Raw genomic sequence first — 71,582 nt, forward strand, 5'->3', positions numbered from 1 at the left:
GTTAATTATTTAATTGATTATTTGACTAATTACTTATATGTTTAATTGAATTAGGTATTTTTTGATTATTTGATTACGTGTCTATGTATTATTTGTATTTGTCTATGTGTTAATTGTTTAATTAGATTATGTGCTTAAATGGTGTTTTGATTAATTGTAAATTAAATGTTTTCTTTTCTTTTATTATTTTATTTTATTTTTCTTTTATGGTTATGGCTATGGTTAGTAGTAATGGGCCAACCAATTGGGTCCCATGGACTATTTGGATAGGAGGTTGGATGTGTGTGGATTATTACCCATGGATAGTTGTGTATGTATATATATAGATATATATTATATACATATATAAAAAGGAAAGTAATTTATTAATTACTTTTATGGTAACTTGGATAGTAATATTTAATCTGATGTATATGTTTTATATTTAAATAATAAAAATATACATAGATTTGATACGTGTTATGTTTTAAGTTACTTTATAATATTATGGTAACTTAAGTATTATTGGATAATCCATTAATAAATAATGGAATGTGTATAATTTATTTATTTAATAAACATATATATAAATTATATACTTTAACATATTTTACTTACCTTTTTAATATATATAAAAGGGAAAGTAATTTATTAATTACTTTTATGGTAACTTAGGTAGTAATATTTAATCTGATGTATATGTTTTATATTTAAACAATAAAAATATACGTAGATTTGATATGTGTTATGTTTTAAGTTACTTTATAATATTATGATAACTTAAGTATTATTGAATAATTCATTAATAAATAATGGAATGTGTATAATATATTTATTTAATAAACATATACATAAATTATATACGTAACATATTTTATTTACCTTTTTAATATTTTAATATATATATTTTTTAAGTTGACTTGGATTGGGAAAAGGGTTATGGTTATTTTATTTAGCCTATAAATATATAGCTATAGGTTGTAAAAGAGGGTTAGAAATATTCACGTGATATATTCTAGAGAGAGAGAAAGGGAGGAAAAAAACCCTGTAGATAGAAGATCAAGGAAAAAGAAGTTTAACTTTTGATGTGAAAGTTTAAGGCAAGTTCTTTTTCTATCTCTTTTCCTTTGATTCGTATTTCTGTACATGTCTAGGAAATTCCAGAATTTATTAAACACATAAAATTAAATAATTATGCATGTTTAATTGGGTTAGAATATAGGTTTTATGAAATTGGTTCATATCTGTTCTTGTGTTATGAATTGATAAAATATAATTGGGGTGTTAACCTAAATAAAAGAGGGGGGGTTTAATGTTGTTCACCCCAAGTTTTAATAATGTTATGCTGTTGTGCACTTAAAAAAAAAAAAAAGGGTAAATTACTCCTTTGTTGGATTTGTAATCACGTTTTTATTCTTATATATATATATATATATATATATATATATATATTTTATTTTGTTGAAATAAAAATGTCTTTTAATGATAGAATTTAAAAAATTGTTACAAACCTTAGAGGGGTTAAGTGTAATTTGATATAAAAAAAAATAAAAAATAAAAAGAAGAGGGGTCGGGGGGTTGGAGATACCATACTCAAAAAAATAAAATAAAATATTTAATTTTTTAAATTGGAATAATTTCATAAAAATGAAGTTTTGAGGTTTTGAGGGTAAAAGGACATAGAATGAAGTCAAAATTTAGTTTTCCAAATTAATGGGCCAAAATTTTCAGGTGCCATACGCAGAGTCGACTCGGCCGTTTTTCACCTATAAGGAGTCTAACTTCGAAGCGTGAAATTTCAGAACTTCATTAAGCTAATCACAAGCAATTCCTGCGCGTAGAAGACGATACTGTGACCAACACACACCTTCTCTGTACTTTCATCAGGTTCTCTCTCTACATACACACAGTTAAACACACACACACAAATTCTCTCTCTCTTGAGCTAATGCTTTGAGGCCGGTTTACGTGGTTCGCATTTAGATTAGGTCTGTGGATTCCGAAACAAGTTTAGTTTATTCAATCAACATTTCTCTCTCTCTATCGTTAGTCGTTACAGGTGATTCATAAAATTGTTGAAATGATTTTCTCTCTTTAATTTACGTAATTTCTTAGTAAAAACCCTAATCCCTTGCCATGAATTAGTGGAAGGATTTGAACAGCATTACTGTTCGTTTTGTTTTATAATAAAATTTGACTTGGTTTGATCTGTTCGTGCAATGCAGCTGTGTAGATCGCTTGGATTTGCAATTGTAGCTCTATATCTGACAACACGATGGTTTCCTTCGAAATGAACGACCGCAAAAGTGAGTGAACAGACATTGCTTATTAATGGGGAGCAATGCACACACACACACATATATATATGTTCGTATTTGTAAATGTCTTATGCTTTATCCCTCCATTTCCTCCTATCATGATAAATTAAAAATAAATTCCTTTAGAAAGAGTGTTTTTAAATCACCTTTGTCTGGTGATCTGGCTGTGATGCTTATACTGGTAGGTATGTGAATGTGGTGATTTGTCAGTTGCCAAGTTTTATCAATAGTAATTGTATAAATGAATGTTTTGAACTTGTTTCCAATCTTTGCAATTTGATTTTACAATTTTTTTCTATTTTTTTGGATCAATATAAATATAGATTCTTTTCCCAATCAATCCGACCCAAATCATTTCACCTGCAGCAGTGATCACTTGAATTTGATGCCAAGGGTTAGAAGCTGCTATTCGAAAGCATGATACTTTTATTGGTACCTAAGAAAAAGCCGTCAACCAACCTTAGAAAAATGGCTATATATAGATTTGAGCCCTGTTTATGTATTTAATGTGCTAATTGTGGGATCTCAAATTCTTAATATGTCCATTAGTCATTACTAATAAATGAGAATAAACTTATTCATACCATTGCCATCTAGCTTCGCCGAAATACAACCCTCTAGTCAGGAAAGGAACAGATAATTGGTTTATGCTTATATATTGATGAAGGATATTTAAATGCTTGGCAATGTTTGTAAACTTTTGCTGCTGCTGCTGCTGCAGCTGCAGCTGCAGCTTTATTAGTCTATAGAGACATAGGAAAGAGGACATTACTTGAGAATGTTATCCCTCCATTTTATATTTAATTATTAGGAATTTAAGGCAATTACAGCCAGGAGTTTGGGTCTTTGTCTGGGACCTCATTTATAATTTATAGGTATTATATGATAAAGTTGAGCCACCTAAAATTGAGGATGTGATTTTAACAGCTTTGATATTGAATTCAGCCATCACCAAAACTTGAAATCATGATTAAACAGAAGATAGTAGGACTATAGGTATGTCATTCACCTATAGGCTATATTTCTTTTATAAATAATAAATTGCAAAAACAAGTCATGTAAATGGAAATGAAGTAACCGTGGAGCGCATATTTTGTTTAAATAGTAGCTAGGAGGTCAAGTTAAACTTAGAATTTCACACAGGTTTGCTTTACATTCAAGAAGAAGGAACTTACGTATTTGCTTTTAAGTTGTCTGTCTTATTTTGGTAAATATACAACTATTATGTTATTTACCTCAAGCTTTTATTGCACTTAATTTGTATTTTTTATAAGATGCATATAAATATGAATTAGCTTTCCAATTATCTTAGAAGGATTGAATCCATCTGACCATTCTGCTCTGCTGATGAACTTGCAACTCTGTAATGAAACAGAGATTGGGCTAGGACTGACAGGATTTGGCATATTTTTCTCATTCTTGGGAATCATTTTCTTCTTCGACAAGGGACTACTTGCTGTGGGAAATGTAAGTGGTAGTGTCAATTATCGTCCTTTATTGCTCATTTTCTCCATTACTCTGTCTTTCCTGTTTTACTTATTGTCAATATGATGCCTGCTTAACGTTGTGTTGTTTCTGTGTGATACTGAATCAGATCCTCTTCTTCTCAGGGGTGACATTAACCATTGGACTGAAATCTTCCTTGCAATTTTTCATGAAACGTAGCAACTATAAGGTTTTGTTTGCTCTCTCTCTCTCTCTCTCTCTCTCTCTCTCTCTCTCATGTCAATGCCATCTTTGTCCTTCCTTTTCTATCAATTGATGCCTTTTGATGATTGAACAGGGAACATTTTCATTTGGTGCTGGCTTCTTCTTGGTTGTCATTGGGTGGACTATCATGGGAATGATTTTGGAGGCTTATGGGTTTATCGTGCTCTTCAGGTTTCTTCGATTTTCATTTTCATGATTTCACTTTCATGTTTTATGCTCATATTACTAATTTTTTGGGTTGCTGATGTGGTGTTTTGTGCAGTGGCTTCTGGCCAACATTGGCAGTTTTTCTGCAGAAGATACCTGTTCTTGGTTGGTTATTACAACATCCGTTTATTAGATCAACAGTAAGTTTATTTGGAACTCACAACATTGTTTCTTCTGAGAGAGATTTTCTTCTGTCAGATTTCTGCTTGGCATATTCAATAATAGAAGCCTCTATTTTTGTTGATTAGTGCTCTATGTAATTTGATAATGAACTTGGTTTGGAAATCATGTGTCATTTGTATATTCAAGACCAAATTTCCAGTCACGATCATATAGAAGCCAAAATAGTAGAAGGTTTCCCTATTTAAGCAAGCAATTTGTAATAAACTAATCGTAATAATTTATAATGAACCTGATCCTTAACACAATTAACAAGTAGAAAACCTAGAAATATCCCACAATTAATAATTTGAAGCAGCATAGTGAATTTCCAGAGTGTAAGCCAAGGTCAACACAAATATAAGAATGACTAATTAAGTTGCCATTGCCCTTGTGACTTTTGAGATTCCAATTTTTCCTTTTTGATCAGGGCATAGATTCTATTTCTACAAAGATGTTTCATCTAATTTAGATCGACGTCACCAGAACAGCCACTCTGCAGGTGGATGTTGAGGGTATGACACTAAAGACTTACATGGTGTGAATTGGTATCTCTTAAGCCCCATTAATGGGTGGGTCAGGGGTAGGAGTGCATTGGGGTGAGGTTGAGGAAATAAGATAACTAGGTGGGTGGACTTTAATTTTAAGAAGAAATATTAAGTAGAAAAATTGTTGTATGGTAACCCTGTTGGCACTTGCAGTGGTCAGATGAGAATACGTAGCCTAGACGTGGACCATGCCTTTAGTAAGATAAGAAAACAAATGATGATGTTCAGACCAAAGATTACGCCTTAATCAACATATAAATGGAATTTTTTCTTTTTTGATAAGTAACATATAAATGGAAATTTAAAGCTGTGATGGTTATTAAAGGGGAAAAAAAAAAAAAAAAAAAAGAGTCCTGATGAATTATTTGCATGTAGGTATATACTTTTTTTAGCTTTGTGGGCGCTTTGTTGCTTATTAAGAAGTTGTGTATTGTTTTCCTAGATCTTTGTACATTGGTGGAGCAATTTATTGAAACAATGGTCCGTCTCACAAGCACTTTGTATTGAAACTGAACCACGTTGGATTTCTGACCTTTTTTATTTAATTTTTTTCTATATATTTGTGTACAAGTTTTCGGATTTAGAGAATTAGATTTTCTTAGATGCATAATAAATGAGAAAGAGGAATACTTCAGAGGTTTTCAAGAATTTAGGGGCAAAGCATTGCCGTCCAATTTTTTCTTCGTTTTGCATCGACAGCTATGAGAATTGAACCACCACCCCTCCATCTTTTAGATGTCATGCTAGGGCTTTGGACACCATGCTACAATCACTTTGGTACATGCCTTCCCATCAATATGTGAACTCATGTTTATAAGATCAAGGGTGAACTGCATTAAACCCCCCCCTTTTCTATCTGTGTTTTTCACCAAACCCCTTTTTTATTTTTTTGTCAAAAAAACCCCCCTCAACTATTAGAGGGGGGTGATTTAACTAACTTCCGTTAACTAATTATTAGGGGGGGGGGGGGGGGGGGGGGGGGGGTGATTTAATTCTCAAATATATATATATACATATATATAGCAAATAAATTTCAAGAAAAAAAACCTAGATTTATATTGGCAAAAAAAAAAAAAAATAGGCATTATTTCGGGTAGTGTCCCTTTAATAAATCTATATGAAATGAAAATCAATAAAAACTAAATAAATGAATGCACAATATAATTCTCAAATATATATATATAGCAAATAAATTTCAAGAAAAAAAAACCTAGATTTATATTGGAAAAAAAACCATTGCAACAACATGTACTCTTCTTCTTGTTCAACTTCTTTTATTTACCCATCATTATAATATTATATATAATATGTATCATAATATAATGGTATATATAATGTGTATCATTAAATATTATTTAAATATATTTTCATTTCCATCTAGCCTTCAAACTAATATAAATCTAGGTTTTTTTTATTTTATTTTTATTTTTTTATTTAGGAAAAAAATTTAGGTTTTTTTTTTTTCTTGAAATTTATTTGCTATATATATATTTGAGAATTATATTGTGCATTCATTTATTTGGTTTTTATTAATTTTCATTTTATATAGATTTATTAAAGGGACACTACCAGAAATAATGCCTAATTTTTTTTTCCAATATAAATCTAGGTTTTTTTTTTCTCGAAATTTATTTGCTATATATATATATATATATATATATATATATTTGAAAATTAAATCACCCCCCTCTAATAGTTGAGGGGGGTTTTTTGAAAAAAAAAATAGAAAAGGGGGATTTAGTGAAAAACACATATAGAAAAGGGGGGTTTAATATAGTTCACCCTAAGATCAATGAGGAAATATCATATGGGCATACATATGCAAGAATAAAATTGTAAATTACAAGTGACCAAAAGAACAAAATTTACTGGGATACGTGCTTCCCAGTTGGGAAAAAAGTTTGACACCGTAGAGAGTACGACCAGCCTGAAGCTGCACAATGGTGTTTAAATACGTACTTGAAGTTGATTGAGACTTAACCAAATGGAACTGAACCTTCAACAGAACGAATTACCCTAATTTCTTTACTCTCGGGAAAAGGTTGTGGAGGACATCTTCCTGTCAAGTCGGGCATTGCTGTGAAGTCAGAACTAGTAGGAGGAAGCACCTCAATCACTTTCTATTATCATAATTGATACAATTCCCTGATTTATGCTTCATCATGAAGCTGTATCTCATATGAATACAAGCACTGTTTGTATTCCTAGATCACATAGAGTCCAGGGCGAAGCACAAGCATCAGCTTCTCTATCTTTGTTCTGAAATTTTCGTCTTTATCCGTGCTTTTCTTTGATTGTCACTACAGAGAACCAGTGCACGTGTAATTTTTGGATATATGAAAGTGCTTCTTTGATCTGAAATTTGCTTGTTTCTATGTGTAGTTCTCCAACCGTTACCATGGCAAACGAGTGCCTGTTTGACCTTAAATTCATCAAGGGGCTGGAAGCTGTGTTGGATGGCATACTTGTAATTGCTTGCTGACAGATGCTGTAAAGAACTCATTTGACCCAAAAAAAAAGAAGGATATTGCCTGATCAACCTCATCACATGATGACAGTATAAAATTTATCATTTGATGATTTTTTTTTTGGCTAGTGCAATTGATTTTTGAAGTGGGGATTTTTCCAACCTAACTGCATTTTTTGCATTTAGCCGTATACCAGATTCTGTTCACTGAGGTTTCTATCTTCATGGCTTGGCTGGCATGGTCGTGACCATTACATCACTTCAAAGTTTCCACCATGTGGGTTATTGAAGCTTATATAGTTGTGGGATTTCATTTCACTAATGAAATTTCTATATTTGAAGTATCAAGCTACAATTAGATGGTTGAATTTTTTTCCTGATCATTGACCTGTTTATCCTAAGAATATATTTTGACATTACCTGTTATTTTACTTGCTGAATCCCAATCTATTTGCACTTTGCATGAAAGCAACTAGCTGATACGAGGCTCTTGGTCTGATGTTTTGTCCGTGTGTGTTGATACCCTCTTGCGTATCTCGTTTAATAAACAAAAATATAGTGGCCACTTTACACAGGATTGTTCAGTGGTGAAGCAGGATTTCCCATGCATGCTAAATGACACCACTAAAAATGCTTAAAATAGCCAACCCGCCCGTGCTGTTGAAGGAGATGGGCGCACAAATCATGAGCTGCACATAGGATAGATAGTTAAAGTTAGGTTATTTTAGGTTTCTCTACCTGTTTAGCATCTGTGATTGGCTTGAGTTTCCAAGGGATTGTCCATTATTTGTTCGTGATTGTTTTGAATTTATAGGATAACAAAACTATCAGGAATATTAACTCAAAAAAATCTTATAGCCCTGAATAGCAGAAGAATGGAAGAGAAGTTACTTCTCCTTTAACAATACACTACCGAGTTCAAGAGGACATTGGAGGTAAGTTCAATGATAGCAAGTTAATAATGCATAGGGCAATGTCACTTAACTCGAAAAGATTATAGTTCTCCTTTGTCAATGGAGTCACTTCTCCCTCTTTCTCCGTGAACCCTTCCTCGCATGTCACTGCTGCTTCCATTACACCACTCACCAACACATTAGCAGTAGCGTAGTCCTCCAACAGAAAGGCTTTGAGAGAATATTTCAGTGTTGTGACAGCATTCGTGTACAGTTCCGAACAGTCCTTCAAGCACCCCATGGCAAAAGGATCAAAAGCTTCGCTACCCATCATAGTGTCTATGCTCGAGACTGTGTTGGTTGCATTTTGGTTAGCTAGCCCCATTGCAATGATCACGAGTCCTTGAAGGTTCGTGGCATGGCTGATGGGAACAGCTTGGAGAGAGCTTACGCAGAAGTCACAGTTCAGAATGGTACTCTTGTCCGCGCATTGTTTGCAGGTTGTGTTGATTAGATCTACCGAAAACGCCTTGATGGTAAGGCTATTTTGGTTCATAATAAGGAGGAAGAAGAAGAGGAAGCAAAAGGAGAAGGAGAAGGAGAACAAAGAGCAATGCCACATTTTTTGTTTTGATGATTGTTCTTCCTTGCATTGTCTTGTTGGAATTATGTAATGTCCTATTTATTTGTACTTGTGATGAGCCTGGAGGATGTAGCTTCCTAGAAGGTCATTGTTGCTTTTAGTTACAGTATCATTGCCTGTATTTTTGGATTTCTCTTGTGTGCATATGCTTTTCTTTATTGTAATACAAAATAATTTTCATTTAGAATTTTAGATCAATTATGTATGAATCATATTGAAAAGAGACTTGTTGACATGACTAGTTTTAGAAGTTTACAAGAAAGAGCAATGAGTTTGCGTCCATTGAGATATTTACTTGAAATGGAGAGAGAAAGGCAAATCCTCTGGCACAAAATTCAAGCAAATGCGGGCACATTCGTAATATTGCTTCAGGCCGGCTTGAATACTCAATTTTCTCTTTGAGAAGGATTTATTTAATCTTAGTCCTAAAATTTAATAAAAATAACTTATTTATCATGTCTTGTCTAATGAACCCAATCTCAATTTGGACTTAAACTTTTATCGACACAAATATATATATATATAAAAGTTGAAAAAGAAAAATATTTAAAAATCTTTTCTAAATAAAATATTACATTAAAATAAACGTAGCAGTAAAGTACATTTGACATTTCATACATTTACTGCCGCATAAGAAAAAGTATACGAGTTTCAAGAAAAAAATATATGAGCTTCAAGGATTAATCGGGCGAACGTTCCCCTATTTAATATTAAAAAAAAAAAGAAAAAAGAAAAAAAAGAAAGAAGAAGTATATTTTACATGTTATTAAGTGCATTTGACAGCTCAAGCATTTACTATCACCTACATCAGAGTTCCTATAATTGCTGGTTGAAACTTTTTATCCTTATACCAACTAATAGACCCAAAACTATACACACACACATTCACATGTCACTGAAAATTATATACATATATATATATAGCATGCTGGGAACTAGTTCAGACATTGACAATTTTTGGTAAAAGCAAGAGAAATTGCAGTAAACTGGAAAAACAAGTTGTTTTCCTTTCTTCTCCTCAAACCCATATTCATAAGAATGGAAACATGAAGAGCAATTTAAAGATTATAACTAACAGAAATCATATTAATTGTAATTTTATTTTTGAAGTTAAACTTTTTAGCGGTGCAATTATATTCATGGATATACGATATAGAAAAAAAATAATAATAAAAAATATATATATATATATATTAGTATAAATTTATTTAATTTTTAAACACACCTTACCCACAACATGGTCCTAATGAGCTCGAGCTCTCACCCTCGTACCATGCTAGAGGCCTACGTTGAATTTAGGTCAAATAAAATTTATTTTATATATCATTAACTAACATTCAAAGTACATTTAGCTCAAACTTTTACAACACACATACATTCACATATGTTGTGTGTGTGTATATATATATATATATATATTGCATAATGAACTAGATCAGTCATTGACAATTTGGGTAAAAGCAAGAGAAATTGCAGCCAATTTGAAGAACAACTTGTTCTCCTTTGTCAAAGGATGCACTTCACTTTCTTTCTCCCCAAACCCTTCTTCACAAGTAGTTGGTGCTTCCATTGCAGAGCTGACTTGTATATCAGCTTCATCATAGTCTTTAGACTTGAAATCACTCCTAGCAACTTTTAGTGCTTGTATGGCATCAGAATAAAGATCCAAACAATCCCTTAAGCAACCCTCAGCAAAAGAGTCAAACCTTGTATTATTTCTCAGAAGCTTCTTGATGTGTGACCTTGTGTGACTTGCTTTGGATTTGGCTATCGCAATTGATATGACTCCAAGTTCTTGAAGCGTCTTCGCATGTTTGCTTTTAGGGTTTTGCTCAAGATGTGCAACACAGAAGTGGTAGCTGAAGTTTGGATCAATTTTTGCAGCTTTCTTGCATGCATTGTGTGTGAGATTGGTGGACCCTGATGAACAATGACCTAAGAGGAGATGAAAAGAGAGGAGAACATAAGTTGAAGCCATGAAATTCACCATTTTATTTTCTTTTCTTTTCTTTTCTTTTCCTCCAAACAAGATATATTGTATTCTTCTTTTTCCCTCCTCCTCTTCTTATATAAGCAAGGATGTGTGTGGTTCTCTCTTTTGTAGGCCTTGTTTGGATACATAGGAGTGAAAATAAAAAAAATGATAGTACTGTGTTAGTTATAAAAGAAAAAAAAAAATAATAATATCAATAATCTCTAATTATGTTTGGATAGATAGAAGAGAAAAAAAATAAAATGATAGTATTCTTATTTGGATAGAGGATAAAAGAAGAGAAATAATAACAACTAAATTACTTTCATATCCGTTTAAGTAGAAGGGATATGAGTGAAATAATAATTTTATCTTTTTAATTGTTGAAGGCACTTTTGAGATTATGAAAATATTACTTAAATACTATCTTTTCTCTTATTATTTTTTCAATTTTGGAGAAATACGAAATGATGGATAAGAATTATCCTTCCTTATTTCTTTCTATCATTTCTTTTCTCTTATTTTAAAACACTTAAGCCATGTCATTTCTTTTTTTTTTTCTTTCATTATCCTCCGAACCATCCCATTCAAACGCACTCTTATTAGGAGGGAATTTGTCTTTTCATAGTCTTAGGAATAGGACTATAACACCTTTATGACTAATAAATAGTTAATCAATAGTGGAAGTGTGGCTATTGAATAGGATGATTCTATTGTGATCCCTTTTCCATTTGAGATGCATATATTTTTTGACAGCTCAAAGTATAAATGAAGGGTTTGTTTGGTTTAATTATGTGAAAAAAAAAAAAAAAAAAAAAATGAAAAAAAATGAAAAATGATTGTTCTTTGAATTTGGATGAAATCTGTTTTTTGGAAAATAGCTACCTTAAGAACAAAAAAACAAAAAATTAATCAGTACAAAGCTTTGTAATTTTTTTTTATTATCTAACAAAAAAACACATTTTTTCAGAAAACTAAATTATGCAGGTGATGGAAATGTTTCTCTTCTTTCCTCATCTAGGCTTTTTGGCATGTAAAAATTCACCGTTCATGTGAAAAATTATATACATGTATATATACAGTAATAATCTCAATGATGATTGATATTCTCTCTCTTTAAGTCTCATCACCATTTGAGATTTGATATATAGATAATGGAATTGCTATAAGGGTGAGCATTCATATAATATTTTTCTTACATTTTTATAAATAATCTTTGATAATTTTGTGGGTAATTATTAGTTTTTTTAAAATATTTTCTCTTGAGAGACCTATATGTCCCTTGACTGTCTTGATTCTGTACATAGAGAGGGTATGAAACCAAAAATGAGCCCTTTATTTTTAATGTTATCTGCAAGAAAACAGAGCATGATAAGGCTTGAAAATGAGAGGATCGCCGAGAGTGTACTTGGTGTCATTGTATCATATATGGCCATGATATATATATATATATATATTACATGCAATATTGCCAAAAGATGTCCATCAGTTGGGATGACTTTAGCGTTAATGTAGGTTTCAACCTACGACCTTAGAAGTTAATTTGTTTCCTTTTCAGGCTTATTTGCTTGGTCACACTTCACATCAAATGCCTCCTATGTTCGCTTGAAAATAGAACTTATTAATAGAAATAGGGGGATAGCATGTGCTAATATATATAGGGATATAAAACCCACAAATTGAAATATCATACTAATTAATATCAACAAGTATATATCAATATATATATCATCTATAATTCATTACTATCAGCTAGTGATGTGTGGTGTTTTATTTGCTAGGGCTGTAATCCGGAAGGGTTGGACGGTTAGAGATACAATTCGGATTCAATCTGAGATATGAAGTGTTATTTGTTATGGCTATAATTCGGAAAGCTTGGATGGAGTTAGAGGTACAATTTTGATTCAACCTGAGATCTAAAGTGTGTTATTTGTTACGACTATGATTCAGAAAGGTTAGAAGGGGTTAGAGGTATAATTCGGATTCAACCCAAGATATGAAGTGTGTTATTTGCTAGGACTATAATTCGGAAGGAATAAACGGATTAGAGGTGTACAATTCAAATTTAACCCAAGATACGAAGTGTTTAATCTTAACCTGACCTTTAATCTAACGTAAACTAAATCTATTTCTTAAATTTTTAAACTTGGGTTGAATTCAGATTTGCAACTTAGAGATTTTAGGTTCATGAATATATATTAAAAATTACCTAAATATGCAATCAATACAAATATATGTACATAAATTACTAGTTAGGAAAACAAAATATACATATAATCGGGTTCAATTTTTGGATTATTTGAGTTAACTAATTCGGGACGTGTATGGGGTGGGCTTCAGGTTGCTCGGCACCTGAACCGGAGCCCGAATTGAAATGAATTTGAATTCCTCTTTTTCAACCCAAGTTCGGACTGAATTCCAAATAATATTGTCCAAATTCAAAAAATTTCTAGTTGGGCTCATGTTAGCTGTCCAAGTTGCAACCCTGTATATTCGCTTTATCAATTTATGATAATGCATGAATAACCATAGAAGCTATTTAAATGCCCTAAGGTTTCAACCAATAACCTTAGAAGTTAAAGCCTTGTTTGTCTCAACCCATAATCTTAGAAGTTAAAGCCTTGTTTGTTTCAACTCATAATTTTAGAAGTTAATTGATTCATTTTCAGCCTTATCTGCTTGTTCACGTCAAACACTTTCATTTTCGCTTGAAAATAGAACTTCCTACTACTATAGCATTTTTCAATTTGATCGAAATGATTTCACGTTTCAACAAGGGAGGGGGTAAAACTCACATTATAATTTGGTAACCAATAATGACATGTATAATTACTGGAAAAAATTATGTATAATTCATGGGTGTGATCTAGTTATTCAATTTAATAATTTCTTTTTTTTTATTTGAAACTCTCTCACACACACGTTGAAATGTTTAGAAAGTACTATCACCCTTATTGCTCTATCAAATTTTAAGAATGCATGACTATACAAGATTTTTTTTTTTTTTTTTACCTAAGGCTATTAAAGTAGGCACGTTATAACATACTGTCTTAAAAGTTAAGGTCCTGATTGATAACACTTTGACTTTTTTATTTTCTATTGCCATTTTCAAAATTTGAGAAATCCCAACAAAAAGCCATTTAAGTAACTTTAATTTTTCTTTTTGACAACTTAAAATAAAAAAATAAAAAAAACCAAAATTTTCCAAAACTAGCTGCCAACTTATTTAGAAATTTAACTTCATCAAAAAGAAACTTTGGTTTTTTAATGTTTTGAGTTTTAGGGGCATTGACAATACGGGAATTTGTCTTGAAGGATTATCCCAACCCTCACGTCACATTAAGAAGAACAACTTTCTCTCTCTCATGTCTCAAAACTTCTCTGTCTCAAACAAAAGTCACCAACGACATCACCACGTTCACCACCAACCAAACAGAACATGTACGTTCAATTTAAAAGATAATATTTTCCTATAATAATTAGAATATGATATTTTGTTCGCGAATAATGTTACACTCAACTAATGAAGTGTCGTGTCTCACAATGTTGTATCCCCGCCTAGAATAGAGCCCACAACATTATAATGAAGCCAACTATGTGGTTTGCTATTTTCCAAAAAAAAAACTATTATGTGGTTTGCTTTTTCATTTTCAATAGTTTCATGATGATAAGCCCTTCTCCAAAAGCTATTTAGGGGGCCAACCTTTTTGGTCACTGTGAACTAATTTCAATGCCACGCAATTTGCACTTCACGTTGTTCGTTCTAAAAAGGTAATTAGAAAATAACTGATGATGAAGTACTGCCAATTAAAAAGTTGCTTTGGGAGAAAGGAAGCATCTATAAAGCGGTGTCTTACAGGAATGGGTTTAAACCAATATTGGGCTCAGATGAAAATGATTGATAAACACCACTTTTGATTAGTAACATGGGATAATGATATTACTTCTGACTAGTAACATGGGCTGCTAGTGAAATGAACCTTACAAGATAGCTCAGCTCGGCAGGCTTTGAGTTTACTCCTCAGTAGTCATTAGTTCAAGATCTCTTAGGATTAATTAAAGTGCGAGCAAATTGACCTGGACACCAACGAGTACCAAAAAAAAAAAAAAGGGACAGTGGATATTACCCTATAACTAGCTTGTGTACTATGTTCAATGGTTTCATAAATCATAGTAATAGAGGAGAAGATATTTTCGGTACATATATAGCTTTGTAATGTAATTTGTTGTGAGCATATGACACTTTTATATTAAGAGGTAGAAATTAACTATCTGAACATTCTAGCTCATGCCTTTGAAACCACATGATGCATTGATATGGAATCCACATGAGTCCCACATGAATGCTATGAATGGGCAGAAATGGCTCAGAAATGGCTCGGTTAGAGTCCTTAGTTAATTATTTCTGTCCAAAAATTATTTTTTCTTTACGAATATAATATCGTTACTTTAAAATATTGCAATACTTTTACTTTAAGAATGCAACTAGGGACGGATATAGAAATTTATATGAGGGGGGGCCAAATTTATTTAGAGGCATTTTTTTCAAAATTTTAGTAGGGGTAATTTTAAATTTTTATGGGTATAAATGCAAAAAAATATAAATTTAGGGGTATAAAATGCAATAACAAAAAATTTTAGTGGGGCGGGATTTCCCCACCGAGCCCACGGTGGATCCGTCCTTGAATGCAACATCCATTACTTTGAAGTAATTGTTGCTACTCATTCGAAGGAATGGGGATTGTATTCTCAAAAATTAGGGTTTTACACTATCTCGAAAAAAAGGTGATAAATTATCAAAGTATGTTGCATTTTCATAATAATAGTGTTGCAATATCAAAATATAAAGCATTGTTTGGGCACACTCATAATATCTAATGGCAACCTAAATGTAACATTTTTTCACAATAAATCATTTTTTAAATGTGTAATGGCATCCCATCCATTGGATATTTTAACATCCAACGGATGGGGAGCGTTTGGTGAATTTCTTTCGAAAAGAATAATATTCTTCCTTTAAAGATTTGACAAGTTCTTAATTAGAACAACTTTTTTCCAATAGTTATCCATGGGACCATTGTCCACTCTAAAAAGCAAACACATCACAAGTCAGAACAGTTGAATTATTATAACCACTGGCCAATTCAGGTTTTTCCTTTGAAGTGAGGACACAGACGGGACATTATCCGGTGGTAGAGCATCCAATTTTTCGAACGAGCGTGAATGTACATTCATTTCATATTTGCATTTCATTTTACAGACATATATATATATGTTAACACTGTAAAATTCTGCATTCTATCCTTAATCTAAGTGTCACTAGTTTAAAAAATTTTCTTTTAATTTTACCACTTGCTTGGTTTAAAGTTTAAAAACTTTTACATTATTTATCAAACTACCCTTTTCTAGTTTGCTTGCAGAAGGAAAAAAAAATATAAAAAAAATAAAAAATTATGTAACAATTGCATTGTTAAAGTCGTTTGACTTATCATTCAGGTGTCCGGACCTTAATTGGAAGCACAATAGTCAAAATTGTGATGTACCACGTACAGTTCCCTACTGCTACCATGTAAATTTTTAGTAATGCAGTGCAATAAGCCCTTCTTCAAAAGCTTTTGAAAGAACCCAACTTCACCTTAAATGTTAACTAATTTGGGCACCCAATACAGTCCATGCTTTATAATATTAGTAGAAAATAACCCCAACGGCATAGCGTAGTGATGATAAAGACTCTAAGCTCACATTTTGAAAATCTAGGAGTTTGAATCCTTCTAGAATCATCTATAGAGAATTTTCCGTATATGAAATGGGGACCGATTATATAACTCACAAGTTTTCTAAAGCACTTCTTTATAAGTTACATTTTAACTTACTCGACTTCAGGTGAAATTTTGGCAATTCAACCCAACTTTCCAATACCCATTGAATTAGAGTCTATGTTTTGCATTTTTTGACACTATGAAAAAACGTGTTTGGTAAAATATGATTCGTTTTGCACAAGAACGAAACATTTCGTGAATAATGGCCAAAAATTGAAATACCAATTTGGTGTTTTTACATATTTTCTTTTTATAATCAATTTGGTGTTTTTACATATTTTCTTTTTGTAACAGCAGGTACTGTAACGATGAATAATAAAAAATAAATAAATAAATAAAAATTATTAAATGACAAGTTTAAATTAACCATTACATTTTTCAAACTCGCAATACTCTTTTTACAAAATATGTTTTTATGTTTTTTCTTTCAAAAATCTTATAACAAATAAATATTACCAAATATGTTTTTCATTACAATTCAAAACTTAATAAGTCATATAATTCTTTTAAACAAATATTGCTCTCACACTTTGCATCCTTATAATTCTTTTACCGCTACTCCGCTCCACCTATGACATGCGTTTCCGCACTGCTTTATATCGTAGTTTAAAACCCTTTACAATAAAACATTTTTATTTTATTCCGAGTTAAAACAAAACGGAACCAAACAAGTAGGCCTCGGTGAATTGGCCTACAAGCTCTAAAAAGCGTCACGTGCCCATATTAGTAGATTCGGCAAGTAGCGCGTGATCTCTCCTTCTTCATTACGTCCTCGCACAGTCGCGCGCACACATACACACATCGCATTTTCAGTCCCCCTCTATCTCTCTGTTCCTTTCCCCAATTCTTATCACACTAAAAACAAAAAACCCAAAGGTAACCCTAACCCTAGTTTCACACTATCTACACTTCAAGAACACCGAAGTTCTCGATTTTCTGATGGATTCTCAGGCGAACAATCTCTACGAGACGGCGTCGCAGCCGGACACCGGCACCGACGCGTACACGTTCCTCGATTTCAACACGCAGGGCGAAGATTTCGATTACCCTGAATTTCAAGAACTCTCGCAGCCAATTCGATCTTCAGTATGGCCCACACCTTCCGATTCCGTGTCGGACCATGCCGATAGAGCCACATCCGATCACCAGTCTGACGCTTCGCCGGTCTCCACCACCTCCGGGACGGCCACGAAGGGACGGGGTGGTGGTGGTGGAGGGGGAAGTAGTGGTAATCAGGCGATGGTGGATGCCATTGCGGCGGGAATGAGTGGATTGAATTTTGAAGAGACTGGGGATGATGAAAGTTACGAGTATGGTAAGGGTGATTTCACGGAACACGCCTGTCGGTACTGTGGGGTGCAGAATCCAGCGTGTGTGGTGAGGTGCAACGTGTCGTCCTGCCGCAAGTGGTTCTGTAATTCGCGGGGGAACACGTCTGGGTCGCATATTGTTAATCATCTGGTAAGTGGAAGCATAGATAGTGATATTTGTCGTGGATTTATGTGAATATTTTTAAAATTTTATGTGCATATATGTTATGTATGTATGTATGTTTGTATAGTTTGTTGATGACTTTAATTGAAGGAAATGCAAGGAACTGAGTATGGCGTATTGTTAATTTTGTTGGGTTTTGCTTTTTGATGATGCACTTTATAATGTTTATGCAGAGAAATATGAAATTATGAAATGATGTATTGGAAGTTTGATTTAAAACCCGATTCTTTGGATTATCTATGGTTTTGTTGAAATTTTAAGATGCTTCTAAATACAAGAAACAAAGAAAAATGAAACTATACAGTCTATACTAGAAATTTGGGTTTTATGGTCATTTTATAATTGTCTATTATTTTCTTTGGCTTTCAAACGTCTTTTGCTTCTCTATTAGCATTGTATGATATGCTTGCACACTTAATAAACTACCAGATTGCAATAAATAGAATATTGTTATAGGTGTTGAGGCAATAAATGGAGGATGCAAATTCATGATCGCATACTTGGGTAAAGATAAAGACAATTAATGATTTGAAAGTTTTGAATAGTGGCAGCCAATTCGTGTTAAAAGCAATATCAGATATTTTGGATGGTTGATATGATAATAATGCCTGGAACAATGATTAAGAAGGGGAAAAAAAAAAAAAATGAAAAAAAAAAAAAGAAAAGAAAAAGAAGAAGAAGAATGAAATTGATGGCATTCACTGGAATCAGAAGTCATCCCCTTTCACCATGATGGACTTTCCTCGGACGAACGGAACTATAACACTTGACCGTGTTAGGTTCCTCAAGATCAGGATTTTGATTCATAGCTCAATTGAACAGCAGGCAGAGTAATGATGGAGTAGTGGTTTCTGTCTGCTCGTGTGTGTTTGTGACTTGGCCTTAGTGAGAGAAATGGCGAACAATTTAGTTCGAAGAGGAAGCAATCAAAACTTGATCATCATCATCCTTGCCTGAATCCTAAGTGAATGGGATTGGGGTTGGCCACGTGAAATCTCTTTTTCCATTCTTTTCTATTACACGTCATTTCAAACACTATATTAACTTTCTAAAATTAATTCTAATAATTTCATCCCAAGCTAATTTTGGTCACTCAATTCGTCTCTTACCTTCTATGAGAACTAACCTTTGTCTTCTTATTGTTGCATTTATGGGTCTTCGTTGTATGTGTCCGCACCATCTAAGCCCACTCTCTCTTATTTTCTCACAAATGGGTGCCACTCTAAATATTTCTCACACTATCATTTGCAATCCTATCTCTTCTATTCACTTCAAGCATCCATCTTAAAATCTCATTTCCAAGCAGTCAGAACCTGATAGAATCATTAATAACAACATGCAAAATGTGAGTAATTTTGTTAACCAGTAATGTATCTTACCATTGTGTAGGCTTATGTTTTTTATTGGAAATATGGTCGCATGAATATGCCTGACTTGCAAAGGTACTCACACGATAAATAATCATCTACTATTATTACGAGAAAATACAAATTCTAGATACATTGAAACTTGAGTTATCCTTTTTCGGGCATAAAATCCAATCACTGAACCTTCTTTCTCTGTGAATGCAAGGGATCCTTTATATTGACACTTGATATATTAAATTCTATGTCAGATAATTGTTCACATATTACCTGTCTAGGTTGTCACTAATGTTCATTCCCCATTGATTACTATAGTTGTCACAAAAATGAGGTTGTTTATGTTATGTATGGTGAAATAGTGGCTGCTCCCTTTTATGTGGAAGGCTTGATGAGATATTATTTGGTTTATCTGGGTATGTTCCTTGACGATTTGACACGGGTTTGGACAGGAGATTATTGATTTAGCCATGATTGTAGGGGTAAATGAAAATTTTGTTGGTTTATTATGGTAATTTTTATGAGTTGTGAGGCTTTTCGTCTCATTTCTTTTTGTGGAGTATATAGTTGCAGGCCTCCTGTCTGTGCACGGCTTAGCTTCTCTTGAAGAAGATTCTTAGGATAAAAAGTCAAACCAGAGACATACATACTCTAATAACTGTCTTCTAGATTGAGATGGATGCAGTCTCTTTTTTCTGTACTTGATAATAACCTTTTTTATTTATTTTATTTATTTTTTAAAAAATGTGTGTCCATGGAGACTTTTTCGGTGGAAGTGCTCATCAATTCTGATAGTGCTAGTTTAATTTTGAAGTCATCTTATTATTTGTTATTGTTTATAGTCTAGGGATCATGTATGCTGATTTATTTTGCTGCTTGTCTTTCTCCCCAAATTCATTTTTTGCATGCCTTGTCACAAGTATAATGTTATACTAGTACTACTTATCTGCTCGTGAATCTCAAATTTCATGGTTCTAATTAGTCAGTGCCTCCATAAATGTTTTAGTTGCATAGTATTCCTTGTGATCCTCTGTTTTTTTTTTTTCCCGGAAGTTATCCTTGTGATCCATTTTCTTGCCTAAATAAAGTGTGTACTAGTTTGCAATAGGATAAGCATCGCACTATGATAACTTTGGAATCAGCATGTTCTGTTACCTACATCTGTAGGTTCGCGCCAAGCACAAGGAAGTTTGTCTTCATAAAGACAGTCCCCTGGGAGAAACTATCCTTGAATGTTACAACTGTGGATGCCGAAATGTGTTCCTTCTTGGATTCATCTCTGCCAAGACAGAGAACGTTGTTGTTCTTCTTTGCAGGGAGCCTTGTCTGAGTGTCAATGCTTTGAAGGACATGAATTGGGACCTCAGTCAGTGGTGTCCTCTTATTGATGATAGATGTTTTTTGCCATGGCTTGTTAAGGTTAGTGACTCTTTATCTCCAGTTTATTATTTTTGTATTGTCTCTAAGGTATTATATACTTTCCTTAAGTTACTAACATTTTGCACTTTGCAGGTCCCATCTGAACAGGAGCAGTTAAGGGCACGCCAGATCAGTGCTCAACAAATAAATAAGGTAGAAGAACTTTGGAAGACAAATCCTGATGCTACCCTGGAAGATCTTGAGAAGCCTGGTGTGGATGACGAACCTCAACCCGTAGTCTTGAAGTATGAAGATGCATATCAGGTATTCCTGCAACAATAGTTTCAGTAATACTTGCTACACAAATTATGATTATGTTGCAGCAAGAGAATGACGAGGAAGTTGTAGTTATATATAATGGCTGTGGCGTCTGTATTAATAAGTTTTTGCTGCCTTATTTCCTATTGCAGTATCAAAATGTGTTCGCGCCACTCATTAAGCTCGAAGCTGACTACGATAAAGTATGCATTATTGTTTCCTCAATGAAAGATCTAATCTTGTGTGACATTGATTCTTTCATTTTTTTTTTTTTTTTTTTTTTTGGGTCTTTTGAAGTAAGCATGTTGATACTTGTGCAATTCCAATATTTGCCTACTGCAAGTCTCTTTAGGTTTGTACCAATCAACATATTGGCTCACGTTACACAAATCTATTTTTTATCTTGATCTTTTGTGTAGATGATGAAAGAATCTCAAAGCAAAGACAATGTCACAATACGGTGGGATATTGGTCTCAACAAGAAGCGTGTTGCATATTTTGTTTTCCCAAAGGTGCTTTATTATTTTCCTTATGGTTTTTGTTTCTGTTCTGTAATTTAAAGCATTGGCATTACAATATATTCTTCATGTCAGTGCCAAACTTGTTTGGCCATGAGTTTTTGTTTAAACTTTTAAAGTATTCCCGTGTAAAGCTAAAAGTTTGTTATGTTGTAGGAAGATAATGAGTTGCGCCTTGTACCTGGTGATGAGTTGCGGCTACGTTATTCAGGAGATGCAGCTCATCCAGCTTGGCAGTCAGTGGGGCATGTGGTAGGAGTTTTTTTTTTTTCTCTCTCTCTATCTCGAGTTGCAACTTTTTCAAGTTCTTTTTCATGAATTATATTTCATTTCAAATTTTCTGATTTGAGTCACTTGTTTATAAGAACTGTTTATTTGAGGGGTGTCGTGCAGTTGTTTTATTAATTTACAAGATATTATGAGGAAGCTATTTATCTATGGAAGGTATGATGTATTATTTATTTTTCTATTCTTTATTTATCTCGTATTCCAGATAAAATTGACTACCCAAGAGGAAGTTGCACTTGAGCTTCGTGCCAGTCAGGTAACTTTGGTTATAATTTTTGTGCCTTTAGTAGTTGGCGGGTTTCAGCTGTCATTGGTCCTTATTTTATTTTATTTTATTTTTTATCTTTATTAGGGAGTACCTGTTGATGTGAACCATGGTTTTAGTGTCGACTTTGTGTGGAAGAGCACAAGCTTTGATCGGATGCAGGGGGCAATGAAAACCTTTGCAGTAGATGAAACAAGTGTTAGTGGGTGGGTTAGCTGCTGCTTTGTAATTATTGCATTTGTTATGTTGAATGAAGATTTTCCAAGACTATTTTATTTTAAAATTTTCCTACAGTCGTCTGTCTTAAATCGTAGCAAACGTTGACAACAGTGAACACAAATATAAATAGCCATCAATATATAAAAAATAAGTAGAATTCATTGATGATTATATTTAAAAACTAAATTGAAGCGGTTTAAAGGTATGCTATTGATAATATCTTTAAGTGTTGGAGAATGCAATTTAGTGTTGTTGCAACAAGTTTCATAACTTGTTGATTCTAAATCGATGAGTTAACCTTGTAGGTTTGGAAACAGGTTGCCTTGGTTAAGTTGGTTTGGGTTGTGTTGATTTTGGCAATTGAACTTTTGGTCCCACTTGAGCAATCGCCATTCACCCAAAATAAGATTGGCTTTCTATTTTTATCTGAAGTTGGCCTGAGTTATTACTAGTAATTACCCTTGGAGTGATATAATAGATTAGCTGAGCTTTTCATTTCAAACGAAGCCCTGTTATCCACAGAGAATTCTATAACTACTGAGCTAATTATAAATATGTAGCCAGACAGCACAGCATGTGTACACATATCATATACTGTATTAACAGACTAAAAGAGATTGCAATACCCTATTAGCTTTGGGCTGGTCTGGGCTGACACATTGGCCAGTGTAGTACACTTGAAGTTGAAGGTATACAGACTTGAATTCTGATTCTTGCCTTATTTAACTTAAAGTAGGCACTGTTAAGCCTGCCCAGATATCAAGCTTGCAAGCTAATCTGATATGGGTTCAGCCAGTTTGTACTTCAACTACTTGGTTACTTTTTATTTGAGATCCTTTTTTTCCGGCACCTGAATCGTTTGCTTTGAAGTATGAATTAACTAAGTTAACTCGGTGCAGGTACATTTACCATCACTTGCTAGGACATGAAGTTGAGGTTCAGATGGTCCGTAATGCACTGCCTCGTCGTTTTGGTGCACCAGGTCTTCCAGAGCTCAATGCATCTCAAGTAGGCTATCTTGACACTATATCCATTTGAATATCATACTTCGTTGAGCATGTATCTTTTTGTGTCAAATACTTGGAAAGAATTATTTGAGGTTGGCTACATGAATCCCATGTTTCCATTCCGCTCTATTTACAGCCATAGCCTCAGTATGTTCCTCTTCTTTTGCATGTAAAGAATTAATTGTAGTGCTAGTCGAGGTGATCTGACCAACATTGCAGTATTGGGTCTCATTAATTTTAAGGTTTTTCTTGATTTCTCTTTTTCTTTTTCCGTTTTCTGAATCTTTTTCTCTTTTGTTGTTTGGGGTGGGGGAGGAGGCTGAAACAGAACTTTGTTTTACTTTTGGTGTGATCAAATGTCCTACAAACAATAATATTAGAGTCTTAACCTGGCAAGGGGAAGGATGCTGTGATCTCCTAGTACAAATGTAGTCGAGAAAATGCCCTGCCAGGCTGTGTAATTTTTTTGCTGGCAATATAGGTGCTTAGGCAGCTGCCCACACAAAAAATGTTCATGGAATTTCTTTGGAGAGAGTATCGCAGATGATGTTAGAAAATGTTTAACAAAGCATATTTTCACAGGCAGTTGGTGTATTTGATGATGGTGATTTTTTTTTTTTTGGATAAATTCAACTTAGTAAAATTCATCTTCCAAGCTAGTGGCAACAAAATGAGGAGTGAAAAATAGAGCATCAACTTCATGATCAAGCATCACCTGGTGAAATTGTAGTTACTGATGTGCAAGTTAAATATTTTCAGAACAAGGAAATTTGAACTTTTAATCTGAAAGCTCCAAATGATAATTTTGATTGGCTGTAGTCAATTTAGGTAAGAGGTAGTGTTTCCTGAATCGTATCAGGGTGGTTTGGGACTTTTTTTACCATTTTCAAATTTTCTTGCCCTGCTTTGCTTGAAGTTATGTATAATGTAAAGTTACATAACCTATTCTAAATATTCATACTTTATTTGTCTATTGTCACTATTGTTAATTACCTAAGAACACTATATGGCATGCTTAATCTGTTGATAGGTTTTTGCTGTAAAAAGTGTGCTTCAGAAGCCAATCAGTTTGATTCAAGGTCCACCCGGCACTGGGAAAACTGTCACGTCTGCAGCAATTGTGTATCATATGGCCAAGCAAGGGCAAGGGCAGGTAAGTCATTAGCATTATTTCCTATATCTAAATTTTGCACATGATCACATGTAATTGTTGTTTATCATTCTTTTCTTTTCATGATAGGTTTTAGTTTGTGCTCCAAGTAATGTGGCTGTTGACCAGCTAGCTGAAAAGATAAGTGCCACTGGTTTAAAGGTAATCATATCACGTAGTTGATGGTAAACTTTTATCACAGTTACGCAAGCTTTAGTTTATCTTAATGTGATATCATCTTGCTTAATGTATGCATATGTCGTAGTTTTTTCGTTAATTGATCCCTCCTCTGTTTTCACGTAGCTAAGTTCAGAAAGATCGTCTTTTGTCATGTTTTCTTGTTCTCAGAAGTATTGGGTGACAAGAATCATTTGCAAGTCGCGACATAGGATGTTCTTTTGTGACTGATATAAGCTATAGTCTAACATGAAGGAAAAAAATTGATGCATTGTCAAGGTGTTGTCTTCTAACTAGTTGCAGAGAATTATAATAATAAACGTAGCAATGCAAAATTTTGGTTGCTTTGCAGTGAATCTCCAGAAAGTGATTGTCATGACTCATGAGTTTGGTATAAAGCTTTATTCATCATGTGAATGAGCTATTTATCTTTCTGGCTTCTTTCAAGTGATGAGTCTTTACTGTTGCCTTCATGGTATAACTTGTACCTTAAAAAAAAAAAAAAATTAAATAAAAATAAAATAAAATAAAATAAATAAAAATTAGGTAAGGAGAACATTGATTATGACAAAATATAAACCAACATGAACTATTATGGTTCCTTTTTTGCTATAAGCATTATGCCAAGATCTTTGCAGAATTTCCATCATAATTTTCTTAAAATGGTCTATAAAGATGTTTCTCCATAATTTTCTTAAGATAGTTATCTGATTTAAGGGGTTGGAGAAAATGAAATAAAAAATTGAATTTCTAGAAATGTTCCGGTTTTGTGACAGTATATAGTTTGTTGTGTTATAGGTAAGCTGTTTATTAAGTGATCATCACAGTTGTTTGATTTTTCTTAAATGATTATATGTGTGAAATTTCTCTTGCTATCTTATGTCTTTGACTTTTCTCTCTCCCCTCAAACTAGGTTGTAAGACTTTGTGCAAAATCAAGGGAAGCTGTAAGCTCTCCTGTTGAGCATTTAACGCTTCACTATCAGGTTCATATATTTGTTTAATCCATTAAATATCGTTGTTGTGATGCATGTTTAGCTTCTGCATTTCTACCATATGTATCTTAATATCATTTCATTGCAGGTTCGACATCTTGACACATCTGATAAGAGTGAACTTCACAAGTTGCAGCAACTGAAAGATGAACAAGGTGGGACTTATATTTTTTATTTATTCTTTGCTAATTTACTATTTTGTTAGATTAATTTTTGGGGTTGTATCCATGGTTTCCCTGTTAGATTTTGGGTTGCCAGGCTTGCTGATCCTTGGCTTGGATTGTTTTTTGTACTCCTTAATGCTGGATGGCCTTGTTTCTGGTTCAAATGTTTTAACACTTTGTCATTGGTTTGACTTGTTAAACTATACTAGTTTTCCTTAAGGTAGGCTGAGTTTAGTAGATCCATAGTTATCAGGGGCATAAGGGTGGCTTTTGGAGCCTAGGACCTAGGTGCAACTGCGAGGCGCTAGCCTGATTGAAGTATGACACACATTGCATGCTATAGCTTCAGCCACATGAATTTTCGATAATCCTTTAACTAAATCATCATGCATTGCATTTTTCTAACTTCCAACAATTGAATAATAAAATTACCATGAAAACATTAATATCCCATAGTCAATTTAAGCATTCAAGAACTAAGAGTGATAAAAACAAAGCCATACATCCAAATACTAATAGTGATAAAACCTAAGAAGCATGATACTAAAGCAATGAAAATCCAAGAATGAGTTTCCACTCCTAAAACCAAGCAATCCTAAGGGATCTAAAAATCATCCTGTTCAACAAACAACATAGTCTTATAATCTTCCTCATTAAAAGCTTTACAGCCCTCAACATCTTCCTCCTCTCTCCTTTGGACCAACTGAGAAATAATTTTTTGTATAAATGGATGCAAATTCTTACGTATCAAAAAAAATTAATGGATGCAAATTCTAATTGGAATCTCATATGTGTCAAGACCTGAATTTGTACTAATGGAGTTCTATTTCTTAAATTTGTACAGGAGAACTGTCCAGCAGTGATGAGAAAAAATATAAAGCGTTGAAGAGGGCAACAGAGAGAGAGATATCTCAGAGTGCTGATGTCATTTGTTGCACTTGTGTTGGTGCTGGGGACCCTCGATTGGCAAATTTTAGATTTCGCCAGGTTGCATGCATCTGATGTGAGCATTTGGCAGTCATAAAGCGATTCCAAAATTTTGTGCTGTGGTTTACATTCATTTCATCTGTTTTTAGGTACTTATTGATGAGTCAACTCAAGCAACTGAGCCCGAGTGTCTTATTCCCTTGGTTCTTGGGGCGAAGCAGGTAGTTGCTGACATATTTGTCCATACTTCCTTCAATTTTTTCCTTTATCTGCTTCATTTTCTAACTAGATATTCGTTTATCAGGCTGTTCTTGTTGGTGACCATTGCCAGCTCGGTCCTGTTATTATGTGCAAGAAAGCAGCTCGTGCTGGGCTAGCCCAGTCTCTATTCGAACGTCTTGTGCTACTTGGTGTGAAGCCGATTAGGTTGCAGGTGATAGCTCTCATGTTTTCTCTTTTTTCTCTCTTTGCCCCCCCCCCCCCCCCCCCCCCCCCCTTCCCAAACCAAAAAAAAAACAAAAACAAAAAAAACCAAAAACTATCAAAAAAAAAAAAAAAAGGAAGAGAAAGTAATTTACAACTTATTTATTATAGCTTTGAAGGTTAGCATTAAAAGACTAATTGGGAACTTCTATATTACATTTCTTGCATCTATATCTGGTTCACCTTGCCTGAATGTTTATGTTCTCTAGTACTTCCTTTAAACATTTTGTGGCTTTCTCGGGCGATGTTAGTATGAATTGTATGAAGTTTCTCTCAGTTTCAGCTCCTATCTTGATACAATTATATATTAGGAAGTAGGGGATCCATTGCTCCTCTCGCCTTTTCCGGCATAGCATAACATTAGATGTTGATCAGATCAGAGATTCTATTCAGTGATGAAAACATTCTGATACACCATATTTTTATTGTTATTGTTTTGTTCACTTTTTGTTGTAGCAGTTAGAAACCTGCTATCAGTTTTGCTAGATTAATGTAATCATGTTTTGCATCTCATTCTGCAATTAATGACAGTCCTCTCTTTATTGTCTTGTGAAAATTGATGTGGTAAAACTCTTTTGAGGACATGGACCGAGTGTACGACGTGCCTTGGGTTTACACAGATGTCCTTGTACCTCTACTGCCCCCATGTTTATAAAGAAACATTATTTGCTTGTACAAAAATATGGAAACACTCACTTATCAAAAAAAAAATATGGAAACACTGATCATATGTCTTGTGCTCTTAAATTCCAGGTTCAATACCGCATGCATCCATCCCTTTCAGAATTCCCCTCTAACAGCTTTTATGAAGGTACACTTCAAAATGGGGTGACCATCAATGAGAGGCAATCATCAGGCATTGATTTTCCTTGGCCTGTGCCTAACCGGCCCATGTTCTTTTATGTCCAGGTATAGTGATATGCAAATTAATTGTTTGTGTGTGCGTGTGTTTTTTTTTATTATTTTGCGTTTAATACTATCAATTAACATTTTGAATGTGAATCACATGCTTATATGATTATGCACTAAACTAAAAGCCTAAAACTCTATTTTCTCCTAAGAAACAGCATGATATCAATATTTGTTGAAGCAAAGCACATTATAACCTGCCTGGTGTAATTTAAAATTAGAAATTTTTTATTTGAAACAACTCTTTCTCAGCAATGCATGACCCCTCTTTCTCTCAAAAATGCATGATATCAAATTTTCTCTAGATGGGGCAAGAAGAGATAAGTGCTAGTGGAACATCTTATCTGAATAGGACTGAGGCTGCAAATGTTGAAAAAATTGTGACTACATTCTTAAGGAGTGGTGTAGTTCCTAGCCAGGTGCAGTATGTTCTTTTCTTCTTTATTGCACTTAATGGAATTATTTTCATGGTTCAGCAATCTGATCATTGATTTTATTTATAGATCGGGGTTATAACACCATATGAGGGACAGCGAGCATATATTGTGAACTATATGTCAAGAAATGGTGCTCTAAGACAACAACTTTACAAGGAAATTGAGGTAATGTATGGTTTCAACTTGCTAGATGCAGCTGTGATCTGATTCTTCACTTAAAATGCCACATATTGTGTGATCTTTGTAGGTTGCAAGTGTAGATTCGTTCCAAGGGAGGGAAAAAGATTACATAATTTTGTCTTGTGTGAGGAGTAATGAACATCAGGTTGGTTGATCTATCTTCGCTTAGAGTCTGCTTGTAAAAATTTTAGTTTTGGTGGTAATGTTCAATGGTAGGTGTTGGCTTTTTATAATTGCAGTATGAGAGACCTAGTGAAACAGTATTTTACAATCTGCGTGGCTTCTCCCTATTCCTTAGGTTAAAGGAAGTTACTGGTTCCCTTTGGTCACGAGTCTCTATTTTAAAATAATGTAGAAGAGGAGATTGTAGAAAGTTTTGATTGGTGTGCTTTTACTTCCAGTCCTGTGGGTGAAATTTTTTAATAGCCAGACCTGACATTTGAACAGAAATACTGTTCATCATATTGGTTAAATTAATAAATTGAAGTTTTTAATATTGTATGATTTTCGTCAATATTGTTCTGTGCAGAACAGATAATTGGGTTTTGTGCAATACTTTGCAACTTGTCATTTCCGTTGCCCTCCAATTTTTTATTAGTTTTATCTAAGAACAGACACAGGCCTCCAGCTCCTCACTCTTGACCCAGCTTCGTATATATTAGGATGGGGTTTGGATCATCTACCAGTTTGCTGCTTCTGATAAATTGTACCTCAGAGGCATATTGATTGCTGTTTGGTGTTGTGAGGATAAAGTTTTGAAGGAGACCATGCCTCTTAGGGTGAGAGGATGAAACTTCTTGGACCAGTTGGTCAAAGCTGGAAAATGGTCGGTCCACTGGTCTGTAGATAACTGAACTTCAATTCTATCTATTTTGAAGACAAAAAAATATGCTTGATGAGAGTCAAGCCGCCAATCTAGTTTTGCCATGCACATAAATGAGCCTTCATTATCTTTCATGTTTTTCCTTTTTTCCCTTAGCTCTTTCAATGTACTTTTGGTGATTATGAACTTGAAACTCCCTGCAAGCCAGGCAGGTCAGCAGAATCAAGTTGTGGTTGAACCAATTTTTTTGTGGATTGGCTCTCAGAATGGGTCGATGGCTGGTCAAGGTTTGATTAATATGCCTGCGAGAATCCCTGAAATGTTGTTGTTATAAAACTGAAGACAATAATTTTAGTTTATTTTAGTTTAAATTTGTTGTTGATTCAGGTTCGAATGCACTTGTAAAATACATACACGCATGCGGAGCTAAAAAATTATTCTTTATGCTCTGCCTTCAATATTTAAGCATCAGCTCTCTTACTCTCTCTCTCTCTCTCAGGTGGGAGGTTCAGGATTTGGATGATATGTTCTGGGGCTATTTTATACCATAACATTGTGCTTCATTTTATATGTTTGAATTGCTTCATTCTCTTTGTTACTGTATATTCCTGTTTAAAGATTAATTAGTTAATTGCACTCCTTGTTAATATTTTATCTATCATTCTGTTATTTATGAGTCAACTAAAGTTCATGTTGGCCTTCGACTTCAATACGTGATAACAAGCTGATTCTTGATAGCTGTCCTCTTACACAGGGCATTGGATTCCTTAATGATCCACGCAGACTTAATGTTGCACTGACGCGTGCTCGTTATGGTATTTGCATATTGGGGAACCCTAAAGTTCTAAGCAAACAACCGCTATGGAATGGCTTGTTGACACACTACAAGGTATCATTACTGTTTGATGTGTTTTTTTGTTTTTTTTTTCCATTTCTCCTTGTGGATTACATCAATTAGGATACGCTTGAATTTTGCTGGCTGGAATATGTTTTGGATAGTTAATGTTTGCCAACCGTCACTGGCTCAGTTAGCTGATTATTTGCGTACCTGTTGCTTTGGGTACTTATGTCGGGGCTCCAAATTGCTGGTTTAATCATTATGGTTGTTTACCTTCTTTGTTTTAAAGTCCATAAAAATGATTGGCAGTGTTAAAGTTTGACATCTGTCAGAATTATAAATCAGTCTGACCCTCTACCTACTAATTTCGCCATTTTATGATTTTCCTTTTTTAGGAGCACGAGTGCTTGGTAGAAGGTCCTCTGAATAACTTAAAGCAGAGTATGGTTCAATTTCAAAAACCAAAAAAGGTATAACTTGAACAATGGAATCTCAACAATCTTAAGTTTTATATATACATATATATATAATTATATATTTGGTTTGATGCATATACAACCATGGGTCATTTCTTGAGGACACAATGAGGTTAATTACAGTATATGGAACAGATCTACAATGACCGCAGACTTTTCTTTGCTGGTGGACCTGGAATAGATAGCTTTGGCTCTGTTACCTCATCAAGCCTGAATTCTGATAGGAGGAGCAGTCGTTCTGGGGGTATGTTAGTTGCTGAAATGTTTTATGTATGAATGATTTTTTTTTCTTTATTAGGATACAGTTTTTATGTATTCTCTCATCCTTATTTTTAGTTATTCTTTGAGAATTTAAGAATTGTGAGCAAAGGAAACTTAGCTTTTCTGAATGCAGGTTCTTATATGCCATCTGGCCCGTCCAGTGGTACCCATAAACCTGGAGTACATCCTACTGGTTATCCAGTGCCTCGGGTTCCTATATCACCATATCATGGTGGCCACCCTTCCCAGCCATATGCTATTCCAACTCGCGGAGCTGTACATGGACCTGTTGGAGCAGTTCCTCATGTTCCCCAAGCAGGAAGCCGGGGTTTTGGTGCTGGGCGTGGCAGTGCTGGTGCTCCCATTGGCAGTCATCTTCCACACCAGCAAGGCTCTCAGCAACCCATTGGAAGTCTTGGGCCTAGTTTCAACTTTCCTGGTTTGGACAATCCAAATAGCCAGCCATCTGTGGGTGGACCATTATCTCAACCTGGATTCGTTTCTAATGTTCGTACTGTTGTTTTTTATTGCTATTGTTGTTATTATATAATCTCGAAACTTCTTTCTATTTTTATCATGGTTGAGTCCTGAGCACTTTTATTTTAAATGATAGATGACTGTTCAAGGTCCAAGCCAAACATTTCGTGATGGATTTTCTATAGGGGGCATGTCTCAGGTATCTGTTTCTGCTAAAATTCACTTGTTACAACAATTGATTATTAGAATTTTTTTATTTCTCTTGAGAACTTATCTTTCAACCTTCTATCAGGATTTCTTGGGCGATGACTTCAAAAGTCAGGGATCACATGTTCCATATAATGTAGCTGACTTCTCCACACAGGTACAGATCACAAAAACATTTTTTTCCCCCGGAAATTACCGATCACAAAAACTTGCCACACCCGTGTATTCAGCCCTGCACATGCATAGGCAGTGTACATAAAAAAGGTCCTCGGTGGTGGCTGGAACCACAAGACTATTTATATCCTTTGATTTTTTGAATGAGAAAAAAAATATGCTCATGTATTTGATATGTGTATTTGATTGATTGTTATAGACGATTCCACTAAAATAAATAAAATAGATGTTTTCATTAACAACACTCAATGTTGGTATGTTGCTGTCTTGCTATGCAGGCTTCTCAAACTGGATATGCTGTCGATTACGTTACACAGGGAGCACAAGCTGGATTCCCAGGAAGCTTTCTAAACCAAAATTCTCGAGCTGGATATTCTCGTTTTGGTACAGGAAATGATTTCATGTCTCAGGTTTGTTCATTTTATTTATTTTGTAATGATATTATTATTATTTGGTGGGTTGCCATCTTCTTAAAGCTTTATTGAAAAGGAAAAAGAACCTCAAAAAAGAAGCAATTGAAGATAATTAAAATGAGACATCCCTATAAACAATACAAATCTTATACTAGCAATGAACAGAACTTTTTTCTTTTTCTTATTCTTTATCATGACAAATAACACAAACCCACTTGCCCCTATGGGGCCTTGAGCCTGGGTAGGGGAAATACCACTATGCTACAACCCTTAGTAATGTTCAAACCTTTGAATTTCCCTATAAAGCAGCAAATTTGTGTTTATTTTTGCCTCACTCTGTTAAAACTTCTGAAACAGGATTACATGGCTCATGGATCACAAGGTCTGTTTACACAGGTTGGATTCAATGATCCATCACAAGATGACACTTCGCAGAGCCACTTTGGAGTGACGAATGCCAACCCACTTCAGTCTCAGGTTTCTTCTTTTACTGTTACTCCGTGATAGATATATTATGTGGCCAAAACTATCGAAGTGGTTAGATGTGTGGAGCATGTATCAATTGAAGTATGCTGAGCCCTGCAAAATTTGGTTGCTTGCTTATCTTAACCAAATTTTGGAAGTCTGGGAGGGCTTTTGCTTGTTGACAAATGTTTCCTGAATCTATCCTTATAGTTTGTTTTACCAGCTTGCTTTGTTTTTTTGACCGGTTATACTCTTTAAGTTGGAATAGTCTTTAAAGTATTTTTAACCTATTTACAGGGTTTGTTGAATCCTCTCTACTCCCAGCCTTTTGCTCACTACAACACGCAGCCAATGAACTTGCAGGGTCCACAGCCCCAGCAGGGGCAGAACACCCAGAATCAGAAACTTCACTACAATGGTTGAGAGATTGATTGTGGGTTTTATGTTGTGATGGGTTGGTTATATCTTTTGCATCCAGCAACTTGGTTTGTTCCATCATGTGTGTCCAATTTATGTGCCTTGAGGTGAAGGGTCGGTCTTTCAATAACTGAGTCCGGTTTGAGAATACAACCCTCAGAAGTTGATTCTGAATAATCGGAATCAGATGGTTTGAGTTGGCAAGAAGCTGTTCTGCAGTTTGGAGCAAACAAAGGCGGCACATCTAGAGCTGAGAAAGTAAAGGATAACCCACCCCAATTATTGTCTTCAAGTTATGATATGACAAAATACACTCCTGGGAGTGAGCATTACATGGCACGGTGTTGGGAAGGGAAGCAGATCTAATTGGATAACTTACGGCGGTGGGAAGCTTATTATTTTATATAGAGGAGCTATACCACTGATTTTTGTACAGCCTGCTGGGTATTGTGGCTTTACCCTTCCAGCTCTCACTGACATGTGAACTATACTACACATTAGTTTTAAACAGACAATGATGATATGATCCCAGAATTTGTAGGTATTATAGTGGTATATTGTGGTTGGTTTGCATTGAATGCTTCAAATAATGAATTGTATCATTGAGAGAGAGAGCGTAAAAATAGTGAAATGATTTTGGAAGTGTTCTATTTGTTGTTTTCTTCTTTAGATTATCTGCCCTGCCCGCTGGTGTCGTCTCTCTCACCAACTACTTTGATGTATATGTTCATAATATTACTTGCAAGATTGTTTGGAATGTATTTGACAATAGAATAATACACAATTATCTTTCTAGACAAGAATAAATATTTTTTTATGTTTCCATTGAATTTGTTGAAGCATTATCATTATTAGTATTATTATACCTTGACAACAATTGACGCACTGAGCCATCAGAGGCCTTTGGTAGCCTGAAGTTTTTAGCCCGCCTCTGTTATCACAAAAAAAAATAAAAATGCAAAACGATAATAATTAATAGCAAAATACAAATTTGATAACATTTTCCAGAAAACTTAAACAAAATTGCTCCAAATGTCAACTCTAGGGGACAAAAAAATAATAATAAAAATTAAAAGTTCGATCTTAAGCCAAATCTGAAAATTTGATATTATTCAAGAATCAAAAGTGGGATCTAATTAAAATTTCTTCAAACTTTCTTTTTAAACTGCTGCACAAATTCAGTAGGAATTAGCATTTTTCAGTCAAGATTTTGGTATGGCTCTACAATAGTATTGTCACGAGCAGTGGTTAACTGGTTGGCTAATACACTTTGATTAGGTGGAAGGAGGTTAAAAATAGCGAACACCCCAGAACTCATACTTGTCACAGATGATGAATTCAAGCTACCGAGTTGACTCGGCCACTCGACGACTCCAAACCCTTCACTCACCAACTCATTCAAGCACTCGCTTGTCCACGGCCGAACCTCGCAGGCTGCCCACACCACCGTATCCTTCCAGCAAACCCTCTTTAGGGTCCCTGCCAGTGCTGCCATCTCCGACTCGTCATAGAACACGTCCGACATCAACACCAGGTCCAACTCGCTGAGTTGAATCAGCAACTCATCGGACCCCCAAACCAGTTGACTCACCTCCACTCGGTTTCCGAGTCCGTTGGCCTCAACGTTCCTTCTCAACCCAGAAAGCAACGGCTCGATATCCGTCAATATGACTCGGCTCGCGCCGAGCTGAGAAGCTGTCAAGCCGGGAAGCCCTGCTCCCGCCCCGAGTTCGAGCACGGTTTTGCCTCGGAAATCGAACAGGAGTCGGCCCTGCGTCGACATCCACTCGGAAAAGACCAAGGCCGAGTCCCAGACCCATGACCCGGTGAGTGCTCGGCCGGTTGCCGAGTCACATACATCGTCGAGCTCGTGTATTACGAGTTTCTTGCCTGCTATGTCTATTTCTCTGATGCCCATATATATGATATATATCTGTTTTTCTATAGATTATATGCATGTGTGTGTATTATATATATATATAATATTACATGAAGCATTGTTTTGTGGTTGGTTTTATATTTGCTTAGTCCACCTAAAAAATTCCAATATTTTCGGTTTTTACCTTTTCTCTTTATTCCCTGATTTTTTTCCTTTATTCCATGATTTGGTTTCCTCTCTCTTTATTCCTTGAATTTTTATTCCTTTGATTCTTTTTGGTAGTTTTTATGGTTTTTATATTTTATTCCTTTGATTCTTTTTGGTAGTTTTTATGGTTTTTATATTCCCTGAATTTTATTCCTTTGATTCTTTTTGGTGGTTTTTAGTCAGAGTACTCAGTTTTTATATGCCATGGGTCTTTTTGGTAGTTTTTATAGTCAGTTTTTATATTTTAGTTTTCTTTTGAGTTTATTTCAATTTTGTATGGTAATTTCTTATTTGACATTTTGTAACCTTTAAAGATTTTTTTTTTGTTAGACACTACCTTTAAAAAATTGTGTCTAAAACTCTAAATAGAGAGGTAATAGTTCGGACTTCGGAGAAGTAAAGAACAAAAAGAAAAAAAAAAAAACAAATAGATTGGAATGAGTGATAGATGTAAAATAAATGGATAGGCATTCTCTACAAACCAAAACAAAGGAATATAATTTGCAACATTATCTATTTTTTTTTTCATTCATTCCCCTCGTATAAATCTTCTTTTGTTTGTGGTACTCATAAATGAAATGAAGTAAAATAAAATGTAAAAGGGAATAGAATAAGAATGAATTGGTTAATCAAACAATCACTGCAAACAGAATGGTCATATTTTAGTTAGACTATTTAAAGAGTTATTTAATTTATCCGGAAAAATTATTTTCGAATAATTCAACAGTACTATTCCCTCCATCCTATTTCGAAGAATTCAACAGTACTATTCCCTCCATCCTAATATAAGCGTCTTCGTTGGGAGCTGTACTACTCCCACCGTCAATATAAGTCACACAGTTCTCATTGACGGTTATATTGGGACGGAGGGAGTATTACCTAATGACACTATTATAAATTATTAGAAATGGTCTCCTATAATCATTATCAAAATCATTTCTCAAATAATATGTCAATACAAGATTTTTTACTCCACTATGAAGAGATGTGGAGGGAGGCATGCAGGATTTGAATGATAGAACATTTCTTTTATTTTTTATTTTTTATTTTTTATTTTAAAAGATGAAAATTTAATCCTAAAAACAGTTAAGAGACACTAATAATTAAACCAACCTTTGTAATAAAAGCAATTAGGAAAATATTAAAATATCAAATTGCCCATTCTGCAGTACCATACTCATAATCTTTCTTGTGTAAAATCATCATTCTTACATCATAAATGAGCAATATAATCAACAAGCAAGTGGTACCGTACTCATATTTTTCAAAGAGGTCATGAGTTCGAGCCTTGGAGGCAGTGCCCGTAATCTATTGCTACATTTTCACCCGAACCAAAAAAAAAAAAATGAACAATATAATTACTTGATGCGATTCAGATTCAATCACTTCATAAATAAATTTATGACGAAAAAGTAAGTTTTTTTTTTTTTTATTTTAATTTACATCTTCAATTGACTCAAATAGGATAGATTTATTAATCTTACACTTCTTCGAGTACCAAAGATTCAACTCCCTAGTAATCATTAAAAATGGTTTTTAAATAGTTATAATAGAAAAAGTTTCCCTTTGAGAATTCTAGTTTGTTTCAATTCAAAGAACAGAAACGGCATAGATATAAATCCAGTATTTTGCAACAGGAACATCGCAAAAGACTCGGATCCATTTTTGAATGAAAATCCACATCTTGATGCCACTTTCAAATTCGTAACAGAAAATTCAATATGAGATTTAACAAGATAATGATGTAGCTGAATCTGAACCTCAGGATTGAGGACTGCGGAGTTTAGGAGTGATATTTGGCCATCTCCCTTTTCCTCTCCACTAAATGCTTCAAATGCAATCAAATCCATGGAACGTTCGACATAGCATTGCCAAAGAAGCAAAGAGCCAATCCCACCATCTACAATAGTATATAAATATGGCCTCCTTTAATTACTTTGATTAGCCAAAGCAATCATAGCACAGTGGTTAAGTGCTGGTATAGCTTATGAAAGAGAGGACTAGGGTTAGGAGTTCCATTCCATTCCTACAGTTGACGAAAGCCGAACGAAGGCTGGGCAATGGGTTCAGTAGAATCTTAGCTTTGGCTCAAAGAAGGAAAAGGAAAATAACTTCTTCGAGAACAGATCTATTCTTCGCTCACTCCACAAGATTCAAGGATGATGGAGTAATACGTGAACCAACTAGCAATTATTTCTTTGCTCAGTGAAAAAAATGATATATACACGAGAGTATCAAACTATGATAATTAAAATGAAAAAAGGAAAAAGCGATATAAGCACAGTTCCTTGCCCTTTCTAAATTACAGCTCGTTGAGGGTAAAGAATAATACATACCAGGAATTTCCTTTGGAATTTTAAACCAAGATGACGTTAATGACTGGGTCTCTTCGTGCCCAGATGACGTTGTTAACAGATTCATTAGTCTCCGATCGCCACTTTCAGCTGCTGAATGATGAGCACGAATGTGAATGCCCCAAACATGAGATAACAAGCTAAACAATTCGATCGCCGGAGAATTGTTAAATAAACAAGGCCTCAGGGTGCTGTCATAACTTTGAGTGTTGTCTCCAAGGGCAACCACCTTCAAAAGCATGTTCCAGGACGTCTTCCATACGCTTAGCAAGTAGTATCTGTCATAATAAGAGGCATTGGGAAGATTAGACTATATGCATTGTGTTCGCTGACATAATTCAAAAGGAGAATATAAAGCCCTATTATGAGCTATCCTAATGCACGTAAACAATGGGCAACATATAGATAAGAGTTGTGGTTTGTCTATCACGTTAAAGGAACCCCAGGGCAGATTCAATGATCTAGATAAAATTTATTTCCAGAAAGCCCTTCCAAGCAGGAACAGGATGTTTCTTCTTCTTCTTCTTCTTCTTCTTCTTTTCCCAGTAAGGAAATTGGCGGCAATTTACAATATCAGAAAATTGTTTGAACGCTGTTCTCAAGGTTCATATAAACATGTTTTAAGCAATTTCAAAGCTAGTAATCAGCTAATCGAATGTTGTGGTATCTGAGAAAACCAATAATAGATCTCTTCCCAAATAGAAATAACTGGCAAAGCAGTAATCAAGACATTTGAAAGAGGGCGACACCATGCAAATCAAGATTCAAGTTCAATTGCAATCGTCAATCTAGGAATCAAGAAAAGGGAAATAAAGACCCTGACCCAAAACATTCTGCGTGCTCACACACTCATGTACTTGGGAAACACCCTTGCCATGCATAGAAATAAAAAATACCTCCAGATTGGCAAGCACAGCTGATGGTACTTCAACTAAGTCCTTCAAGTTCCTCTCTGGTAAGATCACTCTCTTGATACCATATCGGTGTGCCGCCAAAACCTGTTCATTGTATATTTCAAAAAATCCAATCTTAAAGAACAGTATGGTGCACTATTAATTTTTCAAATTATGCCACAATGATAATAGAATGAAATGAGAACATCTACTACTGCACTTAATAGCTAAGACATGCTCATCCTCTATAACAGAATGTAAACAACTAATATACGTGATGCAACAATGTGCTACAAAAATATTGTACATGTCTAAAATCCATCTTGCATTGGCATTCATTTTATAACAATGAAAAATGACCACAAGATCGCGCAAGGGGTCCAGCCTTTCTCTTCATTTTTTTCTGGTCTACATATGTTCCACTGGTTGCCTGCCAAGCTGCTCCTCCCTTTTGGCCCATTAAGCCACCACACATATGGCATCGGCAAACCTGTATTGTAGGTGCAAGCAAAATTTTGTTTTCCTACCTATCCAAAAAAAAAAAAAAATGTTTTGATATCCTTGCTAAGAACAGGTGACATTCTTGTGTTTTTACCCCCATTTTTTCCAACATTGCCACAAATTCATAGTTTGAAACCTACATGTTTATCTTTTAGTGATGGCAGTTTTTAAACCCCTATTCTTGTATTAACGAATTTGCTTTGCAAATCAAAGCAAATATATGACCAAGTTTATATAGTTATTTTTTTAAGTGTCATTGCTTAGTTCTTTATTCACCAATGCCAGTGCCTCACACGAGGTTTTTTTTTTTACTAAATACCTCACATGAGGTTTCACAATCTACAGTTTGAGTTGCTGATGTGTCTACTATGCATATGTGTACAGTCATCTGAAAAAAAAGATAAATTTTAAGAAAACGCATTCCACTCAGTTAAAATGAGTCAGAAGCAGACCTTATCCTTGACACCACCAACAGGTAATACTAGACCCCTCAGGGTCATCTCTCCAGTCATTGCTGTATCTGCTCTTACTCTTCTACGACTGAACAGCGAAACCAGTGCTGTTACAAGAGTCACACCTGCTGAGGGCCCATCCTTGGGCACTGCCCCAGCAGGAAAATGTATGTGAATATCCCGGCCCTCCAACAGATTAATTTCCTGCGCAGCAGCCAACTTAAGTTCCGTTGCCCTTGATCTTACCTGCATATCAAGGAACGTCTAAAGTCAAAAGATGTAATATATATATGATCTCCTAAGAAACCATCACCGTCTTGTTTTGCAGGAGAATTTACAGTAACACAGAAAATATTAAATGCACAGAAACTGCTGATGCATATGATGCACAACGGTGTAGTTACAGAAACAAACGCAAATTACCAAAACAAAGACTCAAAAGAACTATATTAAATTAGGTGGGCTTCGTGATGCTTTATCTCGTATAAAGGCAATGGGAACTTTGAAAATGCTAAAAACCTATATAATGTAATATTTATACAACTATCCAAGGGAAGGGGATGACAGCTTTTTTATTTTAGAAGTTGATAAATGTTATCTCTAGATATTGCATGCATACTGTGAGTGTTCAAAATGGTGAGACACAAAGAAGGCAATAGGACCAAGATAAATAACTCAATCCATATTTAATTCAAACAGTAACTAGTGATAAAATGCCACAAACAGGGGATATAGGCAATCAGATCGCATTGATTATTGGTAAAATTTAAAGAACGTACTATTTGTTTCCTTGCATATATAATTAACTCTTCTCTGACAAAATGAAGATATTGGTAGTAGTTTAATATCCATGAATACAACCATACTTACAGCAAAAGGTTCGACTTAAATGATAATATTAAGAATTTTTCTAAGCAATTACATATAAAATTGATTTTGAAGGTGATATTGTGGAACCCACCAAAAGATCATTAATATGAACCCCTCAGATGTGAACACACAATCAAATTGCTTTGACTTTCAGATTAGGTAACAGTATTTACAAGTACGCATATAGAATTTATTCAAAAGTGAGGTCATAGGGGCACTAGGTTTTAGATGTACAAGGAAATTTCATGAGCACAGATTCTAGAGATTGCAGGAGAGGAGCTATAGTTAATAATTAAATCCATTTGATAATATTCTCTTTTATATTTTAACTATTTACTTTAAAATATATAAAATAAATATCCAAAGGCTTTGTCTCGTGCCTTTTGGCTTATGACTTGCCGTGTAGGGGTAGAATACCTCGCCTCACTCTACTTTCACAGAAATTTTTACGGAGTATTCAGTTCATATATGAGTGAACAAAAATAATAATTAAAAAAAGAAAAAGAAAAAGAAAAAAAGATCACCCATGTTAGTGCTATCTGAGCTGATTCTTTAATAACATCACCAAGTTGGCCAGTGAGATGTAGATCACCCTTTCCCACCATTGCTGTAGCCTCAACAAACTGAACCTCGCCACCAAAAGTTGTCCAAACCAGCCCAACAGAAACCCCAGGAGTTGCAACTCGTTCTGCAGTTTCTCTATCATCATACCTTGGGGGCTGCATTCCAGTATAAACAAACTAAACTTCAGAGCTGCTCACAATCACAAGAAACTCAAACAGATAATTAACAGATGAGACTATTGAGGCATTCAAGGACTGGATAACAACTGATACCCATAACAGCCAAGTATATGTGAACCACTTCCAGACACAATAAGCAACAATTGTACCCATGTTTCTCACAAGTCACAACTATATCAAAAATAAGAATACTGATAAAAATAAATAAAAATCAGAATTAATTACCCCTAATACTTTTTCCAGCATAGCTTCATCAACAATCAAAGGTGAGCTAACTCTGAACCCACTTGATATCTCATGATTATTGACACCCATTGGAATGACTTCCATTTCTACTTCTGCTCCATCAGCAAGTCTGCTCTCAATCAGTGGTGAACCAAGCCGTTGCATATCCTTGCTGAGTTGTACAGTATGTTCTTGCTCTGCAACTCTTACAGCAGCTGCACGAGCCAAGGCAGCTAAGTTCCTCTCCAGATTCCGAACGCCAGCTTCCCTAGTGTACCTCTCAATGACAAGTTTCACCATAGCCTACCACAGCAGAAAGGCATGAGTGGGTATAATACCCTCCATAAGAACCGTAAAAAAACTAGTCATACAAAAATATAGGAGGCATTAATATTCTTCTGGAAAAAGAGAAAAAAAAAAAAAAAAACACACACACACACACACACACAAAACAAGCACCATTCTGCAAATACAAATGCCTTGCCAGTTACTAGTTACAAGAGTGATTTTTTTCCCTTAAACAATTAATAAATCCTGGAGTTGTGCCTTAAATTGGTATATTCCAGCATCATAGTAATACTGTATCATTATTGTCATTGTCCAAACCTTTGTCTCGAAACTTTTTTTTACTGACCATGCCCGTCAACCAAGTCGTAATTGCATATAATCCTTTTAGTGTTGATATTCTTTCCTAATTATAAAAGAAATTTCAATAGAAAGGAGAAAGGGAATGGCAGCAAGTGAAAATTCAGTTGATTCTGTGGCTAATTAAAGGGATAGTGTATGACCAAAAAATCAAACTAAGCCTTGTGTATTTCCTAAGTTGCACCACAAAGCCTCAAAACCACAAAAGACGGAAAAATTTTAATGTATTGAATGTTGGAACAGTAAGCCGAACATATCTAAAATATGCATTTTTTATGGAGATGATGGTTTCGACTACTTAAGACCACAACTAACAGTTTCCAGCCAATTATGAAAAGAAAGGAAAACTTAAGATTTTTGCATGCATTTATTAAAAAGGTACTTAATAAGTCGATAGGAAGTGAAAGAAAATAAGGTAGTTGCAAAGCTTAGATACGTACAAAATTTGATTGTTAACTAACAGAGAGAATGCAACCAGTATTAGCAAATACCTCAGTCAACCTAACTTTAAGTTTTAATAAAGATTGATTGTTAATCGATAAATTGACAGCATAGAAACATATCAATAGCCTTTTAGGGATAACATCAAGCCAACTCAACTCAGAAAGTATTCTCCCAACTACTTGGGTTGGTTACATGGATCTTCCATTCTGTTTTATTTAAGAACATAGCCTCAGTCAAACCATATGTTATCACCTCTTTTAAGGATGGCATGAAGCCTACATTACAACTTATAAATCCATTAGTTATGAACATTGATAAAATTATAAATTCAATACCTCTGGAATTTGAAGGAACTCAGAACTCAAGCCGTGCTGATCCAAGACTCGTGGAATTAAGTGATGCATAGCTATTTTTAGCTTTTCTTCAGGTGTATACCCAGGCAGTTCAATGACTTCCATCCTGTCCAAGAGTGGTGGAGGAATAGGTTGTACCCTATTTGCAGTTGCCACAAAAACCACCTTTGAAAGGTCAAATGGGACATTTAAATAGCTATGGAAGTTCTATTAAGGAATCACTTTTGATATGATTACATTCAGAAATGTATTAAAGCTCCAATAGCTGGTTGATGCATTCACTTGTATATAGCTCGTTGATGCATTCACTTGTATATTGGTAGAACTAATTAAGATTGATATAAACAATAATTTGGTATATCCTTCTATAAAATCATCTGGAAAGCTTGAAACCTTATTCAAGCTAAACATTTCTACCCTCAACCCAAACCCCCGAGGTAAAAGCAGCATGGACAGAATTTTTAGTTAGAAAAGCTAACAGTAGGAAGAATATATATATATATATATATATACACATATCATTTTAGGATTATCCAATGGCAACATTAACAACCAGATATAGAAATTATTAAGCCAAACACCCAAATCATGAGCCATAACATGTTAGAAAAGCACCATAACCTCACTAAGAAAAGGGCAATATACAGACAGCAACATCATGTAAAGATGCAGCTCGTCATATATTTAAATTTAGACCCAAACTCTTTAAGCAAATAAATCTTACATGGCACAACAGGATAATGAAAACTAGGATGCTCACAAGTCAACGCAAGATATGCAAAACAAATACACTTTTAAGAGAGTATCTCAATTAAATAACAGTTAATTTATGAAGAACAATAAACAAGATGATTCGCTGAAACAACAGTAAAAAATAGGATACTGATCATTGAATGTTTTGTTCTGTTCAGGATCAAGAACCTCAAGTAGTGCTGAAGCTGGATCCCCACGAACATCAGAACCTGTCTTGTCAATCTCATCCAGCAGCATAACCGGATTGCAAACAGCTACTCTCTAAGTCAATAGACAAGAAAAATTTTAGCCTCCCACCAAACAAAATAAGATTATTTTTAAAAACAAAAAAAATCAATATACACCAGCCAGACCCATATTCCGTCTAATTGCATGTTTTCTCTGCCACATGAAGGCAGCAACATCCATATGAATGCTCCCCGCAAAGAAAATCAATTCGACAAGCAAACAGACATCTTAATTTACCACTACCAGTTAGCTTGAATAATATCTCTAACCAACCCCACAGGAGGAGTTGCAGGGTTCAAATCACACTCGGAACATGGACACTGCAGTTCATTTTTCTGAACGTCATAAATTTACTGTTGTTAAATTAATATGTTACAGATAAATGAGTAGAACAGCAAAATTATCCAACCAGTTCAACTTTTCAAATAACTTATTTTGACACCCAATAATGCTAAGCCATAAGGCATCCAATGAGGGAACCTCGACACAGATACAGTGTACTTAGACGACTAAGATGAAATCCTAAATTTCTAATAGCCTATCTATTGGTTTGCCAGTTTTTGTGCACAATAATATTTATTTTGGAACGCGTAGAAGGATCACTTTCTGTAACTATGTGATCACTTATTGATTGCGCAACTTCTATATTCCATCTGTCCTTACTCTGCCTCCCCAACTCCCAAGCACCATGTGCGCATGCATGGAGCGAAATCTCCACAAGACTAGTCCAAATCCCTTAGATGTCATTCTATGTAAACGCCCACACAATTTAGCACTTCCTAACTCAAAAATACAGTGCAAAAGTATGTAATGAAGCAGATAATAAACAATTAACTGTAACTTCTGAAGCAAGATTCTATCATCAAAACAGTTTCAACCTTCAATCCATCAATAAGACGCCCCGGCATGCTTCCAATATATGTCCTCCTATGCCCTCTGATATCAGCCTCATCCTTAACACCACCAAGGGATATGCGTACAAATTTTCTGCCAAGAGCAGCAGCAATGGATGATGCTAATGATGTTTTCCCAACTCCTGGTGGGCCAACAAAGCATAACACTGGGCCTCTTGCATCTGGTTTGAGCTGAAAAGCAGATATTTCAAATCAAAGTCACATTAGATTTCAACAATCAGAACATCTGCGACATATTCAAAGCAACAAGAACAAGATAATTGGTCAACCTTGCGGACAGCTAGATATTCAATTATTCGTTGCTTGACCTTGACTAAGCCGTAGTGGTCGCTGTCAAGACGCTCTTTTGCAGCCCTCAAGTCCAAATGTTGTTCTTCACTGGCCTTCTGCCAGGGTAGATCAGCAAGAAGCTCCAGGTAAACACGAGAACTATTATATCCAGGCTGCTGAGGTTGCATCTTTTTAAGTCTCCTGATATAAGAATTTGCCGCAGAAATTAAAAGAAAGCTCCGGTAACTTAAAAACAAAATCCCACATCTAACCCAAGCGCTAAGTGCAAGGATCAGGTTGAAGTTTGTCGCATATCAGGTCTTCAGCAAAATCATTCCGTTATGTAGATAATCACCACAAAGACAACAAAGACATTACGGGTCTTATTTATAAAGGATGATGCGGTATCTCACAACTCCACTACTAATTACCAGCTTAGTGTTGAATTAAGGAGAAGTAGCAAAAATCTCTGACACAGAAAAAGTACCAGGGAGGTGGCATGAAATTGTAGCAAATGCAAAATTATGAATTTGTTTATACTCCAGTTTCAATTGTCCATGTGATAAGAACAATACTAAGATAACAAATAACTGATCCTCCTTTTATCCGTCTTTAAACTTTAACCTCTCTTGAGCCTAAACATCCTTAACACACTAAAGCGGATAGGATACCCAGAAACCAACATATGTGTACCGTAGCACATCTCATTATAAACCAGTACTATAGTTCTTTCATTAATTTAATTGGACTTGAAATTCTATATAACTAAATTCGTACAGCTCAAGCTGTTCAAGATTCCGACACTTGATTTGTCAAAAAACAATTATATATCATAGGTAAGGAACTTCTCATAAGCAGTAGGTGAGTCATAAATTTATTAACACAACACCAACAAAACATATCTGTTAACAACAGAATTTTACTTTCCTAATGTGCATAACAAGAAATTAGTTGTGCATGCATACATTAGTTAATTCTCCACTCTCTCTCTAGATTTCTTCTGCATGCACACAAGACTCTAACAAAGAGAAATTTTTATTTTTAACCTGGTAATTTCACAGATATAAAACAAAGTATTTTTGTTCCTCTGTCTACCAGCAATGCCATGTCAAGCTGCCTCCTACCATATCAGAATGTGCAATTTGTCTGAATCCAAAAATCATCAACAAATATGGACAATGAATGATAAGATTTATATAGCAAAGCATGATTGATTTTATGTGCCACATTGAAGAACATGATCTAAACAGTCTTATCATCAACCTTTGTTACTTTTTTTTTTTTTGGAAATATTATACCTTAATTCCCTCTGTGCATGCTTCCAAATATTAGGAGGCATTCCTGCACTTTGCATCTTTCTTTCCAGAGCAGCCACATCATCCTCATCATCGTCATTGTCACCAAGTTCCTCTTTTATAGCTCTCATCTGTAACATATTCCAAATAGAGTAGACAAATGAGGTTTATAGATAGGCCTGATTGAGATTATGCCCCAAATAGTCAACATGTTTTTAAAATATCCAATATAATAACCCATTTAATGGACATAGATAAAAGATTTATCAAAAAAAAAACTCCCTTTATAATAGTAAAAAATGGTTCTCAAGGAAACTAGGGATGAACTTAGAACCAATGCCCATCGGCTACAAGAAATGAGTGTTAATGTAGATCCATTAAAAGCTCCCTTTGAATTGTGGTCGTTGTTTTGAAAGCGAAGACATCACGATTTCCATATATGTGGTTCTCAACTCCTATGCCATGGGACTCCAGAAAAGATAAGCAAGATGTACCTATAACTACACTGCAAAGGCAAAACCTTTCTAGTTTTGACCGTGAACATCTTTAAGGAGGGATACAAATGGGGAGAAATCTAGTTTCAAATGAACATATGTAAAACATAAAAAATATTTAATTTATGAAGTTCTAATTTTGTAATGTGAATTGAATATTTGTTGGATATGTGACATGAAAGCTTCATATACAAGGAAAATCCAATTAAAGTGGTGTTCACATGCATCTCGCAAGTGGAGGTGTGAGGCTCAAGAGATCTAAGCCAAAAAGGCTGCAGCTTAAGGAGTTTTCTTAAGCGTCTCCGGGAAAATTCTAGAGAATGACATACTTCAAAACCTATTTGTACACTCCTGAAGAAATATCTGTAGCTGATGTTAGAAGAAAAAAAATAAAAAAATAAAAAAATACCTGCTGACGAAGAAGAAATTCTTTCTGTGACTTTGACAATTGCCCCTCAACCTTTTGTGTAATCTTCTCTGCCACACGAATTGACTGTCGCAAATAAACAATTGTTTACATGGCTTGTGACTGCATATGGCCAAGAGAAATAATAGAAAATAAAAGATGTATACATCCACCACTTAATTCATCTATTACCTGTAAATGCCTGTCAACTAACTCAATAGCTTTTGAAATTCTAACTTTCACATCAACAGAATCCAACATGGATAGCTGCTCTTCAAAGCTTATCTCAAAGCTTGCAACAAAAATATCTGCCAATTTGTGCACAGGAACCGTCTCCAAAAGAACTTTTGTCCTCCCACCAGTTTTTTGTTTCTACAAAAAGAAATGAAACCATGACAGGCTGATAGGAATGGCACACCGAATACATCACAAGAAGAATTAAATACATGATAATTTCAGAGTAATCAAAAGAATAAACAAACTATCTGTTCACATTGTCATTGTTGTTGTCATCGCTGTGACAGAATTATGGACATTCTCCAACTAAATAGTGTCATGCCAGTTTAGCAAACTCACAATTGACAAACAACGTGATTCTAAAAGGAAGAAATCCTCAAAATGATATTAAGATAAGAATCCCTTCAAATATCTTCAACAAAAGGATTTATAAGCTCGTTGCCAAAAAGCAATTAATTTACATCCTAATAATACAATGTAAGTGTCAAGATTTTTAAATTTTGGTTTTTTGGTGAACCTTGCTTGCCAAGGAAGAAGTATTTTTTTCAGAAGTCCAGACCACCAGCTGTTTACTTGAGACATATTCGTGGCACCATTCAAAGAGGGAGGTAAAGGGTTCAAATTTCAAGAAACCTAAGAAGCACGGACACGGATACGACATGACACGGATACGGCAATACGGCAAATCCTAAAAAATTAGGACACGGATACGGATGGGACCGACGAATAACATTTATATATATATATATTTATATATGTGATGTAGTACTTTAAAAATTAAGTATGTTACTATTTTTCATCAACCTCACAATGAAAAAAATACACAAGTCATAACTAATGAACTATAAGAGAACAATGTCACTAAATCATAAACCAAATAAAAAACAAGACATTAGAATGATAACTTGTATCATTTAATCATCATTGCAACTTTACTCCAAATACAATAGTATAGTCATAACATTCGTGATTGTTTAACCATAGTTACAGCAGTCAGCAAAGAAAACAGTAAGCACGGCAGTCAGCAAAAGAAAGACCAGCAGTGAACAACTCATCAAAGAAAGAAGGAAATATATTCATATGCCTTTACAAGTCAGTAAGTCACAGACTCGCAACAGCTAAAATTAAATCAAGAATTTATTCATATTTCATCACAAGTCACATGCAACAGCTGAAGTTATATCAAGAATGAAGAAGAGGAAAACAAATTCATCAAAAAAAGATGAAAATGAAAAGAAGACACGCCTTGTCGGACCCCCAAAATAGGACACGCATGTCGGACACATTGCAATGGCGTGTCCGCCGAGTGTCCGAAATTTTTTTAAAAATTTTTTTTCCAGACTCGGATTTTGGCGTGTCCGGCACATGTCGGACACGGATTCTTCGCCATTTTAGGCGTGTCCGTGCTTCCTAGCAAGAAACAATGGAAGAAAAATAAAACAATTCAGAAATTCGGTAACTTAAATTCAAATGTTTTCAATCTGGGTACCGTTAGTTTAATTCTTCCTAGCAGGAAACGTAACAATTTTATTGAAGTTTAGCCTCTTATTTTGCCATAATAAATCATTTTGGAAATCACACTGGGAAGTAATAATGAAACTACATCTATAGGAAACAATAGAAAGCCTTCTCACAACTGAAAAGATTGACCCATCAGGAAAAAAATAAAAATAAAAAATCGGATTAGAAGTCTTGTTTATTCCATCTCAACATTCAAAACAATGATGTTTGTATGAAAAAGGGTACATTAACAAAATTGGTGGCTTTGGGGAATTAAATGAGATTATCAAATCAAATCAACAAAATTTATATGCACAAGAAGTATTCATATGAGAAACACTCAGACTGTTTCTGTAGACAGTCAAACCAACCCAAAGTGGACAAGCAATTGATAACAATTGGAACGAACAGTAATGAGAGAGAGAGAATACTCATGAGCACATTGATGAGTGCAATACCCAAGAGATTTCCAGTAAAAAAAAAAAATTTGAAAAAGAAAGAAAAACTTAAATTTCAAGTTTTACCTGCTCAAGTACTCACGAGCACAATACCCAAGAGATTTCCAGTAAAAAGAACGAAAAAGAAAGAAAAACTTAAATTTCAAGTTTTACCTGCTCAAGAACAGAGATAAGCTCCATAGCAGTAGCCTTAAACTGACGAGACAACACTATAAAATCTGGTTCTTGCTCCACTTGCTCCATCTCTGGCTCAGATTAGGAAAATGGAAGCAAATTAGCATCTTGACAGATCAGGACTGAAAGCTAGTTCTCTACACTTCACAAATTTAGAGCACACAAACAGAAACATAATTTGTATATAGTGGAAGGACAAATATACATGATGTATATGTCTTCATAGAAAAATAAGAATAATTGCCTTATTGGCAACTTAATAAGACTTCGAAACTACATCCCTTCAGTGAGGCTAAGTTACTGTTTGTACATATAGATTTTTATTTTTGATGTTCTTTTTGGATTTTGAGTGTTCCGACTTCAGAGGTAAGCGAAATCACTGTCACTTAAAATTTTATCATAGTTTAACTGGCACTTGTTTTCATAAGTGATATTTAGAATGCATTATCAAGTGCATTTAATTGAATAAACACTTACAGAATTAAGTGTTGAAATGGTTCTTAAAAGGTACCCAAGTTAGTATGGCCTCAAAACTGGTGTGACTGCCTAATAGCATTAAAGAAAACACTAAAAAAATTATCTATATACCTAAAACAACACTCATGTTAAATGTTCTCACTAAAAATAAATCATTCCATGGATTATTTTCCTTACTGAAACAAGAAAAATAATAACAAGTACAATATAACTACAGCACAGAGAATTACAGAAAATAAAGTCCTGACAAGAAACCAACCACTTTTCCTCGCCAAGGTGAATAAAAATGACCTCTTTACAAAGTTCCAATCAGAAACAAACTTTTTCCTCATCGAGGAAAATAAAACAGGCAAGGGCATGAATTCAGTGCAACTATCTTTGGACATATAATCTATATGTGTGCACAGATAAATAACGAGTTTCCTAATCTACTTTCTCAATCTTCCTATCAAAAAATCTCTATAGGTGAAGCAGACATGACAGGCATGCAATATTACACAATTCGATTTAACCTAGGTCATAAACGAAGAAAAATTATCCAGAAAGATTTAGTTGTTTTCCTGTGTTATACGATTGAGCAATTCGATGAATCAAAAAAGCACCAGAATCTGTCAAACCTACCCAACTTCGCATATTGCAACAAAAAAATTCCATGGTCTTCAAGTCAATGTCTCAAAAGAAAATATCAAAAACTCCACAGCCTAGTGTAAGAAAACCATGCCCCATGAGTAGGGCTCAATATCCTTCTGCACATATTAGACCCTTAGTCTAGGCACAATATTTTTTTGAGTACTAACACGTCTACAATTAATAATTAGGTTAAGATTCATAACAATATCCTACCGAAAAATAGAAGGCAGTGTAACTACATGCCAGTTCTAAAAAAAAAAAAAGGAAGTACATTAACTGCATGACATTAATGGTAAAAGACAGCATCTTTTATTTAAACATATTTCTAAAGGAAATATTAACATACCCGCCTTTGTCATATCAAGAGGGGCAATCCGTGCAGTATAATATGTTCCTCTTGTGCTAAGCTCCTGGACACTGAATCTGCACAAACCTTCAAGGACAACTATGTACGTGACCCTCCCGCTTGGTTTCTCTACTCCTCTTGACAGATGTAAAGCTCGAGCCGCAACTCCCCTGAAGGTTGAAATTCAAGTGTAACCCACTATCAAGGTAACAACTCGATTTACAAGAAAGGGAAATGCGAACACCGAACAAAATATATTAAGCTGTGTTAACTGAAATGGAAGGCAAATCCAACACAAGCAATTATCAACGCAAGCATGAACAGTTAAATGGAATTAGAAGTCACAAGAATTGGCTTTTCCAGAACATGAAACTACGCCACTGAAACTGATGCTCTATCAATATATACCTGGTATGCCAGTGAATAACTTCCTGTTGATTTTTCCCATCAACCTTGTGGGAATCTGACACACCAACTTGGGGTTTTGAGCTCCGCTCTCCCAACTCAGTCCCTACACCTAAGGCGGAATTTAGATTTTATTTCCTTTAATACATACCAATAAACACAAAACTAGAACTTAATCATCAACACTCAGCACGTAAGAGTAACTCATAATCACCTGAGGATAACATGGGACTCACTGTTGTCGTCTCGGCAGAATCCCTTACCGGAAGAATCCCAATTAACCCCTTTTCTTCCCTCTGCCATAACTCTTGCTCCACCAGTTTCACACTACATAAATCAGAACACTGTTTTCATTGCTTTCAAATCTTTAATAAATAAAAAGTGGTATTAAATGTGTGGGTGCGCATGGGACTGTAAAGCCATTGCAACAGCATTATATAAACCCAGTTGATGTGCAATTTCCAGAAACAGATTGTGATCCAAAAGCTACATAATGCTTACAAACACCGAATTCCAACAACAATGGATCCCAGAGAGAGATATCGATGGAGTAAATTCAGTCATATTTATGAAAAAGTAATTATTTACCCCTAAAAACTCCACTCCTTCATGGCAACCCAATAAATAAATAAATGAAGACATTCACTGATACTGGTATTCTCCAATTGGAACAGATGAATAAAAAATACAGTTACTTCCATTCCAAATTCCAACACAATGTTTGAGAACTATAAGAACAATAATATGCTCCAATTCATTATTAATTGATTGATTGCTTGAGAGTTTTCCTTTCTTATCCACCATTTCTCGCCGACCAAACTGAGAATTAACTTAAACTTGAACCAGAAAGCCTTCGAGAAAATTTATCACAACGTAGCTAAAAATAATCAAATTCAGAGTTTGTAGAACCAAAAAACAGACTTCGAATCTTCTAATTCGATAAAAATTCTAACTCGAAACTAATCATTCGTTTCAAAATTATCATTTACTTTCCTAGGTTTTCTCTGCAATCAAATGAATTGCATCTTTATGAAATTAAAAAACTCCATAACATATTCTCATGAAAGTCAGATTTTCCCGAGAAGAGCGAGAGAGAAAGTACCTGCTCGGTGAGGTGCAACGAATTCGAATGATTGCTCCAGGCAACAACACCTTGTTCCTGAAGGGAAGAATCGCCAGTCGACTTGGTAGCTCCACCGACTCCGCCATGAGAGATAGAGATCAGAGATGTAGAGAGATAGAGAGAAATTGAGAGAGAGAGTGCGTATATGCCAATATATAAATATAAATAGGAGGAGAGAGAAAATGAACAAGAAGAAGAATCTGTAGACAAAAAAGAGAGGCAGAGGTTCAGTCAGAAGCAACTAAACGGCGACGGCTTTTGGTTCATTCGTTCTCTCTCTTTCCATGATCGGACTTTTCAATTCCTTCGATCATTTTAAAAAGACAATTTTTCAAAGTCCTTGTTTTTCATATGTATTCCTAAGTTGCCTCTTCTATTTTCGGTATTTTCAATACACCACGTGTTAGTTGTGTTAAATTGAAATATTTTGTTTTCTTTTTCTATTGTAATATTTATTTTTTGTATTGTAATATACTCCTAATCATGTCATCACTCATCCATTAATGAAATTATTAGCCCACCTTTACCTTCAATAATAGTTTTTCTAAACAAAACTAATTAGTATAAACCCATGTAGAATGGATACGGATGCGAAATACGAATATAACACGACATGGATAACGCATCAAACTTTTAAAAAATAGAAGACGAATTGGACATGGCTATATATAAATATGAATTTTTATTTATACTGGCTGTCCTTCCCCATCCTCCACCAAGCATGGGCTGCATATATATAAATATGAATTTTTATTTATATATATGTATTGAGTAATAATAATATTATAAAACTTTAATTTATTTCTAAATTTATGTTAAGAGTTATAATGATTTTTATATCATATATATATATATATATATATATATATATAGTTATTGCACTACTTTATCATAATAGTATTTTTATTTTAAATGAACAAAGATCATTTAGTTATTTAATGTTTCGCTTGTGATCATTTGTATAACGTCAATTTTTATTAAAGAGAAAAGTTGAACATTTTAGAATGTGTTCATATTATTTTCAAGATTATGTAGACTTGTGTTATAAATGTTTGAAAGTGTCATCCTAGTGTCCAAAAAATGTTGGTGAATTGTCTAGAAATGTTGGGAAAGTGTCAAAAATAATAAAAAATTATTTTTATTTACAGACACGTATATAAAGTATTAGACACGTGCTCGAAGAGTGTTCGATGAGTGTCAGTATCTGACATGGACACAACACAGGTACGGCTCCTTCGTAGCAATGTATGTGCTTCGTATGTATAAACTAAAGAGGGTACTGTTAACATTGGATGCATTTTAATTTCCATGGGATCCCTCAGTAATTACAGGATCTCATGAGTAAGCCCTAAACTCGAATGTCTCTAATTCAAATTTCATAAGGTGCAAAAACATTTGAACTGAGGTTTGTTTTCTCTTACAATTCTATGTATTTAAAAAGCTAATCATGTTAGAAGTAGGTCTGTCAGCGAATTGGATAAATCAAATCCAAAGTCATATTCGATTCGTTAAGCTAATTGATCCGAGTTATTAGATTGAATGTTTTAATTCATATATTATTTAGTTCGAATTCGGGATCGATCGGATCACATTCAAATTTAGATTAAAATCATATTACTAGCATATATAATTATATAAGGTTAGATGGAGTGGATAATAGTCAATGAATAGGATGGTGCATAATATAATTATTTAATCAAATGAATATATTGATAAATAATTAATATATATAAATTTAATTTTAGATAACTAATACTCGTGTATATAATCACATTAATGTATAGTATATTGTAATATAATTATATACTCCCTATGTCCAAAAAATAATGTTTCTTTTGGGAATCTGTGTCTCACAATTTATTTTGGGACAGAGGAAATATATATATATATATAATTTTAATGGGATTGAATTACTTAAAATTCATATCCGATTTGTTAAATTAACATATTTTCGGATTCGTATCATTATCGAATTATTGAAAAAAATTTAATACAAAAATTGGATTGGATTCGGATGCATTCCATTAGTAAAAAAATTAATACAAAAAATATACCCAGTATTACCAACGTGCATCTTATGCGTTAAATTTCTCTAATTTTTATGGTGCTCCAAACTATAATTTTGCTAGACTACTGTATACTGTGTGGAGAATCTTAAAAAGTATAAGTTTTTTATTTTTATCCTTCTAAAAAACCCATTAATTATTGGATTTGGTCCAGATCTGCCATCCTAATTTGCAACAGCATATTAAATGTAACAAATTTCACAACCTTGACTTTTAGAACCACAAATATTATACTAAGTAATGATTGGGCAATATTTAATGCTTTTAAGCAAGTCTATCATTATTGTCATCGGTCAACCTCATTATTATTTTATTTTATTTTATTTTTTTACGGGTTATCTTTAAGTGTATACAGTTTATATATGAAAGATAATGAACCATTCACATCATCACTAGCGTCCATACAAAATGGTCTTATAATTATAATAAATAAATACATATTAAATTATCTCAACATAAATTATAAAACCAGTTAAAGATGGCACTTGAATGTGATCAAATATCTTCCATTAATTAGGATATTATTAGTAAAATGTGTATGGAAGGAACTATCAAGTTTACTCTCTATTAATTTTATGTTTGGTTGGAGAGAATGATTTAGGAGTGGTGGAGGGGAAATAAAAGATTTTATTTATTTTTATTTTTATTTTTTTTGTGTGATCAGAGAAAAGAGGAAGGAAGCAAAGAGAATGATTAATATTTAATTTTTATTTTTAATCTTTTTAAAAAATTGAAATGAATATATAATTTTTAAAATTTTATATAATGAGAATATATTGATAAAAAAATTATATCATTCATTTCATTCAATTAAATACGAAGTAAAAAAATAAGACATATACCTTTTCTTACATTTGAATATCTTATTAATTCATTCCATCTTTTCTTTCATCATTCTAATTACAAGGAAAATAAGTATAACTGGTAAAATAAAAAAAAAAATAAAAACATTTGATGGACATTGACTTTAAAATGAGAGAACACTATATTTAGGATCAGAAGTCGACACAAAGGATAAACATAGAAGACCCTTGTAAGACTTAGGAAAGTATGAAAATACCAAAACACAAGAGACCATTTTGGAAAAATCAAAAAGACATGGCGGTTTTGCAAGAAACCCCTTGATCCACTGATCAGAGGCAGAAAGAGAAGGTGGCTAGTTCTGAGCCGTCCGATCTCCAGATAAGGTGGTGATACGCGTCAGCAGTTGGTGTGTTGGTTGCGTCACATAGTCGGCTGGGTGTAGGTGGCTAAAGCCGGCATGTCGGTATGGTGGGGACCCACCGAGTTGAATGCCACGTGAGCACGTGTCTAATTGGATAGAAAAAGAATGGTCCACGTTGGATTCGACTGGATGACCACCACACGAATAGGATATCGCCACGTTTCATGTTTATGGTGGATCGCTCACACAATTGGATCAGGACGCTCTCGGATTATCTGAACTCCAATGGATACCTTTGTTATCCGTTTGGATAATGAGAAAAGAAAACAAACAAAGAAAGAAAAAAAATCCAAACTCTCCTTGTATTTCATTATTTAGGAAGAGAAGGGTGTTTGTAAATTTTATCTTATTTAGAAAAAGTGAAAAGATTTTTTTTTTTATTTTTTTATAATTTTATGAATTGTATAATCGAAATGAGATTTCATTGAGAAAAAACTTTTTTCTCCTTTCACTTCAAATCCTCCCAAAACAAGAAGGATGGACAAAATATACAAAATATAATATTTATCATTTTTTCTCTTAATTTTCCCTTTTCTTTTCTCATTTTGTAAACAAACTCTTTACTTTTTTTTTTTTTTTTTTTTTTTTTTTTTTTTTTTTTTTTTTCTTTCCAATTCCCTCCATCCAAATAAGATCTAAGTATGATTTTAGACCAATTTGAACTTTAAACTTAATTTTTCAATCTATCACATCCGAGTTACAAAAAATATCCTTCACACTCATTAATAAAAAATTGGGTTGATTTGATTAAAGCTCAAAACGTACCATCAACAATAACATGATTGGGTTGGAAAATTCATAGTACGATTTGATAGAAAACATCATAATAGTGATAGTCCTACATGAAAACATTTAGAATCTTCCCCCAAGAAATTTTTATTGACATATAATTGAATTCACACTAGGTTGTAAAATATCAAAGCTGTTTTTGCAGGAAAAATGACCTAATGCAAAGAAAACGTGCTAGGCAAATTATTACTTATTCACTGCACGTGTTGAGGGGTTGGTGCCTGTGGCCTGCGGATTAGTCGGGCAAAGTCTTGGACACTACTGTCAAATATATATATATATATTATCTTGACTAAAATAAGTAATATATATATATATTACTTATTTTAGTCCAGATAAGAGCTCAAATGATCTTCACTAAGTTTGAGATTTTAGAAATTGAATTTATTCATTTTTTGCTCAAATTTGAAACAAGAGTAGTAATAAAGTAAAATAAAACCTAAATATCATGAAAGGATATGACGGAGATTATATGTTAATAATGCCTAATATATATATATATATATATATTCTATAAAATTTTAAATTAATTTAAAGGTTAGAAATGGTGAATCGTGAAAGCTCAAAAGCAACATACCATCAACAATGACATGAATGAGATGGAAATTTCATAGTGCGATTTGATATAAAACATCATAATAGTGATAGTACTACATGAAAACGTTCAGCATGTTCCCCTAAGAAACTTTTATGATAGTACTCTATGAAAACATCTAGCATCTTTCCCTATTTCACACTAGGTTGCAAAAAATCAAAGTCGTTTTCATATCGAAACTGACCTAATGCAGAGAAAATGCATTAGGCAAATAATGCATTAGGCAAATTCTATCTTGTTTTAGCCAAGATAAGAGTACAGATTAACTTTGCTAAGTCTGAGATTTTGGGAATAGGAATTATTCATTTGTTGCTCAAACTTGAAACAAGAGTAGTAATAAAATAAAATAAAATCTAATTATCATGGAAGAATACGAAGGAGTTTATATGTTAATTATGGCTAAAATTTGATCCCCAAACTCTTGTGATTAAATGCAATAATAATAATAATAATCTATAAAATTTTAAATTAATTTAAAGGTTAGAAATGGTAAGTAAAATTTGATTCACTGATTACTATTCTTACAAATTGTCTTATGTTAAATGAATGATGTGACGTGAAGAGAATGAACATTGCAGTGATTAAATCAAGTTGACTTGTGACACTGACACTTGAGCGTATAAGTTGGGTCCTTTAGGCAATTTTTTCTTTTTCATTTTGGGTCGACATTACAGACCCCGCTCCTACATGCAACTTTCACACGTGACACGTAAGCCAAAACATTCACATGCGACCCTATGATTGTAGTTTTAGGATTTTGGCCTGCTCCTTTTCAGCCATTTAGTTCACATGTTGCGAGCACTTTTATAGGTGGTGCTTTCGGGAACAAAATTATCTCCGTGCAATAATATACAATAATATACGTTGATTGGGAAAAATTAGAATATATTAAAATGTATGTTAAAAAAATATTGGGATATAAGGTCAACCTCCTAACATTTTAATAATATGTATTCCAAACAAAATTTATTGACGGCAACAGATATATTATTGCGCCAGAGAAGATTTTGATCCTTTTGGAATTACCTAATAATTTAAATTTGCATGAATAATTCATAAAAGAATATAAGAAATACTTTATAGGGTCACATCTACCACATTTTTTTTTTTTTTTTGATTGGGGTAGGTCTCATGTGAGAATCATTTTACGATTCACCTCAAAGTAATGTATTTCAAATTTTTTATATTAAAACCATTTTTTTTATATTAGAGTTAGTTACACATTGATTAGTTTCAGAAAAATAAAAAATAAAAAGAATTATTATTTTATTTTGTGAGTAATACAGATGATTTATGAACTCTAATATTTTTTTCTTTCAAAATCGTTCTCATAATGCAACTGTAAAGTGGTGCATTTGTGTAATAAAAGTGATGTTCTTAGCTTTTGAAGGTGAAGTGCTGGGTTTTCTTTTCCTCAATCAATTTGACTGTGTTTATTTAACATTTTTTTATCAACTTCTAAAAATGGAACAAAAGTGTGTGTTATTACCTTAATAAAGATAATTTTTTCTTTTTATAGACAAGAAGCACACTTACATATATATATGTGTGTGTGTGTTTTTTTTTTATTTAGATCGGTGCTCCCATTCTCTTTGATGACAGAAGGTTATACATTGGGCTAGGACACTTTGGTAATTCAAAAAAGCGTGATAAAAGTGATTTTCACGTAGCTATAGGTACTTTTGTCTAACTATTTTCTTTTTCTTTTTTTATCCTGAAATTACTTTTTACTTAACTTCGCATTCTCACCTTCGACTTTATTTTTACTTTGAGGTCCATTCACACTAATTTTTGACAAACTAAGAGCATCTCCGATACACCTTTCATTTGGGTTGCTAAACTCAAAATTTGAGAGGTGTAAAAAGTGAGCTCTCCAATGGACTTTCATTTGGACTCTCAAATTTTGAGAATGTCAATTTTTTTCTCAAATATAAGAGCTGCTAATTTTTTTAGCAGGCCTTCTCTCTCTCTCTGTACGACGTCGTTTGGAACGGCGTCTCTGTCCATTACATTTCTGTCCCCAATCTGACTTCAATATCTCTCTCTCTATATATATATGTGTATGTTTGTATATCTAACTCTCAATACAAAATCTGACTTCAATCTCTGTCCCTCAATTCAATGATTCAAATTTCTCTATGGTCGAAGATGGTATTTACAGATCCAGCTACAGTGTCAAAATGGGTTTTGATTTTTTGAACAATCTGAAATGATATGCCGATATGGGTTTTGATTTTTTGAACAATCTGAAATGATATGCCGATATGGGTTTTGAACTTTTGATTCTTGCAAACAGATAGATAAATTGAAATATATGGGTTTTGAACTTCTGATTCTTGTAGATTTTGTAGTTTGCAGTTGCAGAGAGAGAGAGGGGGTTGAGTCAAGTGAAGAAGGCTTTCAAATCACCTACAAAAGGCCATGAGAAAAAGAGCAGCAGAAGGAGAGAAGAACATGAACAAGAAGAAGGTGTTGTGTATGCAATAAGCCTCTCAGTCCCTCTGCGCGCCACCTCAAGACCACCTGCCCTCTTTCTCATCTTCGCGTCTACCCCAACACCAGTCCACAAACATCGTCTCTTCTCTCTCTCTCTCTACCCTCAATAGAACAACGAGGCATGAGAGTTTATCAAGGTCAACGATAAAGGTGGCTAGGCTCATCTGGTGGGAGATCTTGGACCAATCTGGAAGTTTAGAGTCAAGGACGAGAATAAAGATGGAGGTGATTGGGGGAGGCTGAAATGATTTGCCTTAAAAATATTATGTGGGACATAATGCAATGAATCGTTAAGATGTGAAAGTAATTTCGAAATCAAGGGTCAAAGTTAAAGTAGGATTGGAAAGCTAGAAGTGTGTTGGACTTTGTTTAATAGAGGGTGAGAATTGCTAAAATATAGCATTTTAGATAAAATGCACTATTGGTGCAAAATTGCTAAAATATAGTATTTTGACACTATAGTTCCTCTCAAAATATAGATTTGGCAGCCTGAAATGGCATTTAGCATTGGAGATGCTCCCCCTTAGGCATTCACTTTGACAAACTAATTTAAGCCTGACCAGAGTCTGCTTAATTTTTCATAAGCTTGGACAACCAATTTACTAGGAATATTAAACAAACTTTATTATATAGGATTAGACTTGGGTTGAGAAGCAATTAACCCGTGTCCTATTCAAATCCTAATTCTAATTTTATTTATATATTAAAAAATTATTTGTTCAAATATTTCAGTCATGAAAAAATTAAGATTGTTCATCTTTTATTCTTTATATTAATTAGTTATAAGTGCAAAATAAAACCTTGAACTATTGAGTAGTTACATAATATCCCATGTACTATTTTTTTGAGCAAATAAGTCCCTCAATTATACAAATGTTGCATATTGCCCCTTAGATGCGAAGTGTACTTTCCGACTGTCTGACTTGATTTTTGCATATGATGATGAAAATAGAGCCCTTGCATACCCTCTATTTCATTTCTTGTAAAGAGTAGATATTGAGTGCGCTAAACATATCAAGTCATTGGTATACCCGATCAATGATAATGTATCATTTTAAAAAAAAGTTAGTCCACTTACTTATAAAACTATTAATTACGAGGCAATATGTTATTTTTTATTAAGTAGGTACACTTATGACGTGTCGTGCTCGACACACCCAGTATGTACTTATGACCTATTTGCTAAGAATTTCACCTTCAAAGTTAATCTCTTCCCTCTTGCACTTGACTTCAAAAAGAGAATCCTAGTCACACGAGTCGCATGTTTAAATACGGACATTCAAAATGAGAGTGCAAGTTTGAGTAAGGTATTGTCTTTTTAGTTGTTTTCCTTAGTAAATAATAGACCAATAATCATCTATGAGACATGTACGCAATAAGTGATATAAAAGAAAAGAACAATATTAGAACAATTAAGACAAAATGATGGAACTGGAACAACATAAAAATGATTGATTCAATATTACATAGAAATTGAATCCTGGAAAAAGTGCAAAATAAATAGTATTGGAATCATCTTAAGAATTAACAACTTCGTAATTTTATTTGTAACATCGTCTTAGCTACACAATTATCGTTACGCCATTAAATACAAAAACAACCTCACAATTATTATTTGTTGGTTTTAGTGCGCACTAAATCCCATCTAGTTTCAAAATGTTGCATTATGCATAATACTTTTTTTTTTTTATTAACAAAAAACCTTTATTTATTAACGGTTGCAACTTACCATATTTGGCTGGTGGAGGATTAACTAAGACAAAACGTTACATAAATACTTATAATAAGGAAATTGAATTAAAAATTAATAACTAGATTGATTGTCATGAGTTCCGCATAATATCATCCGAATAAAAGTTATCGATTGACTTTTTGTAATATTAATTAGTGAATTTACTTTTTAGTTTTGAAGATCAATTTCCTTTTTAATAATGAATAACTACTCTCATTAATGGGTTTGTAATACAATTGTTACATGTCTTGAATACAATAATCCCATAGCACCAACACACCTCTGGCGTAACGGTACAAGATTCCTATTTCTCAAAAGAAGGTCAATAATTCGAACCTCACTGGAAACACTATGTGTGAGTCCCAACAAAAAAAAAAAATAATGTCATAGCCAAATTGCTTGGAAGTATTAGCCTCTTTTGGCGGTATAAATGCATCATGTGTAGAAAAGAAAATGATGTTGCATATATTGATGAACAGTTACCTAATAAATCTTTTATTCATTAGCACAATTAGATAGAGGAAAAAAATATATATTTGAAAGTAGATTTTATTTATTAGGGATGATATAGTGAAGATGAAGGTTGGGTCGCGTATGGTCGAGAACACAGCAAACGCAAAATAAAAGAAATGAAAAAAAAAAAAAAAAAAAAGAAAAAAAGAAAAGAAAGAAGAGTAAAGTGAATGAAAAAAAAAGTTATTTTCTATAACATTTTGTTAGCATGAAAATTTATTTAAGAAAATTGTATGAAAATATTAGTTTGGATAGCATGAAAATGAAAAGAAAGTGATTGTGCATTCCAAAATTACCCTTATGGTTTCAAATATTAAAATAAAAAAAATTTGGCTCATGGACTAATGGGCTTTCAACCAGGGAACACAAAAAGAGCAAAATATACAGTATTCTCTGTATATATAATAGAGGTGTATATATATTAGATACAATTTATATATTTGGAACAAAAAAATAAATAAAATCTTCCAAATAGTATTGCAAGAGAATATGTTTAGAAAAAACTTGCCTTCTAAATGTCCACTGAAATAGAAATTGCTAGAGAACTTGCCTCTTTGAAACTTAGTAGAAAAGAAAATCAGTTAGAAAAGAAAAAAATTAGTTATTTTACATATTCAGTTATTAGATAAAATAAGAACTTCAAATAAAAAGAAGCAATTTTCATGAAAAAATATTATTTGTTCGTGTTTTGTGTGGAGAAAAGTTTTGAGGGAAATTAGTCTAACGGGGAAAATTGTAATTTCTATTCTAATTTTTTTTTTCCATCTATCTAAACTCTAAATTTTTTCTTTCTTTTCTTTTTCTAGTTGATTCCAACTAATCAAACCAAGCCACAGGGAATGGAGGGTACAATTTTTATATGGACGGGCATTTTCACCGTTAAATGCAAAAATGAAGTAAGGTGCCGTTCTAACAATGGAAAAGTACACTTAGGTGACTTTTAAGGGGATAATATGCAACATCTGTATAGTTAATGTTAATGGGCTGATTTGCTAAAAACCAAATGTAGGAGGCTTTTGCAACTACTCAAATAGTTTTTTTTTTTTTTTTTAATTTATTAATTATTTAATTTGTCATGATCACGCATCAGATCCAATTGAATTAGACATTAAACTTATTTCAATTTAATCTCAATGAATTTGAAAAAATTAAATTCGATCTGATTTAATCTAATTCGTAAAATAATGAATTAGATCGAATTGAAATTTTGTAGATAATCTAATAAATTTTTTTGTTTGACCATGTCCCAATGAAAATGAATACGGATAATCCATTTAAAATAAATGCTCCCCAAGCCAAACCAATCCAATTAGAACAAGTGCAAAATAAATTAATAATACACAGTAATCAAAGTGCTTCACTTGGCAACATTGTTAATCGTAACAGTAGAACAAATGATTCAATCGTACAGTAATATTCATCAAATAGGATTTTAAAAACCTAATTCATGATACGATTAGAAAAATCCCTAATTTATGAACGGTTCAAAATCCGACCCGATCAGTATGAATTAAATTGAATTCATAAATTTACGGGTCAATAAATAACTGGAATTAGGGGTGTTCAAAAAATTTGGTAAATCGAAAAACCGGACTGAACCGTACTGAATTGGGCGGATTGGGCTAGTTGTATAGCGATTGGTCCGGTTCTGGGTCCAAAATTATGGAACTGTAATTTTTCGGTCCGGTCCTGGTTTAGGCTCGTGCTGAACCGGACCAACCTAGACTGGACCGTTTCTATGTTTTATATATATATATATATATATATATATATATATATATATATGTGAAAAATAAATGTGCATTGCACGTGAGGAGAAATGCTTGTGAATATTTTTATTTTATTCTTCAAATAGAGTATATATACACACACACACATATATAAATTATACTTTTCCTCTCTAAAAATTGTTTTAGTAATATAACTTTAAACTAAAACAATACTAAAAGTTACAGTAATGTTTTCTTTGATCATGTCAACATATTTGGAAGAAAAAAAAAAAAAAAAGTACGTCAACATATGTAGGTTTACTTTTACTAACCATGTATCTAAAAAGGCCGAACTTATAAAATTGTAATAAATTTTTAAATAAAAAGTGTCTGAAATAAATAAAAAACACGGCAAGACTTTTCAAGAAATTTGTATTAATATATAACTTTTCTAAAATACGTTTGAAAAAGGATAATAATAAAATTTCAAATATTTTTTAAAGTCAATTTCTTTTAGTGTTTTCAATCTAACGGTAATAAAATTCAAAAGATTTTTTTTTCCTTTAACAAATTTGAATGTATGTTGTTTTTCATTGAAAAGTTACATGTTAATGTTTTCATAAACCACAGGACATTACAATAAGGCTTTGAATCCAACTACCTACGGCTTTTTAACCCCTCTATACACCTCTTATGTTTTTTTCTTTCTAAAGATTCTTCTCTTGAATGGAATATTTTTTTATAGTTTTATGATTGTAGGTTTGTATAGCGGTAAAATTTAGAAGAGTAGGCTCAATTGAATTTAGGAGTTTCTGAGAAAGAAAAAAAAAAAATGACGAATGCTCTGAGATGGAAAATGGTGACTTATATAGATAAGTTTGAACATAATCAATGGATGATGTTATGCTGAAATACAACAATGGCATTGAATAATTATACTCATATAAGGACTCCTGCATATCACTATACCTTGTGTCAATTCCGAATTAACGGTAGAAATTGCTCTAGGCGATGTCCTTGTGTGTGTTTAGATCCGGGTTTTCTAATGACAAACATATTCTGAAAATTTGTTTCTAGCATGTTTATTCTGTCATATTTTATCTCATACGTGCTTTATTGTTTCTGTTTTGGAACTTTGTTCCATTTAGTTATTTAATTTGACTTAAATTTTGAATAGAACAATATTTGTTTTTGAGTAAATTGCTTTTAAGGTAATTTTGAATTTTATGTCTCTAATTTTATTAATTAATGTTAGGGACATCTGTTGAAAAATAGTAGAAAGTCACGTTTGTTAAAACTGTTTTCATTTTGAATAAATAATAATAATAATACTCATTTTAAATTTTGTTATGGTTGAATTAAAAATACTAAAAAGTCATAAAGGCATGGAACCATGTCAATCCTTCACCATTAACTCACTAAGTAACATCAATATCAATTTCATCTCTCCTTTTGAAAGGAAAGCCTTGCCAAGCTTCTGTTATAAGAACTGGCACGAAATTGATCCATATATATTTTACATCCCAACCATGGAGAGAAAACCTTCTCCACTCTCGCCGTTCTAATTGCTTGTCCTCTAAAAAATATTCAATCATCATCTTCTTTATCTCTTCCTAAGCACTGTCCTAACTTTCTAACTTATCTAATAGAGTTTTGATATATTAGAAAAGTGACGTCTCTTATAATCAAGGTTAAATGAGTTCTAACAAAATGATATAACTTTTACAATTATATTTGGTGATTTAGTTTCACTAAGTCACACATATAGAAGACACGACGTTTCAAGTATTGTATTAAAGGGTTAAAATTTTTAAACCAAAATTTTAAGACTCGGACTGAAAAATAATACATACACGATATTCTAATTTCTGCATCCAAAATAATTATTAAATTTTTTTAATTCTAAAGAATAAATGTAAAAAGACTTGGATGTTAAATTTGGCTCTATCTATGCAAAACAAGAAACAATGTTGAAAAACAATAAAACTATTACCTCTCAATGGTGCAACCTAAAACAGATGTAATCATAAGCTAAAAGTAAAAACAAAAGTTGTATGGCTTTTTTTATCAAAAAGGTTAGAAATTGGTTGGTATAGAATTCAAATTAAAACTTACCTTAAAAAAATGAACAACATACCTTCAATAAAAATAAAGCTTGAGTCATGCGCTTCAATCAAATACGAATTTTCTAGGAAATATTTGAAGTTGCAATAGAACATAGAAGAATTTTTTTTTTAACAATTTATAGAAAGAGCCAGAGAGATAGAATGACAGAGAGAAATTTGAGAAGTTGTGTCGATTTGATGTTTAATTGAGAGAAACTCCTTTTAAGACGAGAACTCTTTGCAAAAAAAAAGCAAAAGGAAAGTAAAATATGGAAAAAGAAAAGTGACATTAATAAAGAGAAATATTGCAACTCTTTGAAAACAATAATGTCGGTATAATATTTTTGTAAATTGAAGATATTATTTAAAATGTATATAAAAAATCAAAATTGAATACACTTTTATATATAGGGTATATAGATATGTGTATATCATATCCTAAACCTACCCTTTTTTTTCTTTTGTTCTTTAAATAACTTAAATTTCATTTAAAAAAAGTCAAAATTTCTTTTTTAAATATATCTCAATCGGACCATGTGTACCCTTTATTGGAATATAAGTTTATATGATTAAATCAATATGGTAACCCGAAATATAATTCAAAATCTCTAACTCCGGGAGTTATTAGTTATATCTGTAGTTGAGGTCGAATTGTAACTACCCCGCTACGAATTGCACCGCCAACGCATTCAAGTAATTTTCCCTTCTCATCTCCTTTTCCCTTGCCACTCCCTCCAGACTCACTGTTATAGGAAAAATGGCGGTTTCATCACCTGCCGTAAGCACCAACCCACCGCCGCCGCCAGCGCCACCGCCACCACCACATCCACCGTCACAACGGTCTCCTGCCCCACTCGCCGCCACCATCACCACCAATTCATCAAAGAACTTTACGGGGCCTCAAGGTTCGAGTACATTAAGTGCGGCAATGTAGGTCGATCCAGGTAAATTTAACTTATCCACTAAAACACCTCCTATGCCGTTGAAAATTTTATCGCAAAACGAAATGCGTTGCGTTCAATTTGATAGTCGAATTACTAGGGTTTCCTCACTCAGCTTTATAATCACCCGCACACATAAATTACCCCCACTCAAATATACACACGCATATACATACAATGTTGCAGAATATTTGTGACAGAATCCCTTCCATGCAAACCATTTAAGCAAATATAATTCGTTATTTGTTTAGTTTTGGTTAAATTATGCGTTTCTTTTTTTTTTTTTTTTTTTTTTTGGAAGGTAATTATGCGTTTCTTTCATTGCATGGTTTCAACCTTATGTGTGACTTTTGTTTACATGTTATAGTACCAAAAGTGTGTGATGCACGCTGTGGTTTGCAACTTAGTTTTGTAGAATTAAAGTATCTCTGGCACAAATTTTTTGTAGAATTGAAGAAGACAGAGTTTAAAGACTAATTGACTTACTTGTAATTCTATATATATTTAAATGTATATGTTATAAAGAAAATTATTTTTCAAACTGAAAAACTTTAGCCTGCTAAACACAAGTAGCCAATGAACAAATGATAAGGTAACATCATGCGGGTCTCACATAAATATAACTATTATCACTTTTGCTTCTTATTATTTGGTTGGTTTGTTCATTGGTGTGAGTAGCATTGCTCATGCTATAATATATTGAAACAACTAGGGTATAGAAATGAAGGTTTATTACTTTTTTTTGGTGTAAATCTAATTTACGTTATACAGTTGTATTCCTTTATTACTTTGGACAGGAGAGACCTTATTATTTGAATTACTAAAAAAAATAAAAAAAAATTTCCATCAGTGTAGCGTGGTTTACCTACGTGCTTAAGATTTTGACATTCAAAATTGCTTGAACTGATATTTTTCTTAATAACTGACAAATGATATTGAGGGAGTTGAATTGGTGATTTTATTTTTCTTGATTTCCACGAATTGCACTAAAAAGCTCATAGTTTAATGCAAAGTGATGAATTTGGGTTGTTTCAATTGCAGTCAAGTTTGTATAATACTTTGAATTCTAATTTAAAATTTTTAGGCCTTCAAGTACACAAAATCTTAAATTTTAAGATGCCTATTATGCTGGCGATCATTTGGATAGGAGATAAATATGAGTTCTGCACTTTAGTTGGTGGTGATTTGATTATATGGAAGATTAAGAAGAATGTAGCAGCAACATTAAATGCACGAACCAGAGTAGAAAGCTATGGTGCATAAACTATAGAGATGATCTGGATTCAATTACCTCTAAAGGAGATGGCATTTATTAATGACTCAACTATGAAAATGTATTTACATAACACACTATGCATATTGCCTCTAATCCAGTATTTCACAAGAAACTAAATACATAGCGGCAGACTTCACTTCATTCAGGATATGTTGATGGGGAAAAGCTTTTACAGCATGCGTCAAAGTCTGAAGGTCAATTAGGTCATATATATACTTAAGTTTTAGAAAGAGAGTTTTTTTAAGCTATATAATAAGTTGGGCATGACAAATATTTACGCTCTAGCTTTAGGAGGGAGTGTTAAAATGTATTAATGTGAATTTAAGGGGTAAATGTGAGTTAAATTACTCTAATGGACTCAATTAGCTCCGTAGGCTTTAGATCAATAGGATTTAGGTTGGAAAATTTCGTTAAGTTTGTAACTTTTGGTTTAATTTATAGCTTAGGTTGAAAGATTCAACAGTTAGTTTGTGTTAGTTATTACCAAAGGAAATTGAAGTTACATTCAAGGATAATTAAACAATCTTCGTCTGTAAGGGTAAAAAGGTAATTTAACATATTCATGCACTCACAAAATTAGAGTTTATGCATGCATAATTAGGAATTTCGAATTCTACATGAATTGATCTTATTTAATTTCCTAAATCTTTCAAAGCATGTATGAAAGAGTTTTTTTGGGAACTTCTGTTTTGATAAATTTTCTAAGTTTGCACTCTAGTATATTTCAACCGATTGAGGGTTTGATTTAGGCCCACTGGAGTGTCATCGATTGATCGTCAAAGATTGAGACTGGATGTCTAGTGGTTGAGACCAATTCAATAAAGGAGATTCGTGGGGAGCAATTCTGTTGATGGAAGGACGAATGGGAAAATGGAATCGGCAGTGACAGTGAGCGGTAGTTTGATGGAGGTGAGGAGGAAAATCAATGTGAGAATGGTCATACCAAGGATGAAAACCAATTTGGCAATGGGAGTGTCCATTAATGGGCTGCCTGAAGGCTTGAAAGAGGAATAAAAGAGCATGAGTAGGAGGTTTGTGAATGATAGAATTACATTCCTGAGATCTATGTTAAAATTCATGATGTTCTATATTTAACTCAAGATTAAGAGGATATATGTGTGTGTGTGTGTGTATCAAGATTGCAAGGGCGGGGGGGTGGGGGGGCTAGTCCCTTTGAAGTTCCACCCGTCTATAGGACTTAGTTTGACAAATTTCGTATATCAAAATAAGAGTTTATAACTTTGTTTTTTATTTTTAGTTCAGAATGTTTAGAAGTTAGTTAGTGTCATGGTAGTTGTTAATGCAAGATTTCGCGGCGACCCGGAATGACAATATGAGAAAGAGAGAAAAAGGTGATCCGGAGGGCACCGGTGTGGTACCGGCCTAAGGGCACGATCAAGTCAGTACTAGATCAGAAGGATGGAAGGAGGGCAGGAATGGGAAAGGACTTTAGGAAGGGATTTTTTGTCGTAACCTTTTTAGTTGACCTGAATCTCCTCTTTATAGAGGAACATAGTAGAATTTAAGTAGGAGAGTTATTGCCTTTGCTTCTCCAACATGGATGGGGAAGCCATTCATTATCCTTATCCTTCAGTTATTGGATCCCGTCAAACTTTATAACTCTCGTGTGGCGGTCAAACTTGAAGACTCCATATCAGTTGCCCCCCATTCTCGTGTTTGCACGTCAAACTTAGAGAATGTAAGTGTTGCACATCTTGCATTTTTTTTTTTTATTATTATTTTTTTTATCCTGATAGTTTAGCCAACCAATGATATAGGAAACAGTACAATTTTCCATATCAATTGTCCCCCATTCTCGTGTTTGCATGTCAAACTTGGAGAATGTAAGTGTTACGCATCTTGCATTTTTCTTTATCCTGACATTTTTCTTTATAGGAAATAGTACAATTTTTACTACATCACAATAATAATAATATACTTTGTTAGCGCACTTACAAGTGATACGATCATAGAAGTGGTGTATTAATAAGCAAGTATACATATAGGTTCATGGTGTGTATATATATGCGTATTTGTGCATGGATAATAATTTAATTCAAATAATAAAGCAAATGCTTGGTTATATATATTATGCGCTGAACATAAACACAAGGGCTCATGTAGCTTAGCTGGTTAGAGCATCCCATTAGCATCCTGGAGGTTTTGGGTCCAAAGACTCCAAACTCCCCTTGTGCCAAAAATCCCCTTTCTTTTTATTAAAACAATAAAAGAAGGGGTCAGCAAGTAGGAATAGAATGCCGACTTCTTGCCGCCAGTGGCATTTCACCACGTGGCAGCAAGAATGTGCAAGGAATGCCATTGCGGCAAGGAGTGACAGCAAGATAGCAAGATGCAAGGTATTCACACATGCAAGGAGGAACCGTTGTGTTACATCAGAATGGATTGTGAGATTGGTCGCCACGTGGCAGCATGTCAAGAAGCAAGCAGCAAGGAGTGGGATGCTGCCACGTGGCAGCACATCAAGAAGCACGAAACGCATGGGAAACACTAGCAAGGAGCAATTGGTGGGATGTGAGACTGTGAGATTAGTGGGATGCCCAAGGTATCCCACATGCACAAGTCAGAAAAGATATCAACAAAAAGGGAATCCTAACACAGAGATATGTATATTTATTTAGCGCAAGGAAAATATTTGAACAGAAAGGGAATCCTGATACCTGGTCCTTTCCCTTTGTTTCAGAGCTTCACATCTTCAGCTTTATAGCACATCATCCGAGAAGTGGAAATTTTTATTTCAAAGTTCAAATTTCAAATTGTTACCGCTCATAATCCAATTGCCACGCTTTTTCAAAGGCCACCATCGGTCTACTTTCTTCGGAATATAGCAATGAAGGATCTCATTTATGGTTAAGGGAGAGTTACCACAAATCTTCCTTAATATGAGACATCCTATGAATGTTTTCCAAGCATTTGGGGTGAGTTGCCTAGGAGTAAGATGAAGGAAGCTGAAAAACTCCCTAATGAAAGGAGGGAAAGGAAAGCGCAACCCAGCGGCAAAACATACTCAAATAGTCAAATTTCACTGTCGGGAGCCTTTGAAGCCCTTTCATTGGGGAGGGGACGTCGAAGAGAAATATAGCTGGGAATGGAATATGAAAATCGAAGAATTTCTAAGCAAAGATAAGTAAACCCTTTCAATAGATTAAAATAAACAATTGCAATAATAACAATTTAACAAAAATTATAAGCATTCATGTATGTGTGTGTATATATGTGTGTGTGTGTGTGTGTATATATATACTTGAATGAGTTGTGACCTCTTGTCATTTGAACAACACAAAAGCAAACCCTAGGTGCTCATCGTGAATGTTGAATCGGAACT

The 71,582-nt window shown here is 33.8% G+C and overlaps 6 protein-coding genes and 1 long non-coding RNA gene across 10 annotated transcripts in view; 3 read left to right on the plus strand and 4 right to left on the minus strand.

Annotated features, from left to right (window-relative positions):
• Positions 1-1,708: 1,708 nt before the first annotated feature.
• LOC132285399 (vesicle transport protein GOT1-like) lies at positions 1,709-7,804 on the plus strand. 2 transcript variants are annotated; one of them, XM_059787577.1, is made up of 7 exons: positions 1,709-2,038; positions 2,205-2,285; positions 3,673-3,764; positions 3,892-3,972; positions 4,081-4,178; positions 4,270-4,354; positions 7,304-7,804. In XM_059787577.1, the coding sequence occupies exons 2-7, from the start codon at positions 2,255-2,257 to the stop codon at positions 7,340-7,342; spliced, it is 426 nt and encodes a 141-aa protein (XP_059643560.1). In that variant the 5' UTR covers positions 1,709-2,038; positions 2,205-2,254; the 3' UTR covers positions 7,343-7,804. The 2 variants fall into 2 exon arrangements, with proteins under 2 accessions (XP_059643560.1, XP_059643559.1); XM_059787576.1 differs by having other exon boundaries at positions 1,710-1,866.
• A 420-nt stretch (positions 7,805-8,224) lies between these two features.
• LOC132285398 (putative invertase inhibitor) lies at positions 8,225-9,053 on the minus strand. The gene has a single exon (XM_059787575.1). It carries the CDS (start codon positions 8,901-8,903, stop codon positions 8,307-8,309), a length of 597 nt encoding a protein of 198 aa, XP_059643558.1. The 5' UTR covers positions 8,904-9,053; the 3' UTR covers positions 8,225-8,306.
• A 1,141-nt stretch (positions 9,054-10,194) lies between these two features.
• Positions 10,195-11,154, minus strand: LOC132284673 (putative invertase inhibitor). The gene has a single exon (XM_059786797.1). It carries the CDS (start codon positions 10,912-10,914, stop codon positions 10,360-10,362), a length of 555 nt encoding a protein of 184 aa, XP_059642780.1. The 5' UTR covers positions 10,915-11,154; the 3' UTR covers positions 10,195-10,359.
• A 6,325-nt stretch (positions 11,155-17,479) lies between these two features.
• Positions 17,480-34,341, plus strand: LOC132285003 (regulator of nonsense transcripts 1 homolog). Its single transcript, XM_059787161.1, has 29 exons — positions 17,480-18,176; positions 20,738-20,989; positions 21,083-21,253; positions 21,400-21,450; positions 21,667-21,759; positions 21,922-22,017; positions 22,259-22,309; positions 22,406-22,524; positions 23,437-23,545; positions 24,575-24,697; positions 24,785-24,856; positions 25,785-25,856; positions 25,954-26,020; positions 26,874-27,016; positions 27,106-27,177; positions 27,261-27,389; positions 28,193-28,348; positions 28,654-28,767; positions 28,852-28,950; positions 29,033-29,110; positions 30,543-30,677; positions 31,022-31,096; positions 31,238-31,346; positions 31,497-31,870; positions 31,977-32,039; positions 32,133-32,204; positions 32,500-32,631; positions 32,992-33,111; positions 33,397-34,341. Exons 1-29 carry the CDS (start codon positions 17,655-17,657, stop codon positions 33,520-33,522), a joined length of 3,795 nt encoding a protein of 1,264 aa, XP_059643144.1. The 5' UTR covers positions 17,480-17,654; the 3' UTR covers positions 33,523-34,341.
• On the minus strand, positions 24,862-37,627 carry LOC132285006 (uncharacterized). 2 transcript variants are annotated; one of them, XR_009472409.1, is made up of 2 exons: positions 34,383-37,627; positions 24,862-25,359 (listed from the first exon to the last, which is right to left on the minus strand). XR_009472409.1 is itself a non-coding variant. In XM_059787164.1 (1 exon), the coding sequence occupies exon 1, from the start codon at positions 35,432-35,434 to the stop codon at positions 34,715-34,717; it is 720 nt and encodes a 239-aa protein (XP_059643147.1). In that variant the 5' UTR covers positions 35,435-37,627; the 3' UTR covers positions 34,291-34,714. The 2 variants fall into 2 exon arrangements, 1 of the variants encoding a protein (XP_059643147.1); XM_059787164.1 differs by lacking the exon at positions 24,862-25,359 and having other exon boundaries at positions 34,291-37,627.
• A 150-nt stretch (positions 37,628-37,777) lies between these two features.
• LOC132285004 (lon protease homolog 2, peroxisomal) lies at positions 37,778-53,094 on the minus strand. Of its 2 annotated transcripts, none has more exons than XM_059787163.1 (17): positions 52,772-53,094; positions 51,884-51,996; positions 51,673-51,775; positions 51,265-51,434; positions 49,791-49,882; positions 47,635-47,814; positions 47,446-47,529; positions 46,546-46,673; positions 45,247-45,448; positions 44,942-45,148; positions 43,966-44,096; positions 43,065-43,278; positions 41,641-41,943; positions 41,197-41,391; positions 39,803-40,048; positions 38,853-38,954; positions 37,778-38,234 (listed from the first exon to the last, which is right to left on the minus strand). In XM_059787163.1, the coding sequence occupies exons 1-17, from the start codon at positions 52,876-52,878 to the stop codon at positions 38,151-38,153; spliced, it is 2,661 nt and encodes an 886-aa protein (XP_059643146.1). In that variant the 5' UTR covers positions 52,879-53,094; the 3' UTR covers positions 37,778-38,150. The 2 variants fall into 2 exon arrangements, with proteins under 2 accessions (XP_059643146.1, XP_059643145.1); XM_059787162.1 differs by having other exon boundaries at positions 51,673-51,781.
• Positions 53,095-66,649: 13,555 nt separating this feature from the next.
• Positions 66,650-71,582, plus strand: part of LOC132286047 (uncharacterized) — a 10,956-nt gene continuing 6,023 nt past the window's right edge. The window contains exon 1 of the long non-coding RNA XR_009472658.1: positions 66,650-66,966. This is a non-coding gene — a long non-coding RNA (uncharacterized LOC132286047). The remainder of the gene's footprint in view (positions 66,967-71,582) is intronic.

The sequence above is a fragment of the Cornus florida genome, unplaced genomic scaffold (assembly GCF_030987335.1).
Source record: "Cornus florida cultivar Cherokee Brave unplaced genomic scaffold, ASM3098733v1 CherokeeBrave_3.0.0_Hap2_Chr11, whole genome shotgun sequence".
NCBI classification, from domain to species: domain Eukaryota; kingdom Viridiplantae; phylum Streptophyta; class Magnoliopsida; order Cornales; family Cornaceae; genus Cornus; species Cornus florida.

Excerpts from the sequence above, each read along its gene's own strand:
- LOC132284673 (XM_059786797.1), bottom strand. The coding sequence starts at position 10,914 with ATGGTGAATTTCATGGCTTCAACTTATGTTCTCCTCTCTTTTCATCTC.
- LOC132285004 (XM_059787162.1), bottom strand. The coding sequence starts at position 52,878 with ATGGCGGAGTCGGTGGAGCTACCAAGTCGACTGGCGATTCTTCCCTTC. Across the intron at positions 45,449-46,545 it reads CATGCACAGAGGGAATTAAG|GAGACTTAAAAAGATGCAAC; the intron begins GTATAATATTTC and ends TTCTTATATCAG. Across the intron at positions 45,149-45,246 it reads AATATCTAGCTGTCCGCAAG|CTCAAACCAGATGCAAGAGG; the intron begins GTTGACCAATTA and ends TCTGCTTTTCAG.
- LOC132285006 (XM_059787164.1), bottom strand. The coding sequence starts at position 35,434 with ATGGGCATCAGAGAAATAGACATAGCAGGCAAGAAACTCGTAATACAC.
- LOC132285003 (XM_059787161.1), top strand. The coding sequence starts at position 17,655 with ATGGATTCTCAGGCGAACAATCTCTACGAGACGGCGTCGCAGCCGGAC. Across the intron at positions 28,349-28,653 it reads CCATGTTCTTTTATGTCCAG|ATGGGGCAAGAAGAGATAAG; the intron begins GTATAGTGATAT and ends AATTTTCTCTAG. Across the intron at positions 32,632-32,991 it reads GAAATGATTTCATGTCTCAG|GATTACATGGCTCATGGATC; the intron begins GTTTGTTCATTT and ends CTTCTGAAACAG.
- LOC132285399 (XM_059787577.1), top strand. The coding sequence starts at position 2,255 with ATGGTTTCCTTCGAAATGAACGACCGCAAAA. Across the intron at positions 3,765-3,891 it reads GACTACTTGCTGTGGGAAAT|ATCCTCTTCTTCTCAGGGGT; the intron begins GTAAGTGGTAGT and ends ATACTGAATCAG. Across the intron at positions 3,973-4,080 it reads TGAAACGTAGCAACTATAAG|GGAACATTTTCATTTGGTGC; the intron begins GTTTTGTTTGCT and ends ATGATTGAACAG.
- LOC132285398 (XM_059787575.1), bottom strand. The coding sequence starts at position 8,903 with ATGTGGCATTGCTCTTTGTTCTCCTTCTCCTTCTCCTTTTGCTTCCTC.